This window comes from Falco cherrug, chromosome 11 (genome assembly GCF_023634085.1).
Source record: "Falco cherrug isolate bFalChe1 chromosome 11, bFalChe1.pri, whole genome shotgun sequence".
In the NCBI taxonomy this organism is placed as follows: Eukaryota; Metazoa; Chordata; class Aves; order Falconiformes; family Falconidae; genus Falco; species Falco cherrug.
In genome coordinates, this window is record NC_073707.1 from 20,783,619 (window position 1) to 20,855,089 (window position 71,471).

General features: G+C 46.6%; 2 protein-coding genes across 7 annotated transcripts in view; one reads left to right on the forward strand and one right to left on the reverse strand.

Moving 5' to 3' along the window:
* Window positions 1-366: 366 nt before the first annotated feature.
* IL1RAP (interleukin 1 receptor accessory protein) lies at window positions 367-49,597 on the reverse strand. Of its 6 annotated transcripts, XR_008734465.1 has the most exons (12): window positions 49,385-49,574; window positions 33,368-33,435; window positions 20,979-21,264; window positions 20,029-20,218; window positions 18,131-18,287; window positions 17,102-17,173; window positions 15,824-15,953; window positions 14,715-14,863; window positions 11,695-11,844; window positions 10,607-10,750; window positions 10,188-10,426; window positions 7,801-7,938 (listed from the first exon to the last, which is right to left on the reverse strand). XR_008734465.1 is itself a non-coding variant. In XM_055723675.1 (11 exons), the coding sequence occupies exons 2-11, from the start codon at window positions 33,426-33,428 to the stop codon at window positions 692-694; spliced, it is 2,064 nt and encodes a 687-aa protein (XP_055579650.1). In that variant the 5' UTR covers window positions 33,429-33,435; window positions 49,385-49,597; the 3' UTR covers window positions 367-691. The 6 variants fall into 6 exon arrangements, 5 of the variants coding, with proteins under 5 accessions (XP_055579650.1, XP_055579648.1, XP_055579647.1 ...); XM_055723675.1 differs by lacking the exons at window positions 7,801-7,938; window positions 10,188-10,426 and adding an exon at window positions 367-1,416 and having other exon boundaries at window positions 49,385-49,597; XM_055723673.1 differs by lacking the exon at window positions 10,188-10,426 and having other exon boundaries at window positions 4,291-7,938; window positions 49,385-49,567.
* Window positions 49,598-67,771: 18,174 nt separating this feature from the next.
* The window catches only part of TMEM207 (transmembrane protein 207), a 10,973-nt gene continuing 7,273 nt past the window's right edge, over window positions 67,772-71,471 (forward strand). The window contains exon 1 of the mRNA XM_027811885.1: window positions 67,772-67,802. Coding sequence (XP_027667686.1) covers window positions 67,772-67,802 — 31 coding nt within the window. The remainder of the gene's footprint in view (window positions 67,803-71,471) is intronic.

Below are 71,471 nucleotides of genomic sequence, written 5' to 3' on the forward strand. Positions count from 1 at the left end.
ACTGGGAGCAGGTGGGGACGTCAGCCAGCCTGGGCAAACCACCACCCCAGGCACCACCTGGTGAACAAGGCTCTAGCATTTACCAGTTCCCATGGCACTTGTAACAACAGCAGGTTAAAGAAATCTGTTTATTTAGAGAGAAGAGACTTGTCTGAAGACTTTTGACCAAGTTCATTTAAACCACAGTGGATAACGCACCATGCTGCACGGTGCACTCCTGCGCTGGTGTGAGCTCCCATTGCCATTAGCAGAGTTTTATCCTTTGCAAAATGCAGGCTTGCTCCCCCTTCTCAAAGGTTACTGCCAGGAACACGGCTTCTCCCCCCTCCCTCCCTCTTGTCCCCCGGCTGGTGACCTGCCCTCCCGCACTGGACCCCACCAGCGGCCCTGCAGCAAGCACGACCACAGCTGGGGATAAGCAATGCCAGAGAAACACATTTTTAGCTCCACTTGGCAATTTCAATTCAGGAGAAAGACCCGGGCAGGCAGCCCCCAGCTGCTGCTCTGTGTGTGGCTGCAGGTCCCCGGCTCAGACCACCAGCACCAGTGATACTGCTGCAGTCCTTCATGCTGGCACGGGACTGATGGTGACTGACACCATGTCAGCCCATGACATCATAAAAATATCTTAGTTGAGGCTGCAGTGAGTTTCTTTTCTGGCCTAGCACCCGCAACACCGTCAGCCTCTTGGCTAGAGTACGTAGAAGTCGTTGTTGTTTGACAGGTCGCTGTAATGGCAGAGGGCAAGAGCAGGAGCCTGTGCTGGCGGGGGCTCGGGTCGACTCCTGCTCTGACCCCCCTGCGCCATGGGCCCACCCGAGCCTGGCTTGCAGAGATGAGCGTCCCACCGGGGCTCAGCCACAGCCCGATGCTTGCGCTTGAGTCTGCTGCCGCTGTTGCAATAGGTCCCACAACACTGGCATGTCAAGAAGTGCTTGGCTCGGTGTTTGGCCTTTGACTCAGGGGCCGAGGCCATCCCTCCGGGAACAAGAGTCCCTGCCGTGGCGCCCTGTGGGCTGGGCTGCCCTTTCAACCGGCTCCTTCTCCTCTGGACGGGGTCCAGGCTGATGTCTGACTGGGAGGAGCAGCTCTCGTTCCAGCCGGCACCGGCGCTCAGGCTGCGCAGCGGCAGGGCAAGCCGCAACGCCTTCCAGAACTGGGAGCCAGAGCGCTTGGACTTCTCCCCCTTCCAGGTGACAAAGGAGACAGACTCCTTCAGCTGGAGGATGCTGGGGTGGGTGCACTGCAGCGGCCTGTACTCCACCACGATGAGCTTGGTGGCGATGGCGTTCTGGCACATGATGCCCAACTTGAACTCCAGGAGGCTGATGCTCTTCTCCGTCAAGTAATCGGGACTCAGGACCACAATCATCCTGCGGCTCCTCTGGATGAAGTCAAACACGGCTTCGGTGGTATCTAAGAGTGCAGGGACAGAGGAATTGGGATGCACAAGGGGGAGGGGGTGGGGAGAGAAAAGCTGAAGGAAGCTGTTTGGTGGCATACCTGCACAGCTCCTCCCTTCCCACGGAGGGAAACCTGGCACAAGCCCAGTGACTTTTGAGTTGCCCACGCACCTGCTGGCAGGGACTGCAGGAGCAATAGCAGCATTTTTGCTTTGCAGGGGTTTTTTGAGAAGGCTGAAATGGTAAACAAGCCAGGATGGCAGGATGAGCCAGGACTGTACTCTGACTCCTGCCCTACACAGCACCACTCCTGCCCAGGGAAATGCAGGCTCTTGGTAAAAGGCAGGTCTTGTTTGGGAAACACCTGCCCAGACCCACACGTCTCTCTCTCACGCTCTCTCACCTAGAAATGGAAGCCTCCAAACTTAGAAAGCAAAAATGTGAGCCTTAAACCTTTCCATGAGTTCCCCTAGCCATGATGGAGGATGAGAATACTGTCCTTCAAAGCATTTCTGGGGATTAATTGCAGTTTGTAAAGCTCAGCAAGATGCTTAGCTGGAACAGTGCCAGGCAAGGGCTGCATCTCTTTCATTATGAATGTTAAAAAGCAGCAAATCTGAAGGATGTCCTTGGACTTCCATTTATGGCTTGGGATGCAGTAAGCATATTGAAGGTGTCATGGCTAATGGGTGAGCAGTGGAAAGGATGGAAGTTAACAGGGCTATGGCACTTAACAAATTAACCCAAGCTGATTAACAGAACTGTAAAAAAATTTAAGAAGTTTTTTAAAAAAAAACTTACTGAGTGTGGGTGCCTGAGATGGGGGGGACCTGAGGACAAGGTGGTGTTCAAGCAGGAAAGGGATTACTGGAGCATCAGCTTGCACACTCGGAGAGAAAAAACCTGCCTGCAGGAATGTCTTGCAAAAAGCTGTTCTGGGGAGAAGAGCTACCTGCTGCTTCCATTGCCTTTCACACTGCTAAAACCCCGATTCCTCAGTCTGGAGACTCCTCTCCCTCCCCGCCGGTGGAACACTGGTCTTTTATATAAATAAAAATACCGCTCCTTCCCTGCCATGGCAATGTCTTTTGCTCTTCCAGCACCTGGCTGTCTCTCTCCTTCCTTATCTTGCAGCAGAAGGTGCACCGTATTGCACCTGGATGAATCTGATTTAAATATTGTACAGAGCAATACTTTTTTTTCCAGCTATGTAACTAGCTGTAAAACTCGTCATCATTAGATTATTTGGGGACCAAGAACTTGGGATAGGAAAAAGGATTAAACAATAATATCCTAATGGAGAAAGTAAGGCACTGTTTGGTTCTTTAACGTAATACTAAGATTAAAATCAAACTCTTTGGAGTATGTTTTTCTTGTATACAGTTTGGGTGGAATTCCCCACCTGACACATACTGATTCATTGAAACCAAAAGTAGATGACAGTCAGTACTGTCAGAATTGTCACTTAACACCGCAAAATGTTCTTACCACCCTATCTCAAAGGCACAAAGAATTGGCAGCAAGCTCCCAATTTACTGAGTCCAGACCTCATTCAAACCTTTCCATAACCGATTGAGATCTGTTTTGAAATCAGCCAAGCTTCAACATTTTGTGAAAGGAAAAGCCCCTTTGCTTGTTTGAAAGGTCTTTCTTTTTGAAACTGGAATCACAGAATCACAGCGAAACATAGGCAGGAGCAGCCCCTGGGAGGTCACCCGTTCTACCTGCCTGCTCAGAAAGCACAGGTTCAATTAATGTGATTCCAACACTGCTGAAATGAAATGTTTTGATTGAGCTGACAGTGATGGTTTTCTTTCACCAGTTTTGAATTTGCAACACTTTCTGAGACTCAGTATTTTTTGGCAGAGAAAATGCTCACATTCCCAAAGATAGTTTTTATTTCTGAGAAGGGGATGCATTTAGACTTGGTTGACCAGGACACCTTGGGATGTTCAGTTTACAATGTAATCTCAGCTTATGAAAAATCCTGACTGGCCACTTCACAGTCTCCAGGCAGGATGGTCCCTCCCCGTGACACCAACAGGACAGGGTGGGACACTGAGCAACGACACTGCAGGGGTCTGGGTACCAACAGAGCTGGGAATTTGATACTCTTGGATATCTGCTTTATACTAAATACATTCCATCTGTACTACATGGTTATGAAGGACACTGCATTTTTTTGTTGGTTTACTTATGTCTCCTACCCTAATGCACCCCAGAGATATAACAGAGGACTGCAAGAGCCATACATTTGTCCCAGCCCAATAAAAGCTGAGGGGTCACAGACCCCAAATCCACAGATGACTCCGAATCCATAGATCGTGACAATTATTCATTGCTCTACTGGTCTGGAAGTGCTAGGCTCTCTCTCTCAACTTACCTCCTAGCACGCAAATAAGGGGAAAAGGCAAGAAAATGGCTTGGATGAAAAAATATGGTGCTGAATGAACCTTTTCTACCCAACTACCTGGAAGGTGATGGGCAAAGCAGCCTAAGAGTGAGTTTCATTTCTGTGATTAGGGCAGATTTCCAAGACACTTGTTCAACATTCTGGCTTGGTCTATCAAGAGGATGGTGTTTCCTTCCCATCTTTCTATTTCATGACTGCAGAGTGAGTACTGTTCAGGTCAGAGACTTTCTGTGTGTGCACATCCACTGCTGGGTGACATTTGAATGCTGCACATCATTGTGTTTCTGCTTGCATGGCCCTGGTAGCAGCGGTGGTGCCTCAGGATCTCTACGGGCACGCCATGAAACAGCCAGGAAAATGCCCCCCCCAACAAGGTGTCCCCAAATGATCTTGATGCTTGGACTACACACAGTCATCTTTCTTTTGCAGATGCAATGGAGAGGAAAATGATACTTATGAGAAATGCACAAGGACTGAAATGCAGAAGTGAAAACGTTTTATTGAAAAGCAAAATAAAATAATACTGACACTTCACAGACCAAAACCACAAAACATACAGGAAACAGAAGGGAAAACTTTGGACCAGCTGTTCAACATCAAATGGCACGGGGCGGGTGGGGAGGTATTTTTTCCAGTTTGTGCCATGCTGTTTCCCCATGAAATAACAATGAAGAACTTTATATGAACTGCGTATTGCTAAACACTAGGTTAGAGCACAGAAACTGAAATGAACCAACTGAACTAGACAGATGCTCTGACAGAATTCCACAATGGAAACCACACGTGGCACAGGATGAAATGGCAGGCACATCTGAGGTGCTTTGCAGATCTACATTATGACTGGGACTGGGCTTCACCCCTGGCCTGAGAGCTCCCAGCAAAGCCAGTGGTAAAGCTCCCGGGGGAGCAGAGCCTGCTCCAGCACTACCCCTTGCACACTGCTCCCTTGGGACCTCTTGGGCCCCTTTCAGACCATCGCACCTTTTGCCTTGTGGGTGCTCTGCTGATGTCTCTCAGTAATCCTGTTGTGGGATTGCGATGGCACCAAAGGCTACTGCAATGCATGCCAGAGAAAGTCCCAGTCTATTATTTATTTGGAAAACTCTCTGAATAAAACCAGCAAAATAAATTAGGTGGATTTAACCTCCTAAAATAATCACTTACTAAAACATCAGCAGAAGATCTCTTCGTACCTCAGCCAAAAGTCAGATGTGATGTGGTAAGCTCTGGGATGGTAACTAAATTTATGTGCTGTTTTGAGTCACTTTTTTAAAAATCAAATTGGAATCCAACACAGTTCTGCTTTAGCCTCAGGGCCTTCCCTCTCCCTGCAGATCTGGCAGCTAATTACCGAGACGCTGAAAACACAAACAAAAAGGTGAAGCTGGGCAAAACGACGTGGTCGCAATAGGTTCACAAAGTTGAGCATGGGTTTGGGTGCTATCTCATATAAACTAAGCAGATGAGGAGCTCCACTACCTTCAGTGAAGCTGACTGCAATTTGATCTGCTTAAAGCAAAGCCTACTTGGGGTGGGTAGGATGAAGAGGAAGGTGAGAAAGAAGCTTTGTTTGTTCCACATTTGTACAGTACTTGCCCAATGGCACAGGTGGCTGCGGCTCCCCGCTGCCCTGGAATAACATCATTAATCATGAGATACTAAGAGCAAGAGGCTTCACTGCTCTAGGATTCAGCCCCACACCTTTAATCTTGGGCTGTTTACTGCGATGCCCTTAAACCTCCCTGCTCAGCCAGGTGAACAGCACACAGACTCCAAATTGTAGTGCTTTTTTTAATACCATTATGAATGGATGTGCTTCACCCGCTGGAAGACAACAGAGTGAAAGAATGAGTCAGAGGTGACTCAGAAACAAACATTATCAACGACAAATAAGCATGCACTTAGTGTGCGTAACACTAAATTCCACAATTAAGTGGGCAGGTCCTTGCACTGGGAGCTACAGGTGTATGAAGACACCCCCAGAGCTTGTAGTTCTATGTGGAAACATTGTGAACAACAGTACCAGTCAATGCCAGGGTCCCACCGTGCTTTGGTCTGTCGTACAAGGGAAGGGATGCTCACCTCCTGGGTCTGAAAAGCCTGTCTGCCAGGGTTTAACTCACCAGGTCCTCTCCTATGCCTGCTGTCTCCCACTGAAGCAAGGGCTGGTACTTAGTGGGTTATTTTTATATTTCCATTTTGTGCAAAGGTCGGTTGCAGAAGCTGAGATACATCCTCTGTTCTGCAACTCTGGGCGGGAAATAAGTTGGGCAGAGACTTGCTTTGTAATGCCAAGGCTAGGTTAAACCTGAGTCCTGAATTATGAATGGTGAAATTGTTCATACCCAGGCAGAGAACACTGAAGCTTCATACAATCATAGAATAGTTTGGGATGGAAGGGACATTTAAAGGTCATCTCGTCCAACACCCTTGCAACCAGTAGGGAGATTTTCCACCAGATCAGGTTGATCAGAGCCCCGTCCGACCTACCTTTGAATGTTTCCAGGAATGCAGCATCTACCACCTCCCTGGGCAACCTGTTCCAGTGTTTCACTACCCTCACTGTAAAAAATTTCTTCCTTAAATCTAGTCTGAATCTAACTTCTTTTAGTCTAAAACCACTACCCCTTGTTCTATTGCAACAGGCCCCTACTAAAAAGTCTGTTCCCGTCTTTCTTATAAGCCCCCTGTAAGTATCGAAAGGCCAGAATAAGGTCTACCTGGAGCCTTCTCTTCTCCAGGCTGAACAACCCCATCTCTCTCAGCCTTTCCTCATAGTCTTACCCAGCTAGACAGAGCTAGCAGTTTTTATTAAGTTCAAACAAGTCTGTAGGCTCTCCTGGGGAGTTGGACATACATCCACTGTCACCCCAGAGGTCTTGGCAGTGCCTTGCACGATGCTTTCCCCCAGCCAGCAGCACAGAGACAGTAGGTGGCTTCAGTAGTAAATTGGGGTACTTGCTTGTGAAGTCCCTGAGTTTACCCAGCGAAGAAGCATCTCTCAGACATGCTCCATGGCCCGTACTAATGAGACATTTCCCCTGGACTACAAGCATTACAGCCCTGAAGAATCTGGGATACTCAGGAGACTGCAAAGTCCCAGAGACTAACCACTCATTAGTAGAAATGCTACAATACAAATATCACCTAGCAGAGTTTTTTGGGTTTGGGGTTTTTTAAATGCTTTTGTAACAGCCATTTCACATTGCCAAACTATCTGAACGCACCTGCTCCTCCAGAAATGCAGGGAGCAAAGATGAGAAGCCTCAAGAGTCTACACTCCTCCCACTGAAGAATGATCAGGGCTATATATCTGGCACATGTATGAAAGGTTCTGTATTGGAGCCACCTTTCAAACTGTTCCCCAGCCTCTGCAACTGGGACCAACAACCAGGAAGGAGTGAAGCCACTTAGGAGAGGAAAGGAACTCTGTCCTGGATGCTAACAAAGGTCCCAGAGGAACTGCATCTAGGAGTACTGGCCTGTACAAATACTAAGCTATCCCCATGTGAAGGCTGCATCCCACCTGAATAGCCCAAATTTAGACGTTGAGCCCAGGGCTTGTATGGTTGATGACAAGGATGTGCATCTGCAGAGGCAAGGCATATGCATCTTTGGTCTCTCTACTGCCAGGGCAGCAGAAAAGCTGCATGGAGGCATCACTGTCCTCTGAACTGCTTGGGAAACACGCCGAGTTCCTTTCCACTGCCTGGCCTAAGTTGTGGATTTTTGGGGTTTGTTTTGGTTTGTTTTCTGATGGTGTCAAACATTTTTCAGGGATACGTATGAGTTTCTCAAGGCTCAGACTCCTGCCGATTTTTTTCACTGGCATTTCCACCCGCAGCTGATTCCAGAACCTGCTCTTTGGGAACTTGGATTTTTCGCCTTTCCATTTAATGACAGTTAAGGCCGCCTTGGCCTGCTTCAGCTCCTTCACTTTGCTCTTCTTGATGGCTTTGTACTGCACTAGAATGACTTTGATGTTGCCCTTGGAGGCCATATTCTCTAGACCAGCCTTGAGCTCCAGCAGGGCCTGTGTCCCCTGCAAGACGTAGTTGGGGCTCAGGACAACAAGCAGACGTCGGCTTTTCTGGATGAAGCTCAGGGTTTCGTCTGTGACAACTGGGAGAAAGAAACATTGAGGTAGTTAGTGATGGCTGAGAACCTGCTGCTGAGCTTCTAGTGTGACACCAGGTGTTTCTTGAAGGGGACAATAGAATCCCTTGGAGACTCTCTCTGGAGACTATACAGGTCCTTCCCAACCCTGCAAGTGATTCCAGGTATGGCCTACTACATCACGGCTGGTACCCACTGCCCCACAGAGTGACACCTTCTACTCCCAGCCCCAGGCTGCCTACAGATGTGTCCCTCCCTCTCCACGCTACATGGAGATGCCTGAAGCACTGTACTACACAGCAGTGGCACCACCCAATGCTATGAGGATGCCATGTGGCCAAGAGGGCAGCTCTAGTAGGCTCAGATTTAGCTTCCTTCTAGTGAGAGTGGAAAAAGAGGCTCTTGGGAGCAAAGCAGGATAATTGCCAGCTGGACACCACATGATCTCAAGGAAAAGACTCAGCCTGAAGAACTGTCAGGAAGCCCAAATGCCTGTGCTTACATCCTCCTCTGGCAGATGTCCAGAATGACTCTGGGTAATCCCTTCACTCCTTTTGTCTTAGTTTCCCCACACCAAACCCAAACAGTAAGTATCTACACCTTTCCTAAGTGTCTTCATGGTTAATTTGCTTTGGAAATACCGCCATCCTAACTCCTTTACTCATCCAGCTGTTCCTGTTGCAGTCATCGATGAAAGCAGATTTGAGTGTTTCTAGAAGTGACAAGTAAACTGCTCAGGACTTTTAATGAAGTGTCCCAAAAGTTACATCACTTCGAGCTGCAGAGATGTCATGGTAGCTGTGGATCCTCTTTGAGTTTCTAACATCCACAGGTAGACTGCCCTTAGGCACCATTCTGTAACTAATGTGAGAACTCCCTCTAAGTGTGAATCCCAATGCTTGCACTCTGCTGCAGGATCTCCCAGACTTCATTGACAAGGGAACGCTCTTGACTGGTCAGAAAATACAATGGAAAATAAAATAACACTGACGGGCAACTTCATTTAGCTGTCAAGCATGTTTGATTAGTTCCTGTCAGCAAACTTGCAGGATAATCCATCTCACACTGTTTCTTCATCAAGGACAACATAACTCCCTATCCAAGACACAGATGCACACCCTAGAGGCATGACACCAGCTGCCAAAAGCTATTTCCTGGCCCACTGTGCTTCCCTAAGAACAAGATTAGTCAAACCCTAGCTAAGAAGCAATGGGGAAGCCCCAGCAGTGTTGCAAACAGCAGCGCAACGATGAACCACCCCGCAGTGCTCCAGAGGGCTGGTGCTGCATTGAGGCTGGCAGCGACTGCCACGGCGAGCAGGGATGGAAGCACTCCAGAGGTGAGGGTGAAGGGCAGGGAGCCCAGGAGAGCTGTACCGGGAGGAAAATGAGACCCTCCAAAGGGAAAGGATGGCAAGAAGCGGCAGAGGGAACAGGAGGGAGATGTACATCTTGAGAAACAACTGGTGAGAATAGCTTAGAGCAAACCTGCTCTGAGCCTGGCACTGGCATCAAGCAAACAGAGCCTGGAGGGTGCCCTGCCATCCAGGCTGTCTCTAGAAGAAACGTATTTGTTTGCCCTCAGACTTATTGGTGCGATGTCCTGGCAACGATCTAGGAGATAAAGGGAACAGATCCCAGACTGATCCTGCTCCCACTGTCATGCAGCTGGGATGAGACTCCAAGCAGTTCCTCCCGTCCTACCCAAAAGGGACCTCTATGGACTTTATCAGCACAGGTTCCGTCATCAGCGGGGTCCTGATCCAAAGCCCATGAATCCAAAGTGGGGTGGTCTGCACTGGCGAAAGTTCAGGCTTTGAAATTTTAGTAGGCATCAGGGATCATGCAGCCAACTCGGCCCCCAGGACACTGGAAATGGAGACTTGGCTAGATTTCTGCCCTTGCTGTGACACCTGTGTGACCATACGCGTATCTGGAGAGTTTCATAAACTTCCATTCTTGGTGATTCCCTGCATCCCTCCAGCAGATGCTGTGTCCAGAACCTTGTATGATTTAGCTTGAAACAGTGGGGAAAAAAAAAATCTACATCGTAGTAAAGAGATGCGTCTCACTAACTGCAACAAAGTACTCTTAATCATAGCAACTTAATTGTATTCCATGTTAGACACAGACTCTCTAATTAATGAGAGTGAGTGGGAGGCATTCTGGGAGAGCACCTTATCTTCTCACTGATGTTGGCACAGTGCTCTCCACACCTCCCTGAAGCAGATACTCCTGTTTTTTACAGGCACTCACCATTACTCTCTGTGAGCTACCAGTCTGGTCCAGTATCACACTTCCTCAGACTTTCCTTTTTAGCTTTGACTTTAACTCCCTTTTTTAAGACAGCTCAGAGAGTTTGCATGAAGGTCAGTAGTCCAGTTCCCTCACGTTGATAGATCAATCACTCCTGCACATCACTCCAAGAGAGAGCAAGTGAAACAACCAACAACCACCACTTGCCCACCGTAGCCTTTTTTGGTGGCCTGGAGCATCTGCAACACGTCACATGAAACAAAAACACCAGAAGATACCAACAGCAGAATGTTAATGGAGATGGGGAAAAAACAAAGGATAAGGTTAATCTGGATAGGACAGCTCCTATCTATTATGGTATCTCAAAGAACAATGAAGAGAGAGTGCGTATGGAGCACGGCCCCCTGTGAAATACTCACTTCCCCCGGGAAGGCTGTCTCTGTCGAAGATACACAGCTTGTACCCAAACTCATTCTCCAAGACTCCCCGCAGTGTCAGCAGCACAAATTCCTCCTCCTCTGCATTGCGTGCGTAGGACACATACACATCGTACTCCTTCCCGTCTGAGCAGTGGGAATGCAGAGAAACACAAAGGGCAGAAGACACACTTGTGATACCACACATGCTGAGCCTGACTTGTTTCACGGGAAAAGCAGATACGACAGCTCACTGAGCCCAGGCACCGCAGATTAAGACACATCGATTTCCATAGTTAGGACACAGCAGCAGCACTGCCTCTTTGACTACCCAGCCTGAATGTGCAGGTACTCAGACACTGCTGCGTTGCTGAAAGCATGAGACCACAGCAAGGTGACAAACCCATTCTGTCCCTGGACCTTTTGTCTTTTGACATCTTTGACATTGCTTTCTCTCACTGCTGTCTATCCACATGAGCAGTCCCACCAGACAGAGACTTGCACCCTGCCTGCACCTTCTGAGAGCCACCGCACCCCTTGGCAGGTTCACACCACAAGCTGCAAGGGCTCACACACCATCCTCATCCTACAGAGGAAGAAATCTCAGCTCAGAGTCCCAAGAGATAAAATCCCAGTAACACATGGAAGCTGTGGAAGAACTGAGGACAGAAGGGTGATTTCCACATCCATCCTTTTGGATACCTTCCTACATTTTAAAGCAGAATCACCCTGGATTCGTGAATCCTTACATAGAGTCACCAGAGAAACCAGGGGCTTACTGAAAATTCTTGACTTTTGACTATCTAGATCAGGTGAAACAGCCAGCCATCAGCAGGGCAGTGCCCCACTGACAGTAGACACATCCACGTTTCAACACTGCAGAGAATACAGAGGACTTCTCCTTCCATTCCCCTAACTCAAGCTTGACTCCTCTTGCCCTAAAATGTCCCACGCAACTGAATGTAGCTATAGAAATGGAAGGTTGAAACGTCATTATGCTGTGGAGAGGGTTAAAGATAGCTTATATGAAAACTCCTTCATTTTCTGGCCTGTAGCAGGATAAAATAAATGCAAGCACTTTAACTCCTTACCTAGAATGGTTTCATCTGTTCCAAAATGAGCCCGATAGAAGAGGACCATTTCAAGCCAATAAACATGATAGATGACTATCAGCACCACAATGAGCAGGATGGTTGCCCCCAGTCCACATGCCAGCTCCACGGTGTACTTCGGTGCTACAACTGGGTTTGAAAAGAAATAAGGGGTCTGGTTTACAGAACAGCTTGGGCCTTCAGCTAAGCAGGAACAAGCTTATGTCACATGCAGCTAAACACCACAGAGAAACAGCCAAGAGCCATGTTGGCCCTTCAGAGGAAGGTGACCAAGCCAAGGCTTCTCTGGCAGGACATGTCATGGCTGGCCACCCTGGAGTCCCCGTTCTGGGTTACTAGGTCTGGTTGGGCTGGCAGAGAAGTCAAAGCGCAGGCTGGACTCCTGTCTCTGAGCAAGACCCGGGGAGCGGCCAGATGGTAGAATGACCTGTTGACAGAAACCACCTGCACAGTCCAAAGCCAGCTCATGAATGCGCACATTCTTAGCGGTATGTGCAAACTTAGGGCAATACAACAGCACTTACTTCCAGGAGAGCCAGCCAGAGCTTACCTGCAGCAAAATAAAGGGCCACCATTTCCCCTCACCATCAAACACACACAGATCTTGTGTCTTGTCCCAGACTGACAGTGAGGATATAACTAGCCATGGCCTGATAGTTTTCTATCAGGAAAGAAGAATCACCATTCATTACAGAAAAGCTGAAGTGCTTGCAAACAAATAGGACAACCCGTGGACATCAAGCTGGAAGATCACAGGCACCCCTCCAACTCACAGCGTCTGTCACACTACTGCCGATTCTTTGTATTAGGGTCAGAAAATAACTCTTCTAACTGTATCCCTGGGCAACTCTGGTTTTCTGAAAATTCAGGTGGCAGGTAACATACACATTAGCAAACTGCACAATAACAGTACAGCAGTGAGCGGAAACCTCACCAACTTCAGGATTTAATAAGTTTTATTAGAAACTGAATTAAAAAAAGAGAAAGTGGAAGGAATTTAACAATTTTCATTAGGTGATGAGCAGAGGTAGTACAATGAGGAGAGGGAAACCATCCAGAAAAATCAGGAAACATATATAACCTAGTGTGATGAAAGAGCTGGAGCCAACAGATATAGCTGCTAGCTAAAAACTGGAAGACAAGTGCTGAGGGGTTAGATTCTGGCATGCTTGATGTTCCTGTGTGCAGCGGGATGGTCTACAATGAGCTTAGCTTGGGGTTGCTCTGCCAGCAGTGGTCAGGTCTGGTTCTTGGATTTTGTTGTGGAGCAGAGCAGAAAGGGAGGGGACTAACCAGGTTGGATCAGAGCAAACCCACTCAGCTGCCCAGGAGCAGATAGGGGAGGAAAAGAGCAGGTAGTCCAGAGCAGTCTACTAGGAAACAGCATTCAGGCACTGCTGTATAAAGAATCTGAAGATTTTGGATCCGCTTCTGCTACACGCACAAACATAGCATCCCAGAAGAATTATGTATATAGGGTGAACACCCTGGCACATGGTTCCAGCCTCAGTTGTGTTTGGTCTATTGTTCCTTCCTAATGATCCAGAAAAGGTTTGTCTCTGCCCTGGTTTCAGCTGGGATAGAGTTAATTTTCCTCTTAGTGTGTGCAGTGCTGTGTTTTAGATTTGGTGTGAGAACAATGTTGATAGGACACTCATGGTTTTAGTTGTTGCTGGGTGATGTTTATACCAAATCAAGGACTTTTCGGTTTCTTGGGCCCTGCCAGTGAGAGGGCTGGAGGGACACGGGAAACTGGGAGGGGACACAGCCAGGAGAGGTGACCCGAACTAGCCAAAGAGGTGTTCCATACCATGGGGTGTCATGCTGAGTATATAAACTGGGGTAAGAAGGAGGAAGGTGGGGACGTCTGGCATTATGGCTTTTGTCTTCCTGAGTAACCGTTACATGTGATGGAGCCCTGCTTCCCTGGGGGTGGCCAAACACCTGTCTGCCCGTGGGAAGTAGTGAATTAATTCCTTGTTTTGCTTTGCTTGCTTTACCTATTAAATTGTTCTTCTCCCAACCCCTGAGTTTTACATTCCTTTTTGATTCTCCTCCCCATCCCTCTGGGTGAGGGGGAGTGAGCAAGTGGCTGCATGTGGTACTTGGTCGCCAGCTGGGGTTAAACCTTGTCAGTTTCAAAGAAATGGGACTAAAAAGGAAGAAGAACAAGTACCAAGAAGGAAGACGAAGAGCTCTGTGAGCCTTCCCATGATAGAAGGATGGAGTATGGGGAGGAAGGTGTCCAGCATGAGCCACACAAGGCAAGGCAGCATCCCTTATGGGAGAGGGGAGGTCCAACCTACAGTAAGGTGTTGAAGCTCTAGATGAGGTTAATAAGGAGGTGGAAATATCTACTGTAACCAGGAAACCTCAGATACCTATAGCAAAGGCTCAGTTATTACTGAGAGCTGGGTCTGGGAAACAGGAAGAAAATTTTGATGAAAGAAAAACGTACGAAAAAAGCCACACTGAACAGAGCTGGATCAATCCAAACCATCCATGCCAAGATGGCTGCATCTAGACTAGAGCATCATCACAGCAAGGACTGAAAACACAGAGCATCAGGTTTAAACTGTCTCACTCCCTAAGCAATGTCAACGAGTGCAGTCTGCCTTTCTGGAGGATGCCAACTGGTAGCTGTTGCATCATGCAAAACCATCACGTAATCAAGTAACCTGAAAGCATTTCAAGCAGCCCGTTCCCTCAGGTTTGTTTCAATTGTGGTACATGGATGGGATGAGAACAGCAGCTCTATCCACCTCTCTCTCTCCGCAGGCACTTGTCCATGGTAGGGTTTAAGTACCATGCAACCTTTGCTCCCTGCCTCCAAGAAGCGGTGCAGTATGACAGCAATAATACAGCACTGCGTACAGAACAGCATGTTGTGGAAAAAGGCCTGATGGAATTACTTGTTTCGCAGGGCAAGGCTCAAGGCAGGACCAAGAGCTCTCTCTGAACACACCTCATTTCACACCCATGCTCTGCAATTATTTTACCTTTCATGTGCACTATGGCCTGGCTATGGTCCTCGCCTTTGGCATTTCTGGCATAGCAAGTATAATTCCGTTTCAAGTCCTCCGGTGTGGCTTTTGCAACTGTTAGAGTCCTTATGACAGTTTTGTCTTCAAATTCTCTAGTAATTTCACTGTAAGATAAAAACTAGAGCATTACATACATGAAACTGCAGCAAGTTCTTAGTGACAAATACTCCTTTCCCTGATATAAACCAACTCTTTCTTTAAAAAAACCCCCAAACACCTAAACTCGTATTTATAAATTGATACACACTTCAGATTTTAATACAGCTGCAGCTGTTCCTTTATCCGATTTTCCTTAACATTTATTTTGCCACTCATAATACTCTCATTGCAGCTGTGTCATGTTGCATTCTAGAGATAAAGTCAGTCCTTGCCTACAAAGCAACAAGATCTCATGAACTCAGGATTCAGAACCCACGTCACATTTTATGTGGATACATCACTTTCATCTCTTTCTGCCTGAACAGATCATCTGCAAAATGGGGATAGCAGTATTTGCTTTTGCCCTTTCTTTTTCTTATGTAGGTTTGCAAACAAATGGGGCAGTGACCACCTTCCAGATGTAATTCAGCACCCAGCAAACGGAACTCTGAACCTCATTTGGGTTCTTCATGTAACTGAATCTCTATTCTGCCTAATCAATATTACATATAATACCACATTTTTGCTTTCAGCCTCTTTTTTAAAAGATTTTTTTCACTTACGCTATTTGGGAATATTCCTTTAAATAAAATTGTGTCTGATCCTGTTTTACAAGTCCCACAACAGCACCAGCTGTTGGCACTACTACCAGGAGCTGAACAAGTGATGATGTGAACTGGTAAACAAAACTCCCTCAAATTCTTCTGTAAGATAAGACACCATTCAGGTCTGGAGGCCTTCTCCCTGGAGCTGCTGGTGCTCAGCACAGCACGGTGCAGACACATCGGTTTCTGATTAACAGGGAAGCCGGGGACTCCACACTCCCTTGCAAGGGAAAATGGGACTGTTGCATGCCTGTACTCACACCCCTCTGCAGGACCCAAGAGAGGGTTAGATACAAATGAAGGTTCACATTACTGCATCACCTTTGTGTGACTTTTATCTTGGGATCCGTGATGTCATCTGTGTTTTTTCCATCTATGGTCCACCACACCTCAGTCCGGGAGTCCTTCAGGAAGGTGAAGAAGACCTCACAGGACAAAACAAGGTCGTCTCCTGGGAAGAAAGGACCATGGTGAGGTACTGCAAAGCAGGAACAGCATCACCCTGACTTTTGTGTTTGCCAGTGATCCTACCAGCCTGACCTCTGCCTCCCTTCAGGAGGGAATGAGGCTAGTGTCCACCTTCAGATGTCTGACTACAGTTTACCACCCCAGATATGCTGATTTATGACAGACAAATAAACAGGAAAAAATACCCCGTCTTCTCAAATGTGTTACAAATTCCTTGACTGCACCAAGTGACCCACCCAAAGGGAGATGCTCCATGCCAACCACTTCCTTGGAAATCTGGGCAATGTTAACCATCCCCACTGCACAGGGGACAGACACCATAAAGCAAAGGATCCAGCTCCACAAAAGCATTTTGGCATAGGAACACTTGTCCAGGCATTTAGCTTCCCTCAAGATCAGGCTTGGGAGTGTGAATATGTTTGTGATCAGCCTGTTAAGGGATTTTATCTTATAGAGTGACTATGGAAGAAGTCTGACCTTCTGAGCCAGAAAAAACCTGCACTTTCAAAGTGAAGACTCTGCTGCTAATCATTGGCACCACATTTATTACAGCAATGTGATGTGGCACGATCTATTCAAGATAGAGAACTGTCCCAAAGAGCTATCAGTCTAAAGAGATGGGGTAGGAGAAGGGGTGTGGGTACCCCATTACACAATGCTGCGAGGAAAGCTGTCATTAATTAGGAAGTAATCAGCCATAAAGGGAGAGGAAATGAGCAACAAGTGGCCAGAAGGCTGAAGTCACCGAGAGGCTGCATCAGGGAGTGCTGGAGCAAACCACAGCCAGGGACAGGGCTGAGACAAGGTCCTACAGGAATTTCCCTAAGCAACTGAGTGTCCCCATTTCACCTGCTTCCGCAGCTACAGTCTTGCATCTCCATGCCTGAATACCTGTCTTTATTTGTGCTTGCAAAAATAATCTTTTAAAGCTGTGCTCTCCTATTCTGGCATCAACAACCGGCACCCCACACTGTCTGCCAGGCAACCTGTGGCAGCTTGTGTGCTTTGCAAGGGAAAGCACCGGGGATGCAGTGGAAAGGGAGAGCTTCTGAGCCCAGCCAGGTCTCTCCATCCCGGCAGGCATCTCATCCATGCCAGGGCAGTGAGAGCAGGCAGAGTGTTGCAATTTACCTGCTTCCAGTTCGTAGACAACTTTCTCATTTGGAGAGATGAACTGTGGTGGCAAGGCCTTGTTTGGAGATCCTGCGGGAGAGAACAGAGAGGCCCCCGTGGGGACCCAGACTTCATGAGAATCTGGGGTGCTTGCAGCCTCGCTCGCAATACCCTTGCAGCCTGCTGCACATGCCCCCATTTAACTTGCAATACAATCCTGCTGCAGAGCTCTATGCAAACAGAAATCTAATCCTCTTCACCAAGTTCAAGGCCAGATCCAGATTTTGAGGCTCCTCCAAAGTTTAGGTAAGTCTAGATATAAGATTTTGGGCCTCTCACATCAGAAGAGTTCCGTCCCCCTCTCAACATCTCCCACAAGACACAACCTGTACCACTTTCTTTTTATTGCTGCTTCTAAAAAACAAAATACAAACATAATCTCCTGTCACAAGTACTTAACACAGCTCTTAAAGCAGCAGTTGCCACGGGACTCGGCATGTGCTCTACATGTAGTTAAAAACTACAGGTTTTTAAGCTCTGCCTACAATTCCCTGGCAGGTAGGCTGAGCCCTTGTGCCTGGGACAGAGCTGTCCAAGCGCTGGGCTGGGTAACTGCCCAGCCAGTTAACAGTCTCAGCACACAAGGCTTTGAAGATTCCAAGAAGACTGAGGCAAGCTGGCTACAATGGGACGATCCCACAAGTAACAAGGAGCAAAGCACACTGGAGACAAAAATTAGCTACAGTGCCAGGGTTATGCGTTCACATGCCAGCAGAGGGTACCCCTGGCCATCTCATGGGCTGCACCTCACCAGCCCAAGCCTGGTCACTCTTGTTCGGGGCATTTGACATGGAGGTAGGACCTCCAGCGCAACATGTTCTGGGCAGTCACACGAGGCTGACCCCAGCAAGCAAAATTATACATGCTCAGCTGGGTAATGCAGATTGAGCACAACCACAAACGGATCCTATGACAGACCCTTCCAGCTGTTTTTACCACTTTTGCAGTTGTCCACCTGCATTTTACACATTTTAAAGTCATTCTTACCCACCACCTTCATCTTTATGGTTCTGGTGAGATTATAGGTTCTTCCATGGTCCTTGAATGTCACGATACAGGTGTAATTCCCTCTATATGCACTGCGGACAATGCCAATGACAAGCCTGGGCCCTTGGATGTAGAAGCCCTTGACCAAGTTGCAGTTCTGGAGTCAGGCAGAAAAACACTTGAGTTTTGGGATTCAGAATTAAAATATTGATTTAAATGCTACTACAAAGATCTGTTCTTAAACTACGAATATGACACTTGGGATTGTGATGTAGGTCAGACCTAAACACCATTAACTTCGAGCATGTTGGAATACAAACTGGTATGTTCACCTTGAAAATGAGGTGATGAAGCAGATGACCCTAATACTTGTACCCCACCTTAAATACAGACCATTTTATAAAAAGAGAGATCTCTGATCCAGAAGTACATTTGCAATCAAGGTGAGTACCTCAGCAGACTGAAGAGTGAAAGCAAAGAGAGACAGGAAGAAAATGATGATGTATTCAGAAATGAATACTAAGACTAAAGGACACGTCCCCCATTGATGTCAGCCTGTCTCTTTTGGGACTAATCAAGCTACCCTGACTGACTTCAGCTGAGGATGAGACCCCAAAATTGGCAACTGGCAAATGAGAATCGGTAGCACAGAAACCTTAATAACTCTTCCCTTTCTGTCAAGCAAGGCAGGAAACCTCTGCCAAATACCAAGCTAGAGATCCCTTTTCAGAAAGGGGTTATGCAGATGACATCTTGATTGTCATAAAACCCAAAGATGTGCACATTTTCTAAGAGATTATTTCTGAATGGTACATTTCCAAAGCAGATACATCCTAATGGAGCAGTTTAAGACAGGGGTCATATACCATTTTTAATGATTTTTATTAGGCATGGGATGACTTGCTGCCTGAAAAATTACTTCCATGGGGCTTTTTGTTTCATTCTGCTAATTGATTGCTGAGATGTGAATTTCAATGAATAGTACAAGTAAAGCATTTCAACTACTGGTGTGAAATTGCTCCTCTCGGATACAAACCCAAGTTTTTCCTGAAGGGTTTCAGAATTGTTTGTTGGGTTGTTTTTTTTTTTCTTTTGGTGTGTTTTGTTGTTGTTTTTTTAAATCAGCAGATACATTTGTTGCCAACTTTATTATTAAATTCACTCGTACAGAAGCTTCTACCTAGAAATCCAAAAGCACTTCATAAGGGGTTAGAGAATTCAGTCCCATAACCCCCTGGCTGCACATCCCCTGAGATTTCTTATTCTCTCTTGACTAAAGGCATCCGCCTAGAGAGAAACACTGCGGTCAAAATTTAATAAAATTGAACAGTAATTCTGTAGGCAAGAGCCCAAGAATGGCTGGAAACAGCCTAATTATCAGAGCAGTATGGAGGGTGGGCTAGGGACGTCCCCATCTTCAGAACAGAGGTTTCCTGAATTGTGTCAAACAAGGCAACCATGATCCTTGCAAAGAGGCCTGATGTACTTCATTTCCTGACCTCGAAGGATTTTGGAAAAGACACTACTTTCATTAGCAGGTGGGTTTTTTTTACAGAAAAGGGAATATGAATCACAGCTTCCTTTACAGGGATGGTGACTGGCTCACACAGCAGGTCAGGCATACCGCCTGAAGCCTAAACTGAGGTTCCTAAATCCCTGCTAGAATATTCTCCACTTGCGTATGCTGGTCAAAAAGGTTTCAGCGTTAGGTCTCAGTTCCCTTCCAAGAGCATTTTTACCCTTGAAGTAGGAAACAAAGCTCTTAAAATTAGAAAAGCTTTATTAACAGCTTCACCACTAGGGAGACTCTGAAACACAGCTCCACGATCCTCCCGCCAACCATTGCTTTTTCAGATACAACACTGTATTCCCCCACTGCCCAAATAAGTCCTTCTTACCAAGTACCACTTGATGGTTGGTGTTACACTAGCAGGGTAAAACCCATCAATATCCGGACATACGATCTCACTGGCATGCTCCAAGTAGAACATCTCCTCAGTGGGTTTTATTGAATGGCTCACACAAGAGTGTTGGTCTTTCGGAACAACCTCCAAAGGAAATGCAACTTTGCTACAGTAGGTTGTATTTCTAAGGACAAAGGAGGATAGGGCTGATTAGTTGAGAAGTATTTACTCCTATACCAGTGGTATGAAATAAAAAACACATCTGCAGTAATGAGCATCATAGCACTAATGAGGTATATACAGCTTTAGTTGACTCATTTATAAATGGGAGAAAAAACACTGTCAGAGATGGCCACACTAGCTCAGAAAAGCCCGTAAAGATGACTAACAAGCAACATCCACTCCCCTGCTGGTAAAGCAGATAATAGGGTCAAAGACACGATGAGCAAGAAATAACACGAGGAAGATCAAAAACGGCTCTTGTGCTCAATGCATAGCAGATGCTATGTTCATTTTGCAGCACACTTACAGACACTTCTAATTTCCTAGAAGTCTGAATCTCATGAATCTTTGCCAAATTAGCACGCAGTCAAAACATTACCCCTGCATTTGAAGCTATCTTTACTCTAGACACACAGATCACTTCTTAATGGTGAGTGACTGTGGATTTTGCCATGGGCTCTGCAATAATATTTTCACAGACACTTGCAGCTAGCAAGGAGAGGCATGCTCATTAATGTTTGCAAGGCTCCAAGCATTATTACAACGTAAATTGGCTCAGCACTGAGTGGTCTTATAATTGTAACATTCTTTTCCCATTAATGCTTATGTAAATGGTCTTCTCCCTACAGAAAGGACTGGTGCTAACAGCACAATTTTCCCCGCTTCCACGGAAGTCCTTCAGTTATGCTGAAGACATATAGAAGCTGCACCGCACAACCTACCTGAGCATGCATGTATAATTCCCAGTGTCATTCAGAAGAGCAGGCCAGAACCAAAGGGTATCTTTCTCCTTACTGATGTGATTGTCCGGGAGACGAAAATTAATGGGCTCCTCCAGATCTTGGTCCTGCGCAATCCTGTACCAGATCAGGGTTAAGCCAGCAGAATGGGCTGTGCTGTAGTTGTACTTCAAGAAGGTCTCAAAAAGCGGGCATTTGATCTTGGCAGGTTCCCCTTCATAAATCTGGATCTGCTTCATGGTGTCCACACCCCAGTCATCGCAGCGTTCTGCAGCCAGGAAAGACAAGGTACCTTAGCTTGCAAGTCTGCAGAAGACAAACAGTTCTGCCCATGTTCCCCACAGCTCTTAGTCCTGCCCCTGTTAAAATCAGAGGCAGAAATGGAGTGTTTTCAGTGGAAGAAAACTGGGCTTTTATAAAGCTGAGCAAGAATACTGCATTCATTTCTAGAGAACCTGCAAACCTCTACTTTCATTTGTACACCTCCTATTTTCTTCCAAGCTATTAATCCCCCATCAGAACAATAGGATAGGATACTGCTGTATAACACCAGGCTTCTTGGAGAGTTTCAAGAAAATTCAACCCTAAAATCTTGTGTGGGAGGATAAAATTTGGATGAAAACGCTAGAGGTGTGTGCGCATAAATGCACAGTGACAGGGAAGATGAATATAGAGGTGTTGAAATAAGAGTGGGGAAAAAAACCCCAACAATGCAAACATCAACCCTCCTTTAAGAGCTATGGGCCACTGCCACTGCCAGAGGCTGGACTGTGGGTTCCAGGAGTGCGGACTGCCTTTCCTGGGATGGATTCATGCGATGCCTGCGCACGCTGTGAAAACACAGAGTATGAGCACAAGTATGCGACAAATAGTGACTGTTCATAGTGAAGTTTGGGAAGGGAGGCTGAGGGATAGAAGAGACAGTACGGAGGAGGCGGCAGCAGGTTCCTTTGGGGATCCCCAGACAGCCCCTACATGCAATCCCCAAGCACAGCTCAACAGGTTCAGCATGGCTCACAGCAGACTCCAGCTGACATACAGACTGGGCAGCATGAAAAAAGCCATGCAGTGCCTTTTCTTGTGGGTTTTTTTGTTTGTTTTGTTTTTGTTTGTTTTTTCTGTCATTAACGGATAGTTTCAGGACAAACAGCACAGTCAAAACCCATTTCTCCTCCCAGCGCTTCTTTCCACTCCATTCCTCCTACCCACCACAGTGCCCAGTCACAGAGGGACTTGGTGCAATCACAGCCCGGTACCAGGGTGTCAGCAAACCTGAGAGCAACTGGCACTGCTAATGCCAGCTGAGACACACGGAGAAGCTGCTGTCATTGCATCTCCTGCCTCCCCATGCTGACAAGGCAAAGCATGGCACAGCATGCTTCCCAGCACATCTCTTGTAGCTGCTGGGAGGCATTAGCTAGGGCAACCAGATATCTGAGAGCCCAAAGTGAGTCGAACGGGAGAGGGGTATGCTGCCTGCAGCGGTCCCCAGGAGTGCGTCTCAGCGTATCACAGGCACACCACAAACAACACCGCAAAGCCTCTCCAGTCTGCAGATATTAGAACTCATGCCAAGAGGAAAACCAGAATACAATATACTCTTTGAGTCCATTTCTTCTGAACTGATTTCACAGGTGCAAAACAGGATTTCTGACATTTTATCTTCCTTAAATAGACAGCAGGATGTAGCTTGGCCCCAAATTCATACTTCATTTTAAAAAGTAAAGAGATAAACCTTTAGGAAGATGGGCCCACAGTGCTTAAAGGCAGAAATACTAACTCCTGTGGCTCAGCAATGGTTAGTCACAGTGAGAAGGAATCTGGGCCAGTAAGAATAGAAATGTTTTCTGGCAGGTTTACACATAAATGTAAATACAAACTGCACTGCTCTTCCTGTGGTATGCCAAACACGCGTATGACAGTGTGCTGCTTCAGGAGGAAGAGAGTGAACTGGGCTAGGAAGAGACTGTGAAACTGCCCAGAATACAAATACTTGCTCATAGAAGCCCCAAACCCATGGCTGGAGGGTGCCATTGCTTATCATCCAAAACCCATACAGATACGTCTTTCAAAACTGCACAGCACCATCCAGTATGGCTGCTACCACAACCAGTGCCAAGGCTTATTTTGAAAGACAAAACGACCCACTATTTGAAACCTTATTACCATAGGAAGGTGCATAGTCAGCACCATGGTCAAGGGCAACTGGAACCAGAACACTGCTTTATGCTGGTGGGGTCAAGCAACTGGGATAAGGCATGGTCAAGTTTCCATAGAGTAGCAAATGAGACAAATGACCCTGCCAGAGACTGCCTGCTAATTACATGCTAAAGCATGGACTACTGTTGGTGGGGGATGGCATTTGTTTTTATAAAGAAAGGCTTTCCCTCTGAAAGCAGTACATCCAGGTCTGTAATCTGTAAAAAGAAAAAGAAAAAAAGAACCTGGGTTCTCCTTCCCGCACCTGAAATTTGGCATCTCCTCTTCGCTGTATAAAAGCAAATTGCCCTTATTACTTCAAATAGTAAGACTGGACAGGAAGAAAACTATACAAAACATTACAGTACTGAAATTCTTTGAGTCAGGATCAATGCGATTTGCAATCATGAACAGCTTTTGCATTTTGGAACAGCTTATACATCAGCATTGTAAAACTACTTACCCAATCTACCCGAATGAGTTATTGAAAATAAATCAATTATTTTACTTTTTTTCTCCCTAGATTACTCAAAAGCAACGTATGGGCCTCGTCTTCTTGGCTGGGGAAGAGGCAACTGTTATTGTTCTTTTACTATAAGAGCTGTACCTGGAGATTTTGTCTCAGAGCTGGCTAATTCACCAGACTTCAGGAGCACCGTCACACCAAACAGCTAGTCCTAAGACTCCCCACCTGTGTCCTGCCTTGGGGTGCTGCGTGCTCTGAGCTGAATGCCAAACACAGCACATAACTGTGCTGGAAACACCACAGACCGCAGGAGCAGTTGTGCAGCTTCAGATGGCAGGTTGTGCTTGCCACCCGGGCTCCTCCTGGCTGCCAGGGCAAAGCCAGGCCAGCAGAGCTCCAAGGGCTCAGGGGACAAAGCCCCAACCCGTTGCTCACAGCAGAGATGGCAGAAACACCACAGGCTGGACTGAGACCTCCTTCATGCATAAAACACCAAGGACAGAAGTTGTGGTGCTTCACACAACTTCCCTCCTCTCCACGCCATCCTGACAGTAGTACTGATATTCTGATTTTTTGGGGTGTTTTATGCCTGAGATAGCTGGGATCTGCCTGACATGGCACGTGAGGGGACTGCAGGGCATCCCTCACACACACCTTTGTAAGCTTCTTCCTCCTTGGCTGTGACGTGGCTCTTCTCCCTGTGCCAACAGCTTCCTCTGCCACGGTGGCACTTTTGCAGCAGACCCCAGTGAATGGGCCAAGCCCAGACAGCTATCTGCACTCCTCACACACATGTAAAAGCAGAGGGGATGCTTGCATTATTATTGTTGTAATTTTTTTTGCATCCAACAGCTCCCTGCCGTATTTTGTGCCCCATCCACTATTTTAATCTTTATTGGGATATTCAGAGTCTATTTGCTGTTAACATTTGCATGCAGCTACTTGGATGGATGTCAGTCTAAACTCGAGATAGCCTGAAAAATGGCATGACTTCACACTGAACCTCACTGGCATAAAGCAGCTCCCGCTATGGAAAAAAAAATTACATATATATATGTATACACATGCACACTCTGATATATCCTGACTCCAGCAACAATATTTGAGGGGGCATTGCAGAAAGAAGATGCAAGGATCCAATTTTAATTGTGAGAAACAGAACCAACTTCTATGGTGCTGTGCCCATTTGCAGCAACTCACACTTGTTTTCACTAGCTAAACCTAGAAAGTGAGTTTCTTCTCTCTTGAAATGTTTTCTGCACAAAACAGCTGTTGGAGTTAAGGGCAGCTCTTGATTAAATTGAGTGGGATCAGCATTCATGCTCTGACTTCAGAGGTTCACTAACAAATGGAAACCAGTGAAGAGATGGGGGAGCTATATGCAACTCCATAGTCCCTTCCATACTGTAGCAAAGGGAGCACTACGTACGCGGCTCAGGGATACAAAAAAAATCTCTAAAAATCCACCACCCCACAAAAACAACTCCCTAGAATTGCCTCTGCAAAACACTTTTGAAAAGCCGTCTTTTTCTCATTACCGACGAGGTGTGCTGCAGATGCCTCAACTGACCTCTCTTACCGCTGGGTGCTCTGTAATCACACAGCAAGACAATCCATGACCCACAACACCTACCCGAAACAACATAGGGAAAAGGCAACAAGGGGTCCCGTTTCCACAGCACTGCTTGGCAAAAGGGATGAGGGATTACACAGGCTGGAGGGAGGCTGCATGGTAGAAGGAAACACCCGTCTCCAGCATTGGAAGAGCAAGTGCATACAGAAAGGTTAGAATAAGGATGCCCATCTTGATTTCATGTGCGTTGAGATGAAGATACAAGCGGGCTGCTGCACTACTGCTGACGCACACTGGGAACTAGGTGATCTGGCAGTTAATTCTAAACGTCTTCCTTACTTGGGCTGTACGTTGCAATCTGTGTTTATAAGGGTATCTATTACTGATGCAAGGGACAGAAACCTCTTCTGTTACAGAAATAGTCGGATCTGTCCTGTTTCTGAATCTAGTGCTACAACCCCCTTAAACACCAGGTATCCCAAAACAGGCTCCTTCTCAGAAGCCAAACAAAGCTGAAGAAAGTGGTTTCTCCAGATGGAAAGCAGAAAGTGAGGGGGGGGGGGGGGGCGGAAATTATGTTGCTCAACTTCATAAAGGAAAAACCAGCCATTTCTGGAAACCTTTCCCAACCTTTCACTTACTGCACTGCTTACCCCTTATTGTGACTGATTTAACAGAGCTCTGAATACACACACCTGAAATGTTCCCAAGATGCATCTGCAGCACCCATTACAAGCACCTACACATCAAAAGAGAGATTAAATAGGTGCAATTGTTTGGATTTTTTAAGAAGAGACAAACTGCTTAACCCATAGATCAAAAAAGAAAACCTGAGTAAGGCCACATCAAGAAATGCTGTCCCATTTTGACTCAGTTTGGCATTTCCATGTAGTCTTTTTTTTTTTTTTAAATGGAGGTACTTAAATCTCAACAGCCAAAACTCTGCCAGCTCCACACTGCCTCTAACCGTTGCCTCCCCTGGGGCTACAAACAAGAGCTTCCCCTAGTTAAAATTTCTGTGAAGAAATAAAGAGCCATCCTTATGAGAAGCCATCTATCATGTCGGCACAAATTACCCTGTCATTTGCCAAACTGATGTGCCCTTCTTAATTGCCTCTAATTTTGGAAGGGAGCCTGCCTTGCATGCAGACTAGGACTGTGCAGTGGCAGCAGGACACAAAGCCGTCAATGTTGCCAGCTGAATGACACGGCAGACCCCTCTTCCCCATACCATTTCAGCAGCGGCATCAGATGGGGCTGTACTACCTCAACAGCCTCCTACTTTCTTTGGCTGCCCCTGCTGCATTACTTTAAAGCGAAACTGATAGGAGTCAGCCTCCACCCAGGAAGCGCAGCCAGGCCAGCAGTTAGCTTGATGCAAGAATCAGCACAAAAAAGGCAGGAAAAGCTGGTCACACCAAGCGATTAAGTGAGAATTAATCATTACTACCTAAAAACAAAAATCCCCCCCCCCCCCTCTTTCAAGCTCACAGCAGTCTGTGAGAAGGAAGCAGAGGATACTGGGCTGAACGGAGGAGTTGCGCTGTGAGCACAGGAGGTTCTAGCTGTGGCTGGCCACCATGCATGGGTGTGCTTTCCATGTACACTGGTGCCAGGAGCACCCACTCTTCCGCTGTGTCTGTGCTTTTCCTTTCACACGTGCATCCTGCACAAGACCACCCCGTGCTCCCCGGCTGTGTACTTCGCTCAGCAGCTGAGCAGTCAGGCAGTGTGACAGGCCAGCGGTCTGTACCCAACACAGCGCAGGGAGGGCAGCATGGAACAAACCAAATGAGAACACCTTCCTGAACTGGGAGAAGAGACGCAGATCCAAACACACTGAAATTGGTGGGAACGACAGAGAACGTGGGCTAGCCCTAGCCAAGATCAGCTAGCCCTCACCATTTGCTCCCACTATCTCTGCAGCAACAACAGCGGTCACAGAATGCCTAAAACCTGGTCATAGCTCAATGCAGCCTTGCAGGCAGCCTGGAAGCTGCACAGACTGTAGGAATTTATAATCTGATTTCGAGCGCAAACACATCAAAAAGGGCCTGTCATAACCTCATTGCCTTCCTCCCACAGCCGCTCCAACAGAGCAAGTAAGTGGAAGTGGTACTGGCACAAACCCCCTGTGACCAGCTCCGACACACAGCGCACACAGCCCAGCCCCATCCATGTGGTTCTGCTGCAATGGCACCAGCGACACCGTTTTACGCTTCTCCCGAATCTCACCGCGTCCATCCTGTGCTGCCGCTGAGCTGTGATGCCCCCGTGGAAGCAGCTCCACTGAATGCTGTACACAAGGATGAAGTTTCTCTCTCCTCAACCACTTTTATCATTTAAATAGCTAGGACAGCCGAGAAAGGAAGAAGGAAAAGGACTTTCTGTTGCAGAATGGTTCATAATTTCCAAAACCACTTATATATTGTGGTTGTTTAGATCCTGAAAGTCTAGTTTAAACAGGTGTGACCGTCTGCCTTTCTGCCAAATTCACAAAAAACAAGCTAACTGCATAAATTTCTATTGACTTCAGAGGAAGCATCCAAGGCACAACATCCAAAAAACAATGATTCTGTAACGGAGTCCGTAGCTCCTGACTTTCAAGTTTCCTTAACTAATTAAGCACAGCCTGTAACATGAGGAGGGGCAGTTGATGGGTCTTTTAAAATTGCTCCACAGGGAGTTCCATGCCTTCACTCTCTGCGCGTAAAGCTGTGTTTACTGCATGTGACACAGTATTTCAGTTACCTCCAGCAACTAGGCCATTAAAAAAAAAAAAATAGTATTTGGTTTTCTCTAGCAACCTTGATGTGATTTCCTGGAGGCTTTTTTTAAAATGGAGATCAAAACGATAAAGGTAGGGGTATGAACTGCTTCAAAGCCTGAAGGAGAAAAGGAGCAAATAGCTACTTTCCATCCCACTTCATTGAGGAAATTGCTGCACGAAGCAAAGCAGAGCAGCACGGGAGGAGGAGGGAGACGGGAGAGGAAACAGAACGGGCCCATTACAAAATTATCTGTAGGACAGGCAGCCTGAAAAGCAAGTTTACCTGATCAGCCCCACCACAGAGCTGTGCTCAAGCTGGCAGGGGCTCTTCTGTGTGCCTGGGACACCAGACTGGGATCCAGGTTCAACCCCTGGCTCTACCACAGGCTTGCTTAGTTAAACGCATGCAGCCTAGTTATTGCACCTAACCTGGGTCTCTGTCACGTGCTTTAAAATACAGTCAAGAATTCTGCACTGCTCACCACAAACATCCACAGGGATGTCTGCATAAAAAAAACCCCACTGCAGCAGTTGTCCTCGGATGAGGACAGGAACTGAAAAAATGCAGCAGGCAGTAAAATGCACCATAAGGGTCTACGGCTCTGGCACAAGTTACCTGTGTGCAGCAAAATGTACGAGACTGAGTGCACAACTGTGCAGCTGCAGCAGGGGGACATGACTGATAAGGAGGGTAGGAGATGGGTCCCTGATGTCCCCTGATGCCCTATTTGATACACACAGAGGAGCAAAAGCAACTGTCCAACATCTCAGCAACACACCCTAAACAGGCTGCTTTCCTCCACATATTTCAGCACTTCAATGCAGATGGGTCACATCACCTTGATGCGTACACAAAACTCACCCCTCACAAGCCACTTCCTCAGCTGACAAGAAGCAGATGTGAGGTCTTATCTCCTTGGCAGGCACAACACAGGCTGCTGTGGAGGGAAGCTGGCAGCTGCAATTACACACCTCCACCCAAGGCCAGCTCTGCTCTGCAGGTTTTATTTCCCTCCCCTTCAGGGCTATGCACCTTTCAACACCCTTGCTGTTGTATAACTTCATGCCCCCAAGCACCATAAACTTCTACAACCGCAGTAACTCACAGATGGGTACGGATGGTTATAAAATCATGTCCTAAATTAAGACAACAAGAAGCTGAGATTGGAAGAGTAGGAGGAAGTCAGGAAATCCCAGGAGAAGATGATGGGGGAGGGATTTAGTCTCTTTAGAAAACAATAATGCAGTTTAATCTATTTTTCTTTTGACTTTACACATTAAAATAAGCTTCCCAGCTTCTGGGGCTGTCACAAATCATAAGGAAAATAAGGCCACTGGAACCCCATCAGTAGAATAAGAGCTATATAGTAATAATCCTGAGGAGCTGCACAGGGCTTTCCATCTTCAAAGTGTTTTACAGACAGTAATTTATTAATCTGCAAATTTCCCGTGGCCATAAGTAACTGCTCTGCCTCTCTGCTAAGCGTGAGACACACAGCACAGATCGGCACTTGGGAGAGATGTTGCAAGCGGCAGCTCTGACGCCCAGAGCCGGACCTCTGTTTGTGGCTTGCTGCAGTCAGAACTTTGCTGCTCCAGCCACCACCTGAATCCACACTGGTCACATCTGGCACTTTGGAGCTGACTTCCAAGGGGACAAAACCAGAGCTTGAGAGACTCTGGTATGGGGAAGTGCAAGAGACATGCTCACAACCCAGCAAATAACAGCAAAGCCTGATATCAAACTTCCGGGACAGACGCTCCTGATTGCCTTACAGCCACTGCCTGCCACGCTGGGGCGTCACTCTGGGCAGAAGCTGGCCCCAGTCCTGGGCTCATCCTACCACACAGCACGTCTGAGAGATCCCAGAAGAGCTGTCAGAGGAGTCTCCTACGCAAACATGATGCTTCCTCCCATCAAAGGACTATGCACAGCAGTTACCTGTTCGCACTAGGCGGGTGTTTTAGATAATCAGTATGAGGCTGCTCCGGCTCTCCTGGCACCAGTATTCTGCCTTTCTAATTCCCCGAGACAATACTTCCAACTGCGATGCTCTCCCCAGCCCTCACCCTGCAAAAGCTGAGAGCTCTTAGAGAATGAGAAAGCAGCCTGGTTAGCAGAGAGAGAAAAGTGGAACAAGGAGCACAACTGCAGCTACATCTTTTAAGTACGTCAGTGTCTAACATAGGCCAACTTTATTTGGAAACAAGAAGATAACATCATACCATATTCATACTGGCTGTTATGTTCTTTGTCTGGCTCATTTTTTGCCTCCTTTAAGCCAGTGTATACTTATATTACTTCAACAGTGCCAAAGAAATCATTGTAGGATCGAAACTGGGTTCATCATTTTTTGCTATCCTTCTCTGGGTATCAGAACATCTGGGTTCATTAAGCACCCTACAACACAAGCACAGAGATCTAAGCCTTATCTCCATCTTAGGGATGGCTTAGCTGAGGCAAGGAAAGCAGAAGACCCCAAGTGCCATTGCAAACAGTGTCCCACAGGTCACGAGTAAGGAATTCAAACCCAGGCACTGCAGATCGTGTATATTCTCAAGACGAGATTTGCCCACACATACAGCACGAGTGAGTAGCAGACTCAGGCACAAATTCAGTCTCGGACTCCAAGTCTTTCACTCTACACTACTCGGATCACATTTCTTTCCCTTTCCAGCTTGCAACTCCCTTTCAGTAAATGATTTTGTTTCAGCACCAGCCTCCATACAGAGTAGAAACAGCAAAGCCCGAAGAACAGATGTTTAGAGCCACAGTGTTGTTTGTAAAATCTGGGAGGAGAACAAAGTTTGCAGATTTGTCTCTCCAGTAAGTACAGTGAAGTACAACGCTGAAGCTTTCTGACACACTGCCAGGGAGACCGTCAGCCATACTGGCTGAACTGGATGGAAAGGCCATCTGCATTATAGCCAGAGCAGTGCTGGTGGTTTATGGCTGAAAATTAGTAAATGTTGGCTCCTCGTCCCCTCTGTAAGCTCAAAGAGCTCAGAACTCAGCAGAGCTAGTACCCCTGGCTTGGGCAGTCCCCAGTCACTGTAGCTGACCGTGCTGCTCCCCTAGGAAGGGCTGGAGAGGCAGGCAGAAGTGGCAGCAAACCACGACAGGACTCCTACTTCTGCCCCTGCCAGTCTGGGCTGGAGAGAGAGCTGGTCCCAACAATACAACATTACATGGCTATTACAGCAAAGCACATAAAGAGATCCAGCTGAAATGACAAAACCCCACCAAGTTACACATCTTTATATCCCAGGAGCCAGGTTCCCCAGCGAGACCTACTCATCTTCATGGCCTTGCTTTGTGTCAGGAGATGACCACGGCAGCTGCAGACTGTGCACAGCCCTTTTGCATTCACTCTGGATAACCTCTGCTCTGCTCCCCTCACCAATGCTCCCAGCTCCGAGAATAAAAAGCAAGCCCAAATGCTGTAACATTATCAGAGCATGTCCAGTCTCCCACACTGTTCTGTATTTACAACTTTGCAAGGGTGAAACGAGCTTCAGCTGCCTTTTGGTGCCAGTCCCAGGAAACCCCACAGAGTAACAGAGGGCTGCACAGACGGCTGCCCCTCCATCCAAGTACAAACAACCATCCAAGCATGTTATGAATAAAAAAAAAAAAAAAAAAGATATTTTGACAGCCTAAAGTGGTTTATGATGTCCATGAAACAAAAAGGAAGCTCAGAACTGAAAAGCAGGTCTCTCATCCACAAAGCTGCAGCAAATTAAACACATATACTACAGTGGATTTGCAGAAGAAATTTATTTTAACTGATCACATGTCCTGCGACACTCATGTTCTTCCAGCAGTCTACAAGGGCTCTAACCATCCCATACAGAACATCTATGCTAAAGGAAGACATACAGAAAATCTATGCTAAAGGAAGAATGTTTACAAAGCACTAAATACCTGGCAGAAATGCATGGAGAAATCTGTGAGATCAACTGGCACAAGCCTCTGTGACCCAAACACTAGGGTGCTCATTTCACAGCTCCTACTTGATGGTGTCAGCTTATAGAGTCGCTTTAACATTTCCTGGGCAATCCTGATTCAGTCGCACCTACCTCCTGTTTCTGAAAAAGCCCAAGATGACTGCACGTGGGGTGTTGTAACGCTGCCTCAGCAAGAGGAGGATATTGCGTTGGTGGAGAGCAGAACAGCACGTCCAGAAGCACATGCAAAGCAGGGATTTTCCCAGCAAGCAGTGGTGATCCACATCACTGGGTCCCTCCTTCCCCAGGTACTCCTACTACCTAGCACTTAGCGGAGGAGATCTGGGCTGTATATTATTTCTCCTTTGCTGTTTTCCCGTTGTTCACCACTTCCATCAGACCCCTGTTAGCCAGAATGGGGCATCCCCTACTAAAGACTACAGCCTATTGTGACTGCTTGCAGCCCCTGGGCAACCTAAGGAGAAAAGCCTCCCAGCCTTCAGCCTCTGCAATGAACCTGAGGTGCATGTTGTGAATCTGGCCGCAGTAATTCAGCATGGTCCAAGAGATAACAATACAAGAGCTGTTCATCTGCTCAGGGTTTTGTTTGCCAGCACTGCAGAGGGGCAAGGGCTCGAGGCAGGGGGACACGGACACACACGACTTGTTTAATCCCCTGCACAGGCCTTATTTCTGAACATTTTCCCCTATAAAGCCAGCGCCTGTTCTTTCCCCGCCTCCCCCTTTCCACTCGTCTCCTGCAAATCATGCTGTCTCCTTCCACCCCCAAATAGGAAGTCCGGAGCCGAGACACGCACAATCTGCCTCTTCACAAGAGCTGGGCTGAACGTGTGCCAGAGGAGCTGCGAGCATGACAACATATTTCCTGTCAGGAAAGTGACTCAGTGAGACGGGCATGAGAGCTTCTCTTACTTGAGAAGTTCCCCTCTCCCCTTGCATTGCTGAGGCATGAGTCAGAATGCAAGAGCTGGAATTTCAACCCCCTCCGGATCCAACCAGGAACAGCAGAGTTCAGGTTCAAGCCCAGGTCCTGCCTGCAGCTCAGTGACAAGTCAGTGCCACATACCAAGCCCTGGTTTCACCCCTTGCAGAAGGGGTATAACAATACCAACTAAGTAGGCAGCTTGAATTTGCAAAGCACTTTTAGGTCAAGGTGGTGCTTATTGCTATTTGCTAATGCACCTGTTTACACCATGCTCATAGCATGAGCATTATACAGTACTCACACAGAACCAGCAAAATGCATGAACACAATGTTAAAGTATTTTACACGTGACCACTTCACCCAGGAATACTGTAAATGCTTAAAATCACTGCAGCCAGTTTTCTTTCTCCAGCCTCAGATCAGCTCTTCCTACAACAAGCGGGCAACCCCATTGCATGCCGTGTCTTACCTGAGCCACTGCCAAGGGTGACCATGTGCAGCCAGAGTGTAAACAGCACGGCACAGACCATCTTCACCCTGCTGAGACAAAGCACACAACACAGAATCTGGTTATTTGACGCTACTTGATCACTGCAGACAATTTTTTAACTCTGAATGTATGTGTTTGCTCCTCCACCCACACAGCGATCCTTTAATTCTGTTATGTTCTTTTTTCGTTTCATTAAGATTCCTTAAGAAAAGCATCTGTATGGCAGTGTCATTCTGCCTACAGGCAGCTGTGTGAGCTCTCCAAGCCCCGGAGGTGATGGCTCAGAAGAGTACAGCCCAGTTCATTGCCTTCAGTAACTGGCATAGCCTGGATCTGTGAGCACAAGGAGTAAGGTAGATGTTTGCAGGCTACAAATCTCAAGCTTTGACTCCCAAAACACCAAGGTCCTTTGCCAAGATTCATTCTGCTCATTTCTATGAACGAGTGCAGAAAGCACCCATGAAGGCAAGTGGCAGCTGAAGCACATTTGCATTGAACAGGCATCTGACAGTTCGGTGTGACAACCACGCCAGCACAGTCCGTATTCGCAAGGTCTGCTGCTGGTGACCTGCAAAGAGGGTGGCTACCAGAGTCCCGACTGCTTCACCCCATTTCTTCAGGCAGGTCAAGGCTCCACCAGCTCTTCCTAGTCAAACCCTCCTTGGAACAGCCACCTCATGGGAACAAACAGGCACCAGGTTTCTACGCTTTTTGGAAGGGACCTGAACAAAGGTTTATACTTTCAAAGCAGTACTGATAGGCAAAATACCACCTCAGACTTCTCCATTACCACTACAGAGCACAATTTCCTGTAATTTAAGATAAATGCACACTGCCAGAGTTTCACTTGCTGCCCACTCCGGTATCTGGTATTTGGCTCTCAGAGCTATTCACTCACTGCGATTAAACTTCCCTGTGTTTCTAGGTTTTCCAGGATGCAACTTACAAGCTGGCAGTCACAGAAACCGACATTTACTAGATGCTCTCATTAATGGGGTGAAGGTTGCATTTGATGTTCCCGGGTGCTGTCAGATCACAAAGGGAGAAGCAATGGTTAAAAGGCAGAACTTCATCTTAGCATCTCAGCTCCACAGGGCAGATGCGGTAATGAGCATGGCGATACTGTCAGGAACATGCTCATGAGATGACAGGGAAATCTGCTCCATCACGGTAGGCTTAAAGAGTGGGGAGAGAAACCACAGAGCTCCCTTAAACATGTCCCTCATAAACCTGTCCATAATATATGCATTACACAGAAGGGCTTTGAGCATAAGCAGACAGCACCTAAAATTGTACCGATTGCAGAGATTAACAAGAATGGGACATGTGAACTCAAAATCCAGCAGCGGATATTTAATCTTTCCTTTTCAATGCTTGCATCTGAAAAGCCTTTGTACGATGCTTTTGGATGGGTTCATCTCGAAGAGACAAAGGAAATCCAGAGCAAGCCTGCTCTTCCCCACAGAGTCCATGCAAACAGCTGCAGTCTGCCTTGGAAGCCATTAGGCCTTCAGAAACAGACAAGAAGCTGAGAAGAAAGTGAGTTTTCTTCCCTGGAGTCCAGCTGAGAGGGCTGGCTGCCCCTACCCCCTTCATCCAAACTGAAATGCCAGATTCTAGTCAAACCCTTCTCTACTGCCACCTACAACCAGCTCCCAGTGTCACTTAAGATGACTCCATGGGGAAGAAACAAAATTGAGTACTCCTACCCTCTGGAAATGCTGAAAAAAGATATAACATCTCTATGCCATCAGATAGGACAGAGAGAACCAACATGCTGCGCTTCTGGTAGGAATTTAGGAACTTCTGGAAATTCGGAAGCTGGAAGGGAAGGAATATAAACAGTGGGGAGGAATCATTCCCATAATAAAAAATCCCTTGTGGTACCCTTTCCATTTGTCATTAGATAGATGTACAGCGTGTCCTAGCTCAACCTTATTTTCCAGTGATTTTCTCCTGCATTTTGCACAAATCACACTGAATTCAGCTCTGAAGCAAGCAGGAACAACTACTGACTTTGGATGAGTTTCTCTGGTTTACAGGAAGGCCTTTTACATGGCCCTAGGCCAAAATAAACTACTACGTTTCACTCAGTGATACACAAGCTCTGCAGCAAGCTAATATTTACATCCATTAGCTATGCTCGTAAGAACATGCTCCAAAAAACCACCAGGTCTCTGTTCCCACGAGCAAGGTATCTAGCTTTCCATGCTCTGTCTGCAAGTATGAAAATTCTTGTTTCTTGCTCTACCCAGCTATAAAATCAGAAGCCCTACACAGCGTGATTCGCTTCTGGTTCATTCCAGGCTCTCCAGAGATCTTATCGGTGGAGACAGGATGGACACAGAGCCTGTCAGATTACAACAATTTCTCCATTACAGGAACAGGACTCGGCTGACAACAGCCCCGGCTGCTCCCACACTACACATGTACGGGGGGTGCAGAAGGCACGTGCACAGGGTCAAGGGCTGGTCAAGGGGAGCTGTCACAACCTCCTGGGTGCCCTGACCATGCCAGCGTTTGCCAGCTGAGATGAAAGAAGAGGATTCTCCCCCTTCGGTAAAGAAACGGCAAGCTCACACACACAGTGAAGAAGATAGAGGGGACTGTTGGGCAGGATGGCTTCTGCAGTCTAGCTCCATTCCTGTGGCACATCATTATTAAAAAAAAACAAAAAAACAAAAATAAAAATCTATTAATGCCACAGGACCTGACAGTTCATACTACTAACACAGCGCAGGGACCGATTCTTGTGTACTAGTGCTACCAGCACTGTGATGCTTAGGTTTAAATGGCCCGAAATCTGTGATATGTCCCAAAGAAAAAGGTCTTCCCACACAAGTCCTGTGGTCACACAGTGCTGTCATTTCTCCCCAGGGAGGATAATGTGAGCCTGCCAGTGACACCAGAAAAAGAGCACTGCATCCGTTCAGTCACAGAGAGAGGGGGTGGGTATTGCAATGCCCTAAGAACCTGACGCCACAGCACTACAACCCACCCCAGTCTTGCCAGGAACAGAAGAGCTTTCTCAGCCTCTTCCAGCAACCTGCTGCTTTGTCTCGTGAAGTCAGAAAGCACGTTGACATTTTGCTTGCGTATGATGCAATTCCACTGGTGCCAGACTAACTTCTCGCACAGTTCGGTGCCACTGCACTGGAACACCAGCATCTCTGGCTGCAACAGGAGCCAGAGGCCAGAGAGCACAAACCCCAGGCTGCAGCAGAGGGGTTCACCCAACTGTGTCCACCCAAAAAGGTCACAGATCTCACCTCTGGTACACAATCAAATAAAAAGCAAACACTAAAGGGAGCCAGGAATAAAATTAGTGAGCAGAAGAGCACACCAGCTTAGAAATCATACCACAGCCAGAAAGCAGGCAATCAGAGCAGCCAGAAGGCTGGAGAGCTGTGATAGATCCTCAGCGCTCCAGGAACTTCTCATGAGACCAATATACTCCAAGGTGTTCTTAATGTCTCCATAAATTAACATTTTAGTAATAATAATTCAGAGAGCAGTTGGGGAAAATGATCCATCACTGCTGTCGCTAGAATTTTTAAAGAACTTGAAATGTTCATTTGTTTCAAGTTAGAAATTATATCCTTTTCATTCCTGAGCATCTTCTTCAAACTTTCACTGTCTGTCTACTGGGGAGCAAAGAAAAGTGGGGTGAGGGGAGACAGTATCATAGAAGCGTCTCCTTTTCTTAAAAGTACAGCTCATGGAAAGGTTTAGTTTTTCATTTGCTACTGGCCAGAAGTGGCCTTTATGTCAGAAAAAAAAAAACCATGAAAACACCTTTTAATAAAACACCCTTCCCAAACAGACCTAGGCAAGGAATTGTTCACTCCTGCCTTTAACAGCATGGACCCCGCAAAGCCTACGCATTTTCCAAACAATTATAAAACCCAAGACAGTTGTCAAATAATTAACAAAGAGAACTGCACTCAAAGTAACTACTGTACACCTATTCTCAAAGACACTGTACCAATTCTACAGAACAATACTGCATTTTCCAAGAAAACGCCTTTGTCCCTCCTAACCACCGGCACCTAGGGAGAGCTGACAGCTTTTTTGCTTTTCACTGAGAAGTCACACTATGGCACACAGAACAAAAGTGCCCTTCAAAACCTTGCCACTAAGTGCTCTGGCTGAAAGGGCATTTAAAATAAAGCTGTTTCATAAAGAGGGAAAAAAATAACACCAGCCAAAGCAACTTTTACATGTTATTTTCTTTTTGTAATTGTGTCCCAGGCCCCTCTGAGTCAAAAATATTCAAGAGCACAGGACTGGCCCCAGGAAGAGGGATGCAGACACAGAAAAGGTAGCACAGAATCAGGGTGGGCTAGGTTAGAAAGCGCTTTGCTTCTACACCACGTGGACTTGGGGCTGAAGGCTTATGGGCTGCGGAGTGGGGCTGGTGCTCAGGAGAGGAATACAGCTCCCCCACTCCCACATCACTGCGTGCCCACAAGCCCTGGGTTCCTGCATCGCCACACAGTAGCATTGGAAAAGGCTGCCCAATGAGTTTGCTGGGTTTTCTTATGGGGAAAATAGACATACTGTCCAAGTAAATTCAAAGAATCCAAAAGGTAGACAAAAGGCAGTCTGCAAAAGCAGCTGCAGAAAAGTAATAGCAAAAACACTAATGGAAAGTGGGAAAAGGCCCTTCAGCCCTCCAGGAAACACTTTTGCTTTTCAGTATGTACGGGAGTATGTCAGACAAAGGGAGGAATTACTGTAGCATAAACCATCTTGGTGCCACTTAGCTGGAATTTGTGCAGCGTCTCTCTGACCCTGCCTCTCCTCCGGAGGCCATTTGGGCACTGCACAGCACTGCCCTTTGCTACGGCATCAGCATTTCCACTTGTACCCCTGCCCGAAGCAGAGCCACTCCTACAGCAAGCTGGCCAGTCCTGCAGACAGCCCTCCTGAGCAACATAAGGTTACACTGAAATCTCCAGAGATGTGGGTAGAAAGACAGGTGACGAGTTTTGGAAAGCCAGCCTTTTCTCCCCAGGAGGAATCAGCATTTTCATTAAAATTCCCCTTCCCAGCCAGCTTCCAGAATCAGAAAGGGGAGGAAACCAGCAGCAGTTTGATGATGAACTCCATAAGCGGCTCAGAGCACTCTCCCTGCTCCAGCACACACTACGCCACAGTCATCACTTCAAATACAGGCACACTGACCAACAAAGGGCCCCCAACACCGTCCTCGGAAACACATCCACATCTCTCCTAAGGGCAGTGAGCCCAATTTGCCTTGGCAGCAGCTCCCTAAAAGCCAGGCACAATTCAGCAGGAATCAGCCAGGGCTGAAGCCTGGCCCGCAATCAGGGATACTGTGGGAGCCTTAAGTGTGGCCCAATCAGTGCACCTAATGGTGACACATCCAAGGCATGGACCTGAGAGATCGATGCTGAAGTCCCACTTTTGCCAGGGTAGGTGCAATCACCAGGCTATCACGCGCCTGACAACAGAGCAGGCTGAAAGGATTTTGTTCTGAAATGTTTCTATCATAAGTTTAATTTATATAATCAGAACCAAAGGGAAGGTTTAGATTTGAGCAGTATGAAACTTTTTCACCAGCTAGAATCACAGCAGATATTAAACACTTGCCTTTGCAGAACTGAGAGAAAAAGAAAAATAAACTAGAGAGAGTCAGATGGAAAGATGCCCTGGTGAGAGGTCTCCCCCATCGCTAGCACAAAGCATCTTTTGTCTTCCTTGGCCAGAGCTGGCCATCGTCACACAGGACCTGGAAGCACTGACTCCCAGCACTGGGGTCTACAGTGCTTATGCACAGCTTTATACCCAGGTCTACCAAGCATCCAGAAGAGGAAAAAACCCAAGCCAAACAATAAAAAAAAAAAACCAAAACAAAAAAACCCAACAACAACCGAGAACAAAAAAACCACAACCCCCAACCACAAAACAAAACAAAAAACCTCATCCAACCAAAAATATCTGGGAACAGCTTTCTCTGTCAGTGGCTCAGCCAGCTCTTTGCCAGCTGAGGACATGACACCAGGCATCCCAGGCAGCTCCAGTTGCCCATCACCCACCACTGCCCCTCCCTGGCCTCCTGCACTGCACATCCAGGCCAAGGGCTGCAGCCTGCTGACTTTTTAATTACTTTTTACTAAATCCCCAACATGGGGATGAATGAACTCAGCAGTGTGTCACTCTGGGGTCACTCCAGGAGGTCGTCCCAAGCTATTTCTCCTTCAACACAGCAGCGTGAACCGCAGAAGCAAGGCTGACCTTCAAAGGGCACCAAGAGCTCCCGTGAGCAAAGCAGGCAGCAGCCCCTTGAGCTCAGAAGCTTGGGAAAAAGCAGGGAGACATTTACAGCAGGTCATTTCTGGGAGCTTCCTTGGTAGTGCAAGATCTGCCACTGTCGGTGCCAATGTTTGGGGCACAAAGGTGATTGCCAGGCAGGGAATTTGCGATCTGCTGTTGGCATTTAGACACCATCTCCTGGCATCCTTTTGGCTCAACAGATCTGGCTAACAATCAGAATTCTGAGGAAGAAGCTATTTTTCCCTCTCTCAAGAGAAAAGGAAAAAAAGTACAATCCAGACATGTGGAGAGAAGGGGGGGTTGTGTGTGCTTGAAAATATGTCTGAAGAAAGTCAGTACCCTCTCCCTCCCTCAGCAGTTCTCCTGGGGTCCTCTCAGGGCTCGGCAAAGCAGAAATCCTACAGACCTTGCACACTGCTCTGCTGAAGCCCAGGGTGCCGCTGATTATACTCTGGCAGCTACGTAGCAGGCAGAGCATGCTGCATTTCATACATTTAAAATAAACCAGCTCAATAATCTGTCACCTCCCTGAAATATATGCACACCTGGACAAGACAAATAAACAGCTGGGACTAGCACCAAGAGATCTGTGGAGTGGGCTGAAAAGGGGCAGGTAGAGCCACAGCTATGAAATCAAACATCACGGATTACAAATGCATACACGCTGAGCACTGAGCAGTTCAAACACCAATCTACAAGAGCACTTCTGTGCTCAAGCAAAAGGTATCCAGCCAAGACAGTCTATTTTTTAAGTCTGAATAGCCGGGGAATGAAAAGCTTCCAACAGAGCTTCAAAGAGAGCTGAGACCTTCCATGAAGCCAGACACAATGCTTCTATTTTAGATGGTGATGTTATAGTGAAAGGAGAGCTTGGAGAAATACCCACATATTGCGCTACTGGAAAATAAACTGACAAACTAATCTTTGCACAGAAAAAAAAAAGAAATCCGCAGCCAACATGGCTCAAAGACCTGAGGAAACTTAAGGAATCCAGAGTGAGATTCTTCCCTCACTGAAAGAGTTCTGATTAACTCTCATGAGCACCTGGAGACATCTGAGAACAAGCATTTAATTTATACATTCTGCCTCCTGACCTTTTTAATGGCTTTTAGATGTGAGCAACCCCACTGCCCTCCCCAAAAGGTTATTCCACTGTCCCTGCAGACGTAACAGCACATCCACATTGCGCAACAGATTACACAGCTGCAACCCCAAGCTAGCTCAGCCCAAATCTCTAAACCCAGAGAACACAATGCAGACTTAAGCAGGTTTATCAGCTGGGCTTACTGCCTTCTGCAGGACCGGACTCCTGAACCCCAGAGCAGCTTTCCCAGGAGAAGCATGACTCTTGCAAGCCCAGCCCAGCACCACCAAGCGCCCTGCAGCCCCACTGTACATCCCCGCTGCCACAACAGGGGCTACACCCAGCCCTGCTGAGCCCTAGCTGCAATAGGTTCTCTGTCTCAAAAAATGCTCCAAGAGTTTCTTCAGTTCAAGCCCTTGTTGCCAGCTATATACCTGCTCTTTCACTTCACCTCCTCCCCTTACAGCCCTCAGTGCTTGCAGATCAGATTCCCAGGATGGCTGCTCTATACTCAGCCACCATCTTCCCCTTCTTGTTCTCCCAGATCGGGACACAGCAGGCAAAAAGCCTCCAAGCACCATCATGCTCCAGAGCACAACACTGTGTTTCGCTCCCCTTTCCAAGCATCTTTTTTACTTTGCCGCTGCCACAAAATCCCCAGGCAGACTGCAACGTCTCCAGCACTGCTAGCAGGTTTACCCATGCTGCTGCCAGTGGTGAAGACCTGATCTTCAACTCTGCCTGCGGTGTAAGAGTAGGATTTCTTCAAGTGACTCCAGGTATCCTGGGTCAAGCAACATAATCAAGGGTAAAAGCAAGTCAGCAGAGTTCTTTTTCAAGTTTGGCCCACACAGCGTTTCCACATCTGGCACATATTAATCATGTTAATTTAATTCCATTTAGCCTTATAAGAAAAAGCAAACAAGAGTAAGACTTGAAGATGCTTCATTCTTTCTCCTCCAGCTCAGACAGGCTGCTCTGTGTGCTTTACACATTAATCCACAGCAAAATTTAAAGCAATAGAAAAAGGAACACCAAAGGCACTGAAAGCCCAGGAACTACCTGCCTGCCTCAGGACAACAGCCCACGTACAAGGCACTCTCTGGAGGTCCTTCCAGCTCTCCCAAGGGCCCCCATGTTCCCAATTCACCCGCTTGGTCCTCCTAGTAACTATCAGAGCAACTTTCCTCTGCATGCCTGCCCCTTCCTGGTCCGGGCAGTACAGCTGCACTCTACAAAGGGGACTAGAAAAAGCCGGGTACAGACAGGGAGGAAAAAAAGGAGACGAGAAACAGGATGAGACAATCCTTTGTATGCCACGTGTATTGCATTTGCTCCACCCGTCTCTAACATTTTGTTCTGCAAATACTAGGTTGCATCATCACAGGGAACTTGCTCGGGCTCTGCCTGCACTGACCCCATCAGTGCAGCTCTAAATTCAACCTTCAAACAATGGCACCCTGAATTTTCAAGTCCAGGAGCCTCGTACGAGGACCGCTCTGTTGACCCACAGCACCTACACAGTGGGAAGGCTGAGAGGGAGCTGCAGGCAGCAGTATGCTGTGATTGTCATCAATATTAATTATTTGGGGAGAATATGATTGATCTCATGAGGGCAATGAATTCATTTCTCCAGCTGAATGACAAACAAAAGGCAATATATGCATTGCTGACATTTCCAAAGGCTACAAGGAGCAGCGACAAAAGGAAATACCGCTCTGTGCTAAAACCCTACTTCAGAGGACCAAAAATCTGAAGTCTTCAAACTTTTCATTTCAGAGCACTTTCAATGTTGGCATTGAAGGAAGTGGACACCTTCATATTCTCAAATCTGCACTGATGCTAGCCCTGGGCTGGCTCACCTTTTTGCATTGAGAGGAAGCAATCCCTGGCTGTCTTTGGAAGGTTGGGTTGAGTTTACCTCTTGCTTTTGGACTCCTCTCATCAACAACTACGTCATTGGCACCTGGCAGACAAGGCAGCAGGGGTGGCTTAGAAAGGGGAAAACATTGCCTTCCTGGATAGCCGCAACCCAGGGTAGGACCCTGGGTTTCAGCAGGGCTGCAATGCCAAGGACGTAGCTCCCCCGTGCCATGGGAGAAGAGGAGGACACAAAAAGCCTAGAGAAAAGCATTTCCACCTCTCCACAGCCTTGGGTCAGGGGTGTCCATGTGTGCAGCCTCTCAAAGAGCCAGAATTAAACAGTCTCCCTAAAGTCCACATAGCAACATAAGAAAGAAGGAGGAAGGTGAAGAAAGGTAAGTGCACCAAGGCTGCAGCTATTTTTACAGGAGAATGGATGAGGGGGAAAGACAAATCCAGTCCACAGGGACTGGGAGTGTTTTGTGGAGTCATGTTTTGTCACATCCTTCAGTCACCCCAAACCATCAGCCTTGTCTGGCTCAACTGCAACCAGACAATTTGCTAAAGCAACATATTCTGTAATCCAGCAGCACATCTGTGCTCATTCAAAGAGGTTGGGTGCCCTACAAGATCTTCACAGCCTGCCAATGTTACCACGCCAGGCAGCAACACATACATCCCCCTCCCATTATCCAGATCCCTCCTTAGAAACCAGGTCTGCGAGGTGTCTGTGCTTAAAGCAACAGGGGGAGGCAGCTATTTCTCAACAGAACAAATCCGATTATTTGTATTAGAGTGAATTTTTATGGCTCTTACTGTCAGGATAAGTATTTTCTACAGATCACAGAGCTTTGAATCAACAGATAGCTGATAAATTCATGTAGGTGGGGCCCTGGATGATACCGTGGTGGGATGGCAGTGAAGTTGTTTTACCTTTGGTTCCTTGTGAGATTTGCTTTTTAGGGCTAACCTCAGAAAAAAATAATTAGAAATTAGGGCTCCTGCCACTGCCATTTACTATGCTCCTGTAAGTCTCTAAGGCTGAAGATTCTAAAACAGCGTAGCAGTTTAGGGTAGCAATATGGGTTTCCCATTAATCTACATGAAACCTACAGAAGCATCAATCACCAATTGTAGTACATGAAAAAAAATGTTGCACCTCCCTGATAATCAGGCATCTGAGCGCTTATAAATGGCTGACCCTGAACGGAGTGCATTAGTAGAGGATTCCTAAATCCGTGCCTCCGTTTCTCCAGCCACATTTATAACAGCCTCCCCCCACCTCACACCACAGCTGTGCATCTTAGTATCTCTAAAGTGCTTAGAAACACTGAAAAGAAAGATAGTACATGAGTGCGAAGTATAGATTAATTCCCTGAGCTCAGCAGTCACTGGAGCTGGTGGGGCTAAATGTACCACATAACCCAAGTTTTGCGTGGTGGGTCTGAGCCTGTCTGAAATAGTACCTACTTAAGCAGCAGCTCCCTTGGAACAAGTAATTTCAGGGCTGGTTGGCTGGGCACAAGGAGCCCCAGCAAACGGGAAACACAGAAACACAATATACTACTATGAAAAATAGATGCTCTTCCAGAATAAGGTCTCAAACCTGTTCCTATGGAATCTGGTAGTGTGATTTCAACTCATTTCAGCCAGAATATGACAGAGCTGTTCAGGTTTTAGCAACCAGCATGTTAAAAACATAGCCAAACATAATTTGAAAAGCTCTTTCCATTTCTGTTTGTTTTTTTAAATGATTAAAAATCCAGTTTAAATATTGCAAGGAAAACTTTAAATTGAGCAAGATAAATTTTGGCTTTCTCCCAAGTAGAAGGCAAACCCCAAAATGCTGCTGCAAATCTAACAGATGGGAGTTATTTTTCACTCTTTAAAAATTTCATTCCTTTCCACTGAGATTAACTGTAATTAGCTCTTTATTTACATCCAAGACAAAAGGTAAAATGATAAAGAAAGGCAACTATAACCACAAATCACAGGCAGAAAAAGGCAAAAAAAAAGGCAAAAAATCCCCCTGAGAAGGAAACCTCACATCTTTCTCACCAAGCAGTATTATTGTTACAACAGCTCCACAGCATCCTATCAGCGGAACGATAAACATTTAGATCATAGTTTTGCAAGATTTTACAGACAAATTGATCGAACATATAAGATCATTCTCTGAACATCTGAGAATATTACATTGCTATAAGTGGACAGCATCAGGCCTAAGAGAGACAAGATACTGCATTACACTTTTACCTCAGTCATGCAAGGGATTAAGCAAAGCCAGGAAGGGGGAAAAAAAACAACCAAACCAAAAAAAAACTCCAAAAAATTCCACCAACACATAGCAGCATTTCTATTTAAAGAGACAGAGAGGTATTAAAACTTAGTTTTTCTTTTTTCCTTTTTTTTTTTAGTGTCTTTCTCTAATTCTCATAATACCTCGGCTTAGTAAAGCTGAAGAGCTTCTTAAGCATTTCTGCAAGTGCATGATTCACATTGTATCCTTGTCTTTCGGTTGCACAACAAAACTGTCCAAGGAGCTTCATGCAAAGCTATCAACCAGCCTTTTTCCAGGGTATTTCCAGGCTGCAATAAAGAGCTCCCAGCTTGCACCCAGACAAGCTGCTGACCCATGGCCACACTGACCGAAGCTGAAGGCCAGATGCAAAGCTGCACAGGTTAAATAGGAAAGCTTGCCCAGCCATGCCTAGGCAAGGTGTTAGCAATAAAGAAGATGAATGGGCTTGAGGGCAGCCTCAAATGCTTTTGAACCAATAGGATGCTCTCCCCTGCCAGCTCAAGGGTCCCAATACCCATGATGGGCATGGGATGGGAGTACGTGACCATCCAGTTCCTCTTCCAGGCATGATAATATAGTCTCTTTCTACAGACACCTAGAAAGAGCTGGGAAGAGCCTGTAGCTCTTGATGACCCTGCTCTGGGTGGGATTTCCAAGGTAATGGCTCTCTGGCAACTCCCTGGTGTTCCCAGTAGAAGAAGCCACCTACCACTCCCCTCAGTCAGCCCAGGATACTCTTACTGTCTGCCCTGAACACAGCTTTTAAGTTAACAGTCCCTTTCTGTTAACACATGTAAATCTATACCGACACCATAAAAATCAACATAAATTTTTCATTAAATATGAGTCGGCATATAAGAAAAGAGAGAAGTAGAAGGAAAGAAAGAAAGAATGTCCAAACTCAACACCAGGGACCTTGACTCCACTTACTGCAAAAGTTAAGGACTGGCATAATTCTCCACATTTTACTCAAAGAGAAAATGAAGCTCTCGTGCTTTCACACTCTTTCCTTCTCTTTCCCTAATGCTCTCAGAGACTTCTATCTTTAGCCAGTTATCCTTGCTGTAATTTTCTTAGAATTGTAATTGGATAATCATCCAGACTTGGGGGAAACCTGTGTCAGAGGAATCCCTGGAGATATAGCCCCCATTTGATGAAATGAGAGTTCCTATATTAACAAAGGACTGACTAAAGATACCATTCTTCACTTGTAGTAGAAATCCTGTTTTAACAGCAACTGTCTTTAAGGAACCCTATGACAAAATATGTGTGCTTCTGCATTTGTGTTCCTGTATTTTATTTTCTGTCAAATAAGACACTGAATTTATGAATATCACAATGTGTGTGTGTTTCTTATTGGGACCTCTGAGGTTGAAGGTAGCAAGCACACTAGCCAAGACTGAAATTCCCAAAAGCGCAGGCACCACTGGAACTAATTTCCCCAAATCAGTTTCCTTTTTGCATTCTCTCCAACCATACATGTGGCTCAGTCTCATGCAAAAGCCTTACATGTAACAACACTGCAGCCGAGAAACGTGAGATTAGCTTTCTGCTTTGCAAAACCACCGGTGTGAGAGGAGAAATCCTAAAATACCTCCAAAAGAAGCAGCTGGTTTGTTCCAATTTAGCAGTGACCAAATCTCAGCCATACATTTTGCTGACAGCAGAGCAGAACAAAGCAGTTACAAACCGTGGAGGGAAAGAAACCCACCTGCACACGGACCCCAGAGCTACACCTGGGCTGCAGTGCTGGTGCAAGAGAGGGGGTCAGCTCACGAGTGGCAAACATGACAGCCAGCTTTGCCTTCCATCTGCCTCTACATGTGGCCCACCTCACGCAGCCAGAGGAGCACCGGCTCTCACCCACCAGGTTCAGAGATGCTGCTGGCTGGGCTGCATCAGCCCGGCATCGCAGAGGAGACAGCTCTTGGCTCTACTTACGGGGACAATGGAATCTGAGGTGTGTCAAGAGAAAGGCAGGGGAGGAAGGAGAAGAGCAGGCAATGCCTGAAATGTGAGCTCCACTGTAGAAAGTGTTTCAGTTCCCAGATAACGCGGCGCTGTTCACAGATTTCAGCTTATATAGGCTTTTCCATGCATCTATTTTTATTCCCGAAGCATTCCCCGTTGCTGTATGATGAAAAGGAAGACTGGACAGCATGGATGTTCACAGATATCTGAACACATTCACATGCTGGCTATAATCTTCCCAACTGTCTACCTTGCTAATGCAACCTGTGCTCTAAGGGCCAAGCTGGGACACCCCTCCCACACCACCAGCTGTAAGGGTTATCTTTGTGTTAAGTTTTGCAAGTCAGAGTCTTTCTGAAATGGGAAGACATTTGACAGCCAGTGGGGGACCCAGGACAGATGGGGGAAGAAATATGAATCACATGCCTGCCAAAATAACCAACATAAAAATCCAAACATAACAATAAGCGAGAAGGAATAAAAGGACATGTTCTGGCCTCTTATTCTGAAGGAGTGAAATGCTTCTTCCGTAGCGCTGGCATCATGCACATACAGGTCTTGAAGGAATACAGCTGAGAAACTCTCTGCCTCTTGGCAGACTGATACTATGAGCTCAAGCTACATCCACAGACATGGAAAGAAAGTCACAGGGCTGTGCGCATACAGACCTGACCTCTGCCTTGCACAGAGTTGTTGCATTAGAAACGGAGCATCTCAGCTCACAGCTCCCTGCTTCACCTCCACGCAGCCACTCCACCTTCCAGCTTAACGTGTCCTGATCGTTTCAGTGCCCTGCACGCTTCCTACCACCCCAGGTCCTCACAGCTGTACCCTCCACATGCTTTGTTATCTTGCGCCTTTAATTGCTCCTACAGAGGAGGTGTTCCCAGTGACAGCAACAACTCCATACTTACTCCCAGGGAAGGGGAGTACCTGGGTGGTAGAGCTTAATACTCCCCTGCTCACCACAGGCAGGCAATGGAGGCAGAAAGCAGGACCTTTCCTAGCACCAAGCCCACCCACCAGAAAGTCCTTGGGCTGGAGAGATGCTCTCCATGCAAACAGGAGAGGCTCTTCCTGCAAGGAACACAAGACAGCAAGTAAATCTTCCAGAGCTGCCAAAAGCAACCTGTTATAAATGGCCCTCTAAGTTATGAGATATGGACTCTGCACAGCACAGTTAATAAATAACACCCCACAATCCTTCTGTCTATGGAAGTGTAAGTGTAAAACAGTTCTGCTTACCCAAGAGGGGGCACAGTTAAAAATGGAGTGTTAGAAAAATAGCACTTTTTAATTACATAGCAAATAACTTTTCAAAAAAGGATAAGGACCTTGCTGCAACCTCCCAAACCCATCAGTAAAAAGCCTTTCCTAGGACAACAAAACTAAATGCACAGAACAAAAGCCGTAAGAGAAAAACTGTAAGAAAAATAGAATTTTATCCCAGCACTACAACCAGCTGTTCACAAAGCAGAGGCTAGGATGGAAAGCGAGAGCATGCATGTGAGAGCTTATTTATTTTGCAAGTATTTATAATCCGGTTTACAGCAGCATCCTAAGGCCCCGAGATGAGGATCCTGTTGTGCCAAGCACCACACAGACACGCGCCGAGAAACCTGCCCAAGCCGAGGAACAAGCGCTGCCACTGTAACGAAAGGAAGCGACCCCAGCACCCGAAGCACCGGAGCCCTTACGGTGTCTTTTTTTTCCTCCCCTTCCAAGGAAGAATTCCCGCCGCCCAGCTTCCACCCCGATCCCCCCAACGCCTCGCACGAGGGGCGGCCGCCCCCACCGTCCCCCTGGACGTGCCCCTTCCACTTCATTTCCCTGCGGCGGCTGAACCACCCCCCCGCCCCCCCATTCCGTGGACCGGTTCGGCCGCAGAAGCGAACAGGTATCAGGGGCTCGCGTCTGCGACGCGAATGGAAATGAAAGCCGCACCCGCCGGCACAGGCAGCGCTACAGCCGGGGGGGTCCCAATTCCCCTGCCCCAAGGGAGGGCACCTAAGCGAGCCGCTCCGCGTTTCGGGCGCCAGAGGCCCGGCCGGCCCGGCTGCCGAGACGGCGGGTCACGCACCCCGCTCCCGCGGCTCGGGCTCGCCTTCGCCCCGGCTGCGTCCCCCGCCGAGAGGCTGCGGAGGGGCCCCGGCAGCAGCACCGCGCCCGCCCGCCCCCGCCGGCCGGCGCACGGCCGCTCTCACCGCGCAGAGGCGTCCCTGCCCGGGGGGCGCCGGGCGCTGCCGCCGCCGCGGAGGCTCCTCGGGCTCTGCCGAGCGGTTCGTCTTCGTCCCGCCCTTTCCTCCGCTGCGCGCCGCCTCGCCCCGCGCCGCCGCCTCCGCCACAAACTTTCCCTCCGAGTGCGGGGAAGTTCACGGCCGGGCCGGGCCGGGCCGCCCCCCCCGCTCCGCCGCGCCTCCCTCCCGGCCCCGGGCACACGCGTGTCCCGCTCGCGGCCCCGCGCGCCGCGCATCACCTGAGGGCGCGGGGAGCGCGCGCGGCTCTGCCCCGCGCTCTCCTCTTCCTGCTGCTGCTGCTCCTCCCGCTCCTCCTCCCGCGCGCCCCCCGCGCCCCCTACCGCACGGGGAGCGCTCCCCGGCCGGCGGGGGTGCCCCCAGCCCCGCGGGGGGGTGTCACTGCGGAAGCCGGGGGGGGGGGGGCCGGGGCGGGGAGCGAGCGAGGCGGAGGCGGGTCGGTGAGGCGGGAGGCGCCGCGATGTCCCTCTGGCAGTTGCGGGGTCCTGCCGGGCGGAGGCGGGTTGGGCGGCGAGCGCGGGCCGCGGCTCCCTCTCCTGGCCTGAGCCGGGCTGCGGGCGCGGGGGGGCGGGCAGCGGCCCCGGGACACCCGCAGCCGTTGCAGCCCGGCCGCCGCCTGCCTGGGTACCGCGGGCCGGCGTGCGGAGCCTGCTGCTGCTGCTGCGGCCCCTGCGCTGCCAGCGGGTCGCTGCCCGCCCCCCGAAAACGGGGTGTCCCCCTCCCCGCCGCGGTGCGCCGGGGGGAAGGGCGCGGGGGCCAGAGCCCGGCCCCGCACAGCGCCTGGGCGCTGCCGTGCTCGTGCCAGGGCAGTGGCACTTGCTGCTACCGCAGCCACGGGTGCAGCGCGGACGGAGCTGAATTTGTTGATAAATGAGGAGCGGGCACCTGAAACAGACTGCGAGGGAAACGGTGGGGAGGCCAAGTGGAAAAAGAATCTGCAGAAATTTGGGCTGGCAACTTCTGGAGAACATGGCCAGCCATAGCCAGTGCAGCCCCCCCCTAGCGCAGGAGTGCCCTTCCCCGGGTCAAGGAGCCACCTCAGGCTGGCCAGGAGGTTCTTCCATCCTGGCAGTGAGCGACCTGGCCTTACTCGTGCTTTTGTCACCTCTTGGCAGCCTGACAGTGGAGCGACATGTCTGGACACAAAGCCTTTAGCACTGAGAAAATTGCTGTCGGTTTTAAACTGCTGCAGCACTTCTTAGCACTATTGGCTACAAGACTTGGACCAAGTTCAGTATTTCAGTTGTTATCCCCAGGAGGTGGCTCCAGGATACCTCAGAGGCCAAATTTCATTCCACCCCATGAGGCACCTCTGCAAAAATCGTGTCCTGGAGAGCAAGACCTGGCCAGGGCACCTGGCGCACCTCACATAGCCTCTCCCGGCACGCGTCTCCCCGTCTTCCCTGCTGGGCCCTGTGAGGCACCACTGCACACACCCTACTGCTGTGAAAGGGGGTCTTTGCCCTCGCCTGCCCACCCCAGCTCCAGCTCCCCGAGGTGGGCACACCTGAAGTTCTCCCCCACCCCGAGGAGGAGCGGCGGTGGCCTGGCTGTGCCACAGGGCGTGAAGGAGCTGCAGTGAGAGGCCAGTGCTGTTCCTGCTGCTCTGGCAGGAATCTTCCTCCTGCACCTTCTCTCCCCTGCTCTTCCCAGGGCTCTGGCACAGCAAAATTAGGCAGAAAGTTTCTTATCTCAGCAGCTTTCATGTCCTGGTGGTGAATGCCCTTGAAAATCTGCCTACTTGGCTTGTGCTTAGCTCTACTCAAGCCATCTCTAAACCAAATCCATCAGAGTATTAAAGTAACTTGTTAAGGCAGAGCTCTGTGTAGACTAATTTGCCCCACTCTTAGGGCAGATTAGTCCATGTTTTGCTCTATGCTACCCACACAGCTCCTGGATCCAAGCTATCTTGTCTGGAGCTACTTTAGGTATCTGTATACTCATCTGCATTACTGAATATAGGCAAAACTGGAACGGCAAGGCACATTTTGTGAGCTGTATTTTCCAACATACAGAGAAATATGCACTTGAAGTCTTCTGTTGAAACACAACAGTCCACTTTTCTCATAGAAGATGAAATAACAAAAGGATTGCATATTTCAGTCAGGATATTTAATGCAGCTATGGGAGTAGCTCAGCTGCTCCGGTGATGGTTACAGGAATTAAATAATAATAATAATGATACCTTGTTCTATGTAATATCTGCCATCCATAGATACAGATCTGGGATAGGACATGTCATTATTCTTGTTTGGGAGGATCCAGGCACTGTTGCAATACTGGTAAGGCAGGTTAACAGTCATCAACGCATATGCCCTGGGAAATCCGTACTGTTGCAAAATCCTGGCCTGCCAGCGCAAATTCGGTTCTTTAGGCCGGTGTCATTAATTTTCTCTGATTTTGAAAGGAAGCCAGAATTCAACTTTAGACTTCATTGAAAGGTTCATGAATTACAGTTCAAGACCAAGTTTCCAGAGATTGTTTTAAGGCTACAGCTGATAGAAAAATCCCAAACCACACCTGCTTATTGTGTTTTCATGGGAAAGGTTTCAAACTCTTTTTGCTTATAGATGAAAAGAATCAACAATTCCCTACTGTAAAATAAGGGTAATATTGCTCACTTGGGCTCAGTGCTGTCATAAGGATTATTTTGGTATTGCTATTTTTTTCTCCCATCCTCTCTCCACACTTGTGCATACTATTTCTGTGCAGGTTAAAATGCAACACAGTTACACCCTAGACTGAATTATACTACATTTTGAAGAGCAATTCAGTAAACAGAAAACATTTTTTAAGCACAAAAAAGCAGCATTGTGCCATAACTTTTGGGCGGGGAGCAAAGATTAGCCCTACTAAGTGAAACCACAGGGGGGACAAAAATAGCAGAGGAATGTGTTGGTGTTTAGCCAGGACGCTGGAGCTGCAGGCATTGGGACTGCTGTGAAAATATTCCACAAATCTTCAGTAACAAGTGGCCAAAGGCCTTGGTTTGCTGCTGTTCTACTCCAGTTAGGCAATTTAGAGCTAGAAGCACAGGAGGAGCCTGGATCTTAGAGCCCAGTTCTCCACCATGTCAGGCACAGTGTTGTTTATGGTCTTTTTCATGAAAGGATCATGCTCCAACTTAAAACAAGTTTGTGTTTTCTGCCTATTATGCCTTCTGGGAGATTCTCTCAGACTGTCCATGCCCCTGATGGTCAGGAACTTTTGTGTCATTTCTATCACCAGTTTATTCCCGCATATTCTGGCACCAACATCGGCTCTCATTTCAGTAGCTGTTTTGCTCACCATTCCATATTCAGGCATTTTTATGGAGATGGTTCTTGCCTCCTTTTCCCCCCTGAGCTACACGAGACTGGCTTTTCAATCTTCTTTCCTAAATGACTCTCAATTCACCTCAGACCTTTTCCCTCCATCTGCTCTGGTTTCAATTAATCTTAAAGTGCATATGGATGACGAAAAATAGTTATAGTATTAAATGGGAGGAGATCTCGCTTATGCTTCATACAGTGACATTAAAGTCCCCGCTTCTCACTGAAATATCTTACCTGGTAATCCCAAAATTGCATTTATCCTTCCACAAATAAGCTGTAGTGGTGCCCTCATATTTCTCCTCCATTTTTGCTTGCAATACTAAGTTCCCAAGCTGGATCAGAAATCTGTTACTATTCTCTTGTCAGTTCCCAATTCTCTTGTATTTGTCCCAGCTCTCAGCCTGCACACGGTTTTCTGGTTTGTTTGTTCTTAGCCAGCGTTTCTGATGCTGGGAGATGAAGGTGGTTTCATAACCCCTAAAAGACACGTTCCTGCTTGTTACTTTACTCACACCCACCTAACCCATTTTTCCTCCTTCCTAGTTCAGGAAACAAGCCCTAGACTACATATAATTATAGTCTGTGTAGTTATAAATGAATGTGCCTTCTGTGTTTTACACCTACATTTTAACTGGCATTGAGAAGGGCACGCCTGATAACCTATGATACAGGACACAGAAGAAACAGGAGAATGGCAGGCATCTCTAACACAGCAGCACATGGACCTCCCATCTGCTTCTGTCAAGGAAGCTGAGGTTACTCGCATATGGGTGTAAGGGCTGAATATTTTCTGCTGAAACCATTTTCCAGCAAGGAACTTGTGCCTGGCTGCGCAGGCATGTATGGCTTTCAGACAGGTATGCCCTGCTCGTTCACCAAAATGTACGAGGAGCTGCAATTGTACCTGTGTCAGGAGAGCTTGACTAATGCAGATCATGTATTCTTTGCCGTATTGACTATGTCCACACCAGATCTCAAACCATGTCACTCCCCGGTGAAGCATGTGGTGTGAACCACTATAAAAACCTTGCTCAACAAGGAGGGATCGGAAACATGGCTTCGTTACAAGTTCATCTACGTTTATTCCTAAGGATGTAGCGAACAGCTGTTGTCCATGTTAATGTGCAAAATACCATTAGTGTTTCTTCCTCTGTGTTACCGTGGTGGTGGCACTATTGATGCAAATGGTTCTCAAATGGAAACTTGTCCTTACATGACTTGCACCTAAGTCCATTCAAATCTGTCACAAATGTTTTGTTACAGCCTAAGGCTGGAGATATTTTCCAGTCCTATGAGTCTGTGTTTCATACAAGCTGAAACTATTTCAAATCAGCAACAGAGAGGAGTATCTTCTCATGCTGCTAAAGGCTTCGGCAGGTATCTGACCCACAAGTGCACACATTGGACACAGTTTGTGTTTAGGATGCCTGAACATCCTTCTGCACAACACAGTCAAACATACAAAATCTGTATAAATTGCCTGACCATGGAGTTTGCAGGGACACTTCAACGGTGTTGACATTTCAGATGGGCATGACCAGCATCTGTCTCAAACAGTCTTTGAAGAAAGCATCTAACCTAGGCGTTAATTAGCTGCAGCTTACCTCTCTTGCTCACTGATGCCAGTGAGAAGCGGCACGCTGTCAGCAGATTAATAAAGTTAGATGATCTGAATACAGCCATGGTCGTCTAGGCAATTTCCTACTGCTGGGTATTTCTAACTGGAGTCATCTCTGGAGTCGCTTTCACACACCTTACTTCTCTGGCTGATGGTCCACTGACACCATTGCAAAAGGGAAAAAGCACCAAAGTGACACACTGTCTTTCCTGGGTAAATGGAGCCAATTAAAAGATCTTAACAAAGTAGGAAAAGCCTTAATATGTCGTGTTTTTATCCTATCTAATTATAAATGCTCTTCCTGTCTTGACATAAATTTATACAGAAGTTTTGATGCTTTAATAGGTTTTCAGTAGTCTTTTTCTGAACAAAACCCAGCTTTTTTGGGTAACTGTCTGATGAGGAAGTGCAATGGTTATGGAAAAAAAGAGAGCATCATGTCTGGTGAAAGAAAAAAATTCCATTAGCACATTCCAAAAGCTTATTATTATAATCAATAACAGTTTACTTTTTCCCCAGAAAATGCACGATCATTCTGCAGAATGGCCTTTTAAATCTTTGATTTCACTTCAGTAGTGATGAAGCAACATTAACCTTTAGACTCTCAGTTTATCTGTGCATAAGTTAAGGATTTCTTAAGGAAAACAATCCTTTTGTGTAACTCTTAGAAAGGTCACACAAGCAACAGAAGATTTCAGAAGCAAACTCAAGAAGCTGCAGAAAACCTTACACAATCCCTGGAGAGGGCAGTTGCAGGTTAGCAAGGCCTTGATGTGAGGCGATGCTGTGATGTTCCTTGCCAAAATCGGGAATTCCTCTGTAACAGGCTGGCGTGTTTTAACCCAAGGCCAGGACCCTCTCTGCCCCTGTTAATCAGCGCTGCACTGATGGAGCTGTAGCAGTTCACACTGGTGGAGGTTTATGGCAACATTGAGCGCTGTGGTTAGGCAGAATACCCGTCTGCACAAAGAGTGATTCCTGGCATCCTTGCAGCTTGTTTCCCAGGTTAGTGTATTTCCAGGCATTTGAAAGTTCGTTTCTCTTAATAGCTGCTATCCATCATTATAAAAATGAGCATAACAGACGAAGCAGAATGGCCAGTTTTGCTCTAACTCCATTGACCTCACTGGATTTACATTAGAGAAGACTTTGGAGTAATAAATTTGCATTTGCACAATTACTAGCAATGTGCTATAATTCCTCCCACCCCGGCTGCTATTGATTTCCCGGGTGCCAGATCAGCCCAGCGCAGCCCCATGCAGCTGCAGCAGACCAGCTCTGGTGGCTGGAGCAGGGAGACGTGTGAGCTTTGGTGGCACCATGTTGCAGTGGGTGGTTGCGGGTGGCTTCTGCGAAAGGCCCACCCCACCCCTTTATCATTACCTCCTGAAGCACCAGCGAGGCAAGTTTCTGCAGCAGTCTCCTGGCAGATGCAGGAAGGGTGAAATAGCCTAATAGATCAATCCATTTTTAAATGGAAATCGGTGTGATTATAAATGCTATCCTGAGCTCTGTGAAAGCAGAGGGAAGAACTCAGAGATGCTCCTGGTACCTTCTAGTCCTGGGTTTCCACGTCTCTCTTCAAGAGAAAATCAGAAGTCCTTAAGACTCTTTTCTTTCCTGTAGCAAGAAGAGGGATTGAGCCAAATTTTGCGAACGTGCAAGAAATGTTATTATTAGCCTCACAGGGCATAAGAAGCTTGGGCAAAAGTTTCTGAAGGAATGGGTGAGCCACAGGAACATTTCACTAATTGTGAATTGTATTCAGAGAACAGCTGTAAAGATCAGCAGAGGAAGTATTCAATTTGTATGAAAAACGATGAAAGGATGCTGCCTGCATGTGTGGGTATAGCAACCTACAGCTCTCACAGGAATGTGGGCACCTTGAGGAAAACGCTTTGGTTAGGGCATTAATTACTGCTATGTAATTTAACCAAAAAAAGACTGAATTCAGTCAACAGAAGTTGGATAGATGTCTAGGCAGCCTTAAGACACAAGCCACACTTACAGAAACTTTTTTATTTGGAAGCAGATCACCCACCTGCCTCTTCCTTATGAAATGAGAGATCTTAAAGATCACTGAAGAGGAGGGAATCAAGAGCAACGCATTTGTTAGCAAGTCATAAATTTGCAGGGAGAAAGTGAGGGGAGCAGAAAAAGAATGAACTTGAATTTCACAAGGGCGAGAGGCACCCTCGAACCCCAGCAGTTGCTCGGCTTATGGCAGAGAGCCATCAACTGGGAGATGCAAAATCGCAAAGCAGCATCTGACAATGAAGTTCACAAGCCGTTAACCAGCAATGTAAGGATGTGCTCCACGGGCTGCAAGCTAAACAACCTCCCAGGTTCAACACTTAGTCTCCATAATATGCCAGATAAACTTCTGAAGAGAGTAATTGGCCAAAAGGAAATTAACAATAAACCCTATGATGGAAGTCAATGCTCCTGGGAACTTTTATTATTTTTTCAGTTAAATTTCTCTGTATTATTATTTCTCTGTGTATAGCATGGATGAAAGATCCTGGGTGAACTGAAGTCCTCTGCCCATCCTCAGCAGGCTGAAATTAGAGGACGCTTCAAAGCAAGGTTGCTCATTCTGGTAAACATAAAATCTTCATCTGATCTGAAACAAAAGGTGTCCTTTCATGACTGAGCTACTCAACTTTTTTTAAAAAGCATTTAAAATACTTTAAATTTGCATTTTTTTCTTTAAGATTTGACTTCTATTTCAAGCACATTAAAATTCTCCCCTTCGCTCCTTTTTAGTCAAAACTCTTCACTGAATTCTTCTTCAGTTTATAAATAGTGTTGGTCCCTCTAAACTATCATTTTTGTGACTTTCATATTTCTGGAAAAAAGGCGCTGCTATTATTAGTCACCTACAGTCTTCAAGATATTACCCAAAGTATTGTCAAACAACTCTGTTCCACTGTTACTGGGAGAGCACCCTACTAAATGGATGGGTTTTATCTGACCAGTCACTTCAGACAGATTTCTCAATCACAGTTGTGCAATCAGTTAGCAAATTAATTGGAGGTTGAAAATGCCCCTAGAGGAAATTTCCAGTTTGTTCTCACATGGTTGTGTGCTCCCAGCTGCCATTCTCTCAGCTGAGCCCAAATCACCACATTCCGGTTCACCAGGAATGACACCTGTCCATAGGACAGGAGGTGCGTGTGAGATCCCAGCCTGACAGACAAGCACATTGCATTGGGCTATACTAAGTCAGGAAAAAGTTGTGTGCCTGATGCTACAGCGTAACACGAGGAATTTAATGTTGCTGATGCAAACATGGGTTATGGGGAGGGAGCTGTTTTGACAGGAGCTGTGACTCCCCATCACTTTCCAGATGTAGCTGTGCATACTGTCTGGCAGGTGCCTGCCCTGAGCTCCACTTTCCTGCTCTTGCCACACCTGAGATATAACTACAACCTATGCCACCTGTATTTAAGTGATGTTTAGAGTACAAGTTTTATCACAATCAAGATCGAAATAAAAGTTCTCCCTTGCAATGGGTGATAGTAGAAAAGGTAATAGAAAACAAATGTTTGCTAGCAAGCCACTTAATTGTAATCTGGGCTTCCTCATGAGGATAAATGTGGGGCTGCAACTCTTCCCCATGAACACTCTGCTCTGCTGCTGAAAAGAGATTTCCTTAAGCTTTTTATCTGGTGAAATCACCTAGCCTATCATTTTCAGGCATGACATTTTTCTGCTCACACATGCTGTCACTTGTTCTGTGGGGTTATTTCTCGTGCAAACCAAAATAGTTCCTGATTTAAAATGTTCCTCAACCTGACTATTCACATGATAAATGACATAATGAAGTCGCATTCGTTAGCACCAGAAGCAAACTCCAAAATAGAACCAGACAATTACTAAACAAACATTCTGTAATTATCTTTTCTTTCCTGACCAGCTGAACGATGAAGTGGCAATGTGTGAAGCTCGTGATTAGAGCTGGTCATTTAGGCAAGAAAGAACATTGGATTCAAGTGTATTTCATCAATCAGAGTGTGGAGGGAGCTGGTTTCAGCTGATGGGACCAATATTGTGGTGGATGTTGATTGTTTTCCCAGCATTGACTCCCACTGACTTCCCTTTTTATACTTTCAGTCTGCCTCCTACATCACTTCTTGCAGACTTCTCTGGCTTGTTTTCTTCTACCTTGCTTTAATAATTAATTCCATCACTTTTGGCATGCCCTTGACTGTCAGCCATTACCAACACCTTGATGTAAATCTTTGGGATTTACATGTCACACGATATATTACATTATACATGTTGGAATACTACACAGAGGTGTTGCCAAGTAGGCATATCCTCATCAGAACTGCAAGAGTCTTTTACAGACCTTTGTCTGTCCTTCTGTGGAGCTCATTAGACCATTATCTGGCAACATAATAAAAGCAGTCTTATTCTGAGGCACACCATTATTTCATTTACAGAATGATCATAATTAGATTCTGCTCATTAGGACTTCATCACTTAGTCTATGATGGGAACCTGTATAAATCTTAATTAAAAGAAAAAAAATTGCTTGTTTAAACATGAGTTTAACCTTAAATACTACGTCTACAAATTAAGGACATGCTTAAGTGCTTTTTTACATATAGCGAGGATAACACCTGATTACTTGCCCACACAAAAGAAATGTCCCAAATGTTTGAGACAAAACAGCTCAGAGATGCTGCATCTGCTTGTGAAAGAATTCTTGTGGTTTGGGCTCTGAGTAACTCTGGGCTGACACCTCTGCTCTGTGTATCTGGCGTCCAGTCCCCAAGAGCCATGGCTACCCCAGAAATGTTGATGGTGGAGGCATTTTGTGGCGATGCAGAGGAGGAGCACACAGCGAGGAGGGCTCAGGGGAGCTTCTGCATGATGCACTGTGGCTGAGCAGCCGCGGGGTCCCTTTCACACTGCCTGGTGGTAGAGGGGCAGAAAGTTCAGTTTCTGAATATGCCATTCTGGCAAACACACCCTTTGTTGAATGAAGAATCAGTTTATTTCCATGTGAAGCACGAATTGTCACTAGGGAATAATCCTGAAGGCAAGAGTCTGAAGTTTAAGAATTATTTGTTAAAAATATTTGGCGTGTATTTGCAAAGAGCAAGGCACAGCCAACAACTCAAAAACTGCAATGCAGGGTGAAATTCTGTCATTCTTGAAAGTATTTATGATAGATATTATTGTTAGTTTAACTCCTTATGAGCCCTAACAAGGGAGTGTTTGGCACTATGAAGTTTTGCAGCTCTGTGGAACAGGGTCTCTGGCACAACTATCCCACAAGTCCTCGCTGGGGCTTGCAATGTCTCTTGACAGTGAAAAACCAAGCAAGGTGGATTGCTAGAGATTTGCCTAGAGCAGTAGTATGTACACCCAGTGTAGCAGAGCTGATGAATCCCGCAGGCCTCTTATGTGCCTGCCTGCAGAGGAAAGGAGCTGTTGCAAAGCCGCAGGGAGCAGCTCCCTATTTTTCTCTCCCGCTGTAGCCAGGTGTGCTTGTATTTCTGCAAGTAGCTGGGTGAGTCCTTTGCATTTCAGATATATATCCAAAGGGCATATGCTTTTGTTGTTGCTGGTAGCATCTGTCATCTCTTCCTGAAACAACTCTCCAGACGTGAGGTAGATAAAATTTGGTGGCGTTATGGATAAAATCAACCACTGCTAGTTTCTGTAACAAAATAAGGAACTCCCCAGCCTTGCATTCATCACAAAGAAGAAGGTTTAATATGCAAAGCAATAATTCACAAGGAATTTGTTGTCCTCTTTCCATTAACCTTTAAGATTAGCCTAGAGATATGTGGAAGATCAGTCCTTTCCTCCTCCCATTGTTGTGCTTTGGTACAGTGTCTGGGGCTTTACTTGGTAAGGAGCTACTGGGAAAAGACAGTTTTATCTTATGTTGCTTTGTAATAAGGGGTGGATTAAAGATACAAGCACAGCTACTTCATCACTGTGACCTAATGACATTCAGTAAATACAGGTGCTTTGAGCTACTTTGATTCCAAGAGCAGAGGGAACTATGATTGATTAAATCTTCAGTGTTTAAGATCAAAACTAAAGTCAGGGGGATGTTGCAAAAGGTCCAGAAAACTGCAGGAAATACTGACTGAAAATCACTTCAAGTGTTAGGGAGCATCTCATCCTCCCAATGCCCAGGGAAATAAGTTTTAATAACTTTTTTTTACCAGTCAGTATTATCAAACTAATTCTGCTGGCAGACTTCATTCTGGTCTTCCCCATTTCTATGTGCTTGGCAGATTATGCAATATCAGATAAAATATTATTTCTCAAGGATTCATGCCTCGTGGTTTGAAGATGTAACACCCAAGTGGAAGTGCTGTGGCAGGAGTGGAACTGCCTGGTGAGAGGAGGGAATCGCAGAAGCAAGCAGAGCTGCTGGCTTGTGGCCCTACTGCTCAGTTCTCGGACACACGAGTGTACCTGGGAGCAGTGGAATTTTTTAGTTTTGAAAATTAATATAAAAAGTGGAAGCATTGGTCTAAGACCACTTAAAATCAGATTTGGGAGGTTTTGCCTTTTTTTCTGGTGAGTACCACCAACCCCCTTTTCATGCTGAACCACTCCCAGTGCAATATACAGTCAGTTTTCTAGAAGCCTTATGTAAGGGTTGAATTGGCCAGGTCTTGAGAATAGTGTATAAAACTAAAACTTATGAGATTGCAAATATAAAAATCAATCAGATTTTTTATTTCCTTACTTTGTGAAAATCTCTTTTGCTATTTTTTTAAACAAAACTATTGAGTATGGCCCACTTTGCTTTTTTCCCCAAAATTATCATCTTAGTAAAAAACAGAAATTTCTGTCTCTCTCTGCATACAAATGATTGTTTTCAGCTGTGATTTCATAATTCTGAAGGGAATTAATGAGTAAAGAAGAGCTCTTCATAATGCATGTGTATGTCTGTATATAGATATTATATTGCTTATTTATTATTTATGTCGCAAGAGCTTATTAGAAACATCGCTCTATCTTTTTCTTTGAAAATACTAATTTGGAAAAATAACTGACCCGTCTCTCCATCTTTTCCCTTTCAGTGACAGCTCAGGTGCCTTTTTGTGACCCCACGGTGGGCTTCAGTGCGATGCCCTAGCCTGTGCCATGCATGGGCTGGGAGCTGGAGGGCCTGACTCATTCTCATAGTTCCAGTTGCTGGTACATCTGAAACCTGCTGTATGGCACCAGATGAGTCATTTTGTTCCTTGTGTCTGCTCTAGCCCTCCCCTGCAGCGAGGAGAGGGACTCGGACAAACACGGGATGCAGTCCACGGCCCCCACGGAGGCAGACCCGCCTGTGTGCTGCACCGGCCCCGCGCTGCCTCGAGGAAAGCCTCCATCGCTCCCCAGTGAGCTGGGACTTGAGATTTTAGCATCCTGCTGACAATGCTTAGTCTTTTGAGGTATCAAGACACAGCGGGCTCTTTTGATTAAAAATAGGTCAAGATTTAATTGAAATGAAGATACATTTTCAGATGTGCAGAAAATTGAATCAGCATCGAACCCTCCTTTCCACACACACCCCCATTTGATGCTTGCAAAATTTCTGGATTTCTGGAGTCAATGGTGACCCAATAATGCAATAAAGCTCTCCCCTCACCACCCCCATCCCCAGAAAATTTCCTGAAGTTTTATACATCATTTCACACATCACTAAGTAAAAACACCCTCCTTGCCATCACTGGCCTGATGGAGACTTACTGCATTATTGTGTAAAGCAGAAGGATTATGATATGAAATGCAATAGAGGGGCACGGGCAGTTTCAGTATCCTTGAGGTATCTCTGCCAGGAGCATGGAAAGCAGTTCAATTTCAAGTGTAATGAGATTAATTTGCCAGTCACTTTTATTGAACCTTTTGTGATTTTGCTGTTCTCTCCACAATTGCAAGTCTTGACTAATAAATAGTGTTATTATATATAATAGGGAACATTTCCATGTCTCTGTGTGCTGTGTGGCTGGAGAGAGTAGACTTCAGCTTGATTTTTTTAGTATTTTACAATTAGATGACCAGGCATTTAGTGTTCAAACCTGTTTGGTGGAGGTTTCCAATCATGGCTCCTTAGCAACTGAAGTAATGTTAAATTAAATTGATTAATGATGCTCTAAAAAAAATGAAGAACTCCAGCAGAGAGATTAATTTGTGATGCCCTTTTAAGAAAGATTTACGTGATGTGATGTGCATTTGCTATCTGCCAAGTGCAATTCTTCATCACCTGCGTACACAAGCTTTGAGATACTGTTTTCTGATGAAGTGTAAAGTTAAATCTACTTACCCTTCCCAGCTGGTAAGGAAAGATCTACCCCTTTGTTAATGCTCTTCCTCTCAGCCTTGGTTGCAGCCCTGGGGGGTCCTGGCCAGCCTGGGAGATGGCAAAGCATCACTCAAGGCACAGACCAGCTGTCGGGTGCTGGGACATCTCATCTCCTAATGCCCCCAGCCCTGATGCTACGGATGAATGCCCTCCAGCACCGGTTTCTGCAATGCTGTTCCACTTCTCTTCATTTTCAAGATACTGAACTTTTAAACAAAACAGAACCACAGTGTCCACACCCTAAACCCTGTTTCATCATTCCTCCTTTGTGCTTTCCTCCTCAGTTTAATCATTTTAATAATTTAAACCATAGTTTGAATCCAGCACATGGAAGACACTGAGACCAAACCCATTCATTTTTTGGTGATGAGAGGGCCTGTTCCCTTGCTCAGAGGGCCAGGCAGCATGTCCCTGCTTCCTGGAAGCTGGTCCTCCATGTGGGCTTTCATGTTGGGCAGTGCTGAGACAGACCAGTGAGGGGTGGGAGCAGGAGGAATGAGGTTTGGGGTGGACCTCGTGCACAGTGAGGTGATGCTGTGCCTACATTTCCTGCCTGCCATTATATACCTGGAGAGAGGGAACAAATTGATGCTCGGGCCAACACAAAGCTGCAGGTGCTTTTTGAGGGCTGAGCTCCCTGACCAGTTCCATGGCTTTCCTCTGGACTATCCTGACATGTGCCACTGCCCTGCCATGATTTCCAGTTCCTTCACAGTGAAGATGCTAGTAAAAAGCTACTTGTTTTATACCCTCCAGTTCCCTTTTTCTTTTCACTGATTGCTTTATATTGCAGGCAGTCCTTCTGACATGTGCACTTAATCAGTTTGTGACAGGAAGATGGGTCAATGGGCAAGCTCCGAATAAACAGCAAGAGCCCAGATTGGAAATAGAGATTGCTCTGCTGAGCACAGTTCCGGTGTTCTGGTTCCCACTATGGCCAGAGGAAAGTAAGTGTGTAATTATGAGTTATTTTTCTTCTGTACCTCTGTTAGTGTGAATCTAGTTTATGCATCAGAATGGAAAGGCTTTCCAAAAAATACTTCATTGTTCTGCAAATTCTCCTTTTCCGCAGTGATGTCCAATTTCTTTCTGAATTGTGCTTGGCTCTTGTCCTCAATAATTTTCAACAGCCTTGTATTTCATGGGGCATTTATATACTGGCTGTAAAATTTTTGATGGGCTTTAAAAGTTGGATTAAAGGATTTGACACCCACAAAGTACCTGCCAGTTGGCTGCCAGTACTTTCTAGCTTCATTGCTTTCTGCTGTTGCTATCAAGCAAATTCTTGCCCAGAAAATATTTCCTATTTACCTTAATGGCAGTGATTCTCAAAGTGTCTTGAGGCTCTTCATTGATAAAGACTGAAACAACAGTCCCAGGCTGTCCTACACCAAATCAACACATCCACTTCCATGGGATTGCACAGTCTTGAGCTGTGCCCCAGTCCTTTCCCTAAAGCCAAAGACATTAGAGATGGAAGCAGCCACCTCCAGGTTAGTTATTCCATCTCCAGGTGAACTAGTCCATCCTTAGGTTAGGTGGTTTCCCAGTCAACATAGAGCTGAACTTTACAACATATTTTCCACTCCCCTTCTTAAAGGTTGTACAGCAGGACTTATCCCTGCTCCTCACTCTGCAAGTGTAACCCACAGACTAATTAATAGGTCATTTGCTCCTGACAGTCACCTCTTGCCTCTCATGACAGTCATCTGTGATCTTTCCCTACTATGAACAATGACCTTCCAATATCTGTGCAGAGTATTAAATGCCCATGGAGTCTGTGCAGGCAAAACCTTCTTTCTGACTCAAAACCACAGTCTTCCTAGCATTGTTTGCCCTACAGCTTGCAAAACCCCAGACAATGGGTCATCAATGAAGTACAGGAAGCCCAGCTGACACACTGATTTTGGTGGAGTGGATCTGTTTCAGTGCAATGTTCCTACTGTCCTGTTGATTTTTAGAAAATGTCATCGAAGTATTCCTAGACTTCTTGTGAGACCCAAGGGAATAGGTGTTTTGTCATGGAGCAGAGAAGAGTTTGTGGCTCCCTCTCACTTCCAAAGTCACCACCCATGAATTCTGTTTGTATTCTTTTGGATGAAGCCCTGCATTTCCTTCACTTCATGCTGTCCTCAAGCTCTTCAGGCAGACAGCAGCTCTGTCACAACTGGGTGTGTTGCTGGAACTTACCTTCCTTCAAGAAAGACAGTTTCCAAGTAAAAGTATACTTGGAATAATTCTAGATTTGTTGAATCAAGTGTTTAACATCAAGAGGTAACGTATGCTCTATTTTATATAGAAAACAATTTTCCCTGCCAGATGAAATCTTAGGGCAGAGTATTTCTTATTTTATGTAGCTGCTTGGCCATTTCTTTATCTTGGGATTAATGGTGATGGTGTAATTTAGATTCTGTAACAACTTGAGACAGATGGATTTACAGAGTTATCAGTCCAGCCACATACAGGCAGCTTTGCTTTAATTGAATTTAGTGCCGAGGAAAGGAAGAACTTGATGAAAGTCCTTCTCCACCTGCCTTGAGAATAAAGGTCCAGCCGAGGCAGGACCAGCACACTTTGCCTTTATTGCCAGTGCAGGCAGTAACGGCAGGTGGGATGGCAGAGGAACAGTACCTGGGCATGCTGCCACAGCCTGCACAGAGCAGGAGGGAGGTCTGCTGCCTTGTGGTGCCCATCCCAGGGCTTCAGCTGGCAGACTTGTGAAGCAGTCCAAGGGGAGCTTATAGCTCACTTAGCAAGTCCTTACTGGAAGTGCATTTGTTTGCATCATCTAATTTCCTAAAGAAACAGGACAGCATGATCATATGACTGATGAACTGATGTCCATCCATCTCATTCCTATGGCTCCACAAATTGCTGGCCATTTTCAGTCTCGTTTGAATCACTTCAAATCACTCAAACATAACAGTGACTTCCCAGAAGTTTAGGAAAGTAGCTGACCAGTAGAAAAGAGAGAAGTTTAATGCTCCCCTAAGAAGGAGGACACATCAAATACAAGGATGTTGGGACAATATGAGTCTGGGGCTGTCAAGCTGAAACTTTGAGTGAGAAAGGACCCTCTTCCTGACCAGGACCAGCTTCTCAGCTTTACCCACCACAGCAGAAATGCCAGTCTCCCTGCCGCCTCATTCAAAGCCTGGCCACCCTCTCTTTTTTCCTCCCTGTGTTGGCAGGAGATCTGCGAGTACATCACCATGTGCCATTTCAAGCTTCATTTGAATAAGCGTCCCATATAATAGACTTTTATAGCTCTCTTTCTATGAATTCTAAATTAACACAACTAATTAAAATGTTCCAAAGTTTTATGTAAATAACTAATTAGCATTTGAGAAGGAATAGTAAATTCACAGATGGTTGTGCTCCATTCAGGGCCCACTCTGTTCACACTGGCTGTAGCCAGTGCAGTGTTGGGCCGCTGGTGCAACATCCTCCCTGGCACGAGCGGGCTGCCTGGATTTTACCCCAAGGATGACCCAGCACCATCCATCCTGCCTGCAGGCAGCAGGAACTCTGCATCTTGCAGGATTAAGCCCATTCTTTCTGTCCCTGAGACCAGGGTTGCAAGGGCATGGAAGCATGGATGAGAACCTCAAGGAAGATGGGGTCTGTGCACAGGACAGTGGGTGTCTCAGCTGTGTATTTCAGTGTTTGTACTGGTGTTGCTCCAAGGATGTTCTTCTAGGAAGTCTTCCTCAGGTAGACCTTTTAAGTGTGCAAGCTATGGTACTTAACACAACATAGCTGAACCTCAGTGCTCCTGGGTTCCAGTCCCAGCACTGCCACCGAGACCCTGGAAGACTCTGTTCTGTCACTCAAACACTGTGCCCAAGCATTGCAAGAGGCAACATAAGCTAAATATTTTCTTCTTCTCTCGTAGCATCGGGGCTAATTGATGTCTGTAGCACACTGGAGAGATTCAGGGAGAGGCTGTGCAACAATAATAACTTGTAAAAATGGGGTCATTTAAAAAAATAGATCCATAACTAATGCTGACTACCATCCAGGTGGAAGCAAGAAGAGCATCAGTTCTCCAACATTCAGACTCATATGTATCAGGAGCCTTATATTTATACAGCCCTTAGCATCCTGTACATCTAAGTGCTATAAAAGCACCAAAAAAAACCTTCCTGCAAATGCAAAGAAAGAGTTTACAAAAGTAGCCAGTTGGATTTTTTTGCTATAGAAGAGGGAAATTCTCATCAGAGCATATGGGAAAAGAGATCATTTCCCCCTCCTATTAAATAAGTCCTACACAACTCCCCTCACCTGTTTTAATAGCAGCTCTGAATGTTTGCACCTTTTGCTTCCAGGGCTGCAAAGATCTGTGGGAGATGGAGGGTTTATAAAAACCTGCTTCAGGTCAACATAAGGCTTTCTAGTGGATTTGAGCCAGATTCCTAGGGTGGGAGAGTTGAGTTTGGGGAGATTCATATTCCTAGGACAACAGTGCTTGGCTAGGGGGGAAATTATGGGAGCAGAAGCAGGAGTCAGTGGGCAAATGAAAGAGTGAGTTTTAAGGGACATGTTAAAAGAAAGAAGTGTGACAGAGCCTGGCTGTTAGAATGTGTTGAATTTAAATATAAGAGTGTGTTCTTCAGACATGTAATCAGGGGAAGATATAAAACTGGGAGATTAAGTCAAACTGTAAAGCTGGTCGGGGAATTTGCAAGGTGAGAGGGAGAAAGGGCTATGCTAAGTATGCCTCTCATATTATTGGTAATCCCTGTCTGCCCTGGAAGAATCCCCCATCTCTCTCCATTTGTTTATACGTGCAGCAAACTCCTGCAGAGCAGGGAGGAAGATGCAGGCTCTCTCCATCTGGTCTTCCAGCCAGCATTTTTCACCCCGGTGGCAGCTTGGAGAGGAGGTGAGCCGAGCTGGGTGGCTGGAGGGCAGCCTGGCTGTGCTATGGGGCTCTGGAGCAGATGTGGAGCGGGAGCAAACCCAGAGGAGCCTCATTGTTTCATCCCTACCCTAGTCCCACCCGTGCTGCTGCAGCATGCTTGGGGACCCCAAGGCAGGTGGGTACACAGCATCAATTCACCATGTTCCCAGGCAGAGCATTTGACTTTTTACCTGTCACAAAAGGAAAGTTAGAGACAGCCTGCTGTGCTGTTTCTTGAAGCTGTAAGTGCTGATACAAGCCCTCCCTGATGCTGGGTACAGAGGCGTTTGGCTGCAGCCTGTCCTGAGCTGACTCTGCCTGCAAGAAATGAGGGTCTGAAATCACTGCTTCTCCCTGCCTGAAGCCCAGGTGGGCTGGCGGTGCTTGACAGGGGACAGGCTGCACCTGGGGCCGCCAGCAATTCAAAATAAACCCATAATGGGCAACTGGCAAGCATTCAAGATGCAAGGTAAGGCTTTAAGCCGTCAACTTTGGCAACAGTCAGGAGCTATTTGGAAAATCTGAGGAAGCTTTAGGCTGAAATGTTAGCAGGTGCCTTCACTTAAGGGCACAGCACGTTGAGTCTTTGAGGTCTGGGTGTTGCAGGAGGCACCAAGAGATGTGTATGTGTCCCTGTGGGCCCTCTCGCAGAGCTCACCCCCAGACCATGGGGCTTCTTAGCAAAATAGCGTGTGTGCCAGCTGATAATGGCCAGCAGCATGGTGTATTTCAGCATTCATTGCTAAGTGGTTCTGCCTGGAAAATTGACTTGAAAATGTGTTTCAGGATGTGCCAGATATTCTCATGCTAATTTCTCAGCCAAAACCTCCCATGTGGTGTCCAATGTGATATCAGTAACTCAAAGGCAGGGGAAAATGAAGCCTCTATCTGCTTTCAAGCAATTTATTCTCCTTTTGTCTTTTTACATCCAGCAGCTAAGTAAATTACAGGGATTAAAATACAAAAGACATTTAATTTTTTAACTGTAATTTCTTAGCTCCTGGCAACAGAGTGACGAAAAAGAAGAGAAATTAAGAAAAAGAATTAAACGCCAAATATAATTTCTAATGATTAAAATACAAATACAATTTTAACTGATTAAAAGTGAGAGGACCTGTTTGAGCACAAAGAAACAGCAGCAGGCTTCAGGATTCAAGTAGCTGTAATCAGCTTCAATTTCACATTAAAAAAACCAAAGGGAAAATTTCTGCTGGTGATTACTTTGACTGTATTTCTGGTGTACTTCATCCTTCTCTTTAGTCAAGCTGCTTTTAATTTTATCAGCTTCATTCTTAATTCTGCTTTTCTGTTCCTCAAGTCTCAAGGGTTATCCAGCCCTTTGAACTGATTTCTGACATGCTCTGTGGGAGGCATGGTGCCTATCTGGAGAGCTTGTGAGATGAAAGGTCTCTTACACTCTTTTCCCAGGTGGGCTGTAATACACAGAAGTTCGTGGTTACGTGGGAAGTCAGTGACAGAGCTGGGAATTATATCAAGTCCTAATGTCCGAACCAGAAATAAGAGAAGCGAAACTCCTATTTAGTCCTCAGGTGCAGTAGATCTTAAAATGTAATTCTGAGCTCTGAATTCTCCCATAAAACCAAACAACTGCTAGGCTTAGCCCAAATCCTGTTATTTTGACACCTTATTTTTTTAGCCTCCAACTTAGGTTTTCAAAACAAAACTCAAACTAGGGTGGGGGGAAGGGGAAACCACTTCTCTAAATTCTTTCAGCTTCTCATTGCCCCACCACAACACAGCTCTCTGTAAAACACTGCACGCTGTTTTCTGTTTTCAATCATGAAAGCAGTCAGTACCAAAACCATCGGCACAGACAAGAGGCTTTCTGGAAAGGTGCACTTCTCAAAGGTGCTTTCCCCTGTGAATTCCAGAGCAAGAAAGCTCCTGCCTAAATCCTTTAATGTATGCTCAGTATTTCAGTCATTGCAGTATTTATTTCAGGTGTTCGTTACAGGTTTGGAACAGGGGTATTTGGACGATTCACAGCAATTTCTCATAACAGTTCAGTGGAATTTATACTTTGGATAGTTTTAAAGTTTTAACTTCCTGTGAATGTGTGATTTAAGGGTTTGAGGACTCTGTGAGCACCTATGCGTTGAAGACAGTTTTTAGTAGTTCTCAGTCTGGGATATGCATGAGCGTATAGGAGAAATCCCTGTTACGAATAACTAATCTAAAAGGAGATTACTTTTCCTGTAGATTTCTGCCAGGCAAAAGGTTTCACTGAGCTCACTCTCTGCTGGATTTTCCCTACTGATACACCAAGACAAACAAAAGGGCTCTCTGGACCATCCAGAACAGTGGAGGTAGATGCAGTTGCCTCAGATCTGAGGGTGACCTGTAAAGCCTTGCTCCTGGGGAGGATGCAGCAGAACAATGTCATTCTTGTTTGCACTCATTTAAATCAGTGCCCGGAGTCTTTCCTTCCCCACTGTGCAGCACGTCCCCCGCACAGGCTCACAAAGGGCTGTATTCATCAGTGAGCAGCAACTAGTTATAATCCTTTTGAAAGACAACAGGCTGTGCCAGCTCTACCAAGGCTTGTTTTAGAGTTCATCCTTCCTCGCTCACGCAAGCCTGGGGCTGTGTTGGCTGACTCCTGTGCATGCGGATGGGTTTGAGGGTCTAAGGACCAACTGGGGTGGTTTCCATGGAGTGGGAAAGGACTCCCTGGGTCAGCAACTCGCATTGAAGTGTTTACATCCCCTGTGGGAGCTAGATGACTTCCATCCCAGGAGCCATTTGATTTTGCACCCACATTCTTCCTGCAGACAAGCTGCTGCACAACCTTGCTGCTCCGGATGGGGTGAACTTTCTTTGCTTTTCAAGCCTCAATTTATTCATGGCCAGTTTGCTCCCATTTGTTCCCATGCCAGCACTGGCCATTAGCTTAAATAGCTCTCCACAGCGCTGGATTTATTCATCTCAGTGTGTTTGTAGGGAGCAAGCAGCTCCTTGCAGCTTTCATTTTGTGAGGACAAGATTGAAGCTGCTTTAGTTCTGTTGCAGAGGCAATGCTCAGTCCTCAGTCTTCTGTATTACCCTGCTCTTCTCTGGGGCTGAGCTATATTTGCCTGCCCTGAGTCTTCCTCAGACAGTCTGGGAGAGATGATCACAGCCTGGCTGAGCCTAGGTGTTGAGGATGCAGCTGTAGCTACAGAAGCAAAGACTGAGCCAGCCGCGGCAGGTGAAGTCAAGGAGGGAGGGGAGAGCTCCCAGTGGACTTGGGTTAGAGGAAAAGTTAATTGTGGTGGTGCTGAGGAAACACTGACATAAAAAAAGCTAATGCATGCTTAATTAACACTCATTTGTCAACCTTAATGCAGAAAGCAGGGATGCCCTGCCTTTCCTTGTCTCCCACATCGCTCCTCTATGCATTCTTCATCCTGTCCCATGTCCTTCCCTGTGTCTGTCCCACCTCTTCTCCTGCCAGTGTCCTTCCTTGCTTTCTTTCCAGAAAAAGTCTTTCACAGTCCCGTTCTGAACTGTACTGGGAGGCTGGTCAGCAGTTAGGGAGGTGATTGCTTTCCCGAAAGTCATCCCCAGCAGCCACCAAATGCTCTGAAGGCAGCTAAGGAAGAGCTTTAAACAGGTTTAAACTGTTAGCTGTGCTTATGAGCTGCCTGGGGCTCTGTGTGGATTCCTGTTTGCCAGTGAATTCCCACCCACTTTCACCAAAAATCCAGAGATCCCCAGGGTGTTGCCTGAAATTTTGGCAAAACAAAAGCATGACTGGAAATTGTTGTATGACACTCAAGCAAGCAAAGGCCATCACTTCTAGCGTACATACATACAAGAATGAGCTCAGTTCCTGAAATTTAGACCCGCTAATCTGACCTTGGCCCTGTCAGACTTGACAAGTTAAATTGGCTTCTCCCAGATTCTTCCTGTCTCCCAGTCTTGCATACCCTCTCATGAAGCCCGGCAAGGGCCAGCCCCCAGTGGAGGTGGTTTCTGTGGCAACTCTAAAAGTCACCCTTTGGATGGTCCTAGAACTGTAGATCTTCCTCCCATCGAAAGGACAAGGCACTTTAAGCAAAGAGTTAATGGACAATCATAAGTTGCTGTATGTTGCAGGGGTCTCTGTTGCTGCCTGGAAGATGCATTTGTCACCTAG

Excerpts from the sequence above, each read along its gene's own strand:
- IL1RAP (XM_055723675.1), bottom strand. The coding sequence starts at position 33,428 with ATGGTCTGTGCCGTGCTGTTTACACTCTGGCTGCACATGGTCACCCTT. Across the intron at positions 15,954-17,101 it reads TGTCTACGAACTGGAAGCAG|GAGACGACCTTGTTTTGTCC; the intron begins GTAAATTGCAAC and ends CTTTCTTCCCAG. Across the intron at positions 14,864-15,823 it reads AAGATAAAAGTCACACAAAG|TGAAATTACTAGAGAATTTG; the intron begins GTGATGCAGTAA and ends TTTATCTTACAG.